This window comes from Schistocerca americana, chromosome 2 (genome assembly GCF_021461395.2).
Source record: "Schistocerca americana isolate TAMUIC-IGC-003095 chromosome 2, iqSchAmer2.1, whole genome shotgun sequence".
NCBI lineage: Eukaryota > Metazoa > Arthropoda > Insecta > Orthoptera > Acrididae > Schistocerca > Schistocerca americana.
The window spans coordinates 1,006,854,260-1,006,926,348 of NC_060120.1; positions in this window are offsets into that span (position 1 = coordinate 1,006,854,260).

Sequence of the window (72,089 nt, forward strand, 5' to 3'; positions counted from 1 at the left end):
GCCGTGGCCTTCCCTTGCAAAATAACAGACAAGAAGCACTACACAACACTGATGTTATAATAGTTATAAACGACAATTTGCAATTCTTAAATGTTTCCGGTTTGTGGCTTCACACGTGATGGTATCATGTTGAGCAGTCTACAATTCCACTTGCAGAGAAAAATTCGTTTACAGAATATAGTGGCTGTTACTTCAGCGCAGTGGCAATGTTCTAGCATCCAGTGGTAGGTGCTTCAACACCTTCATAGCTGCTGTAGGAAAACAGTCCAGTGTCTTACTTAGGGGACAGCTTGGAGTATCAGTATCTGCCTCATTTCGTGTTCGTGGTTGTGAATCTCTTTCCTCTTTGAGAAAGATCCTTGATTTTGTTTCATATAGACAATAGATTTGAGACGTACTGGCTAGATATTGACAGTATTCCCAAATGCTTGAAAATAGGTCTACTTGCTGGAAGATAGCACTCCTGCAGTGCTCTTTGCAGGAGCAATATATTTTTACTTCCAATGGAATGTCCACATAACAGCAATCCATATGTGACTTTGCTGTGGAAAAGTGTATAGTATTTTGTGATTAAATGCTGATCTGTTATCACACATTTGAGTTTCTTGGGGAGCTAATTACTCTTGAGAGCTTGGAACACATAAGTCCAGTGTTTTCGGACAACGTCAGCTTATTGTCAATCGTGATTCCCATGAGTTTGGCACTACTAATATTTACACACGGGTCCACAACCACCAAGGCTGCATATTATTTTCGGGGTTTTATCTTTATTTAGTTTCATTTTGCTATCATGAACCACTTTTTAGCTGTTTCAAGCACAGTATCAGCGGTCTTTAGTGCATCAGCTGAACTACTACCCGCAGTCACTAATGTTGTATCACCTGCAAAGAGCAGGGTATGACCATCAAACTCAAGGGATTGACAGATATTAGAAAGAGCAGAGGGCCAAGTATGCAGCCCTACAGTACACCGTGTTCGAGTGCTATTTCTGCTATTTCACGAGATATCGTTCCCTTGATAGAAACCCTCTGCCGCACGTCTCTTAGGTAAGATGATATGCTCAAATACGACACCCTTTGTACCATAATATTTTAATTTTTCCTACAGTATATTATGAGAGATGCAATCTCATGACTTGCTTGGATCACAAAGAATTCAAGCCATGCTTTTCTTCAAATGCCTCCATTATTTTTGTGATTACATGAAGTATTGTACTAAAGGTAGATTTTCCTCTTCAAAATCGATTTTGGTTATCCAAGAAGAGGTTGTTGTCTTCGAAACATCGTTGCAGTTGGTTCTTCATTATAGGTTCAATCACTTTTGCTAGTACAGGTATTACAGAAATTTGTCTACAGCTGTTAGGACCATCTTCTTTATACACTGGTACTGTTTTTGCCAGCTTTAGAAAGTGGAAAAGTATCAATCTCAAGGCGTCGGTTAATGACAACAGCCAAACTTTCAGCAATATCAGATACAATATCCTCCATAACAGCACATGACATGCAACATATATGTGAGCTAACACAGTGTTTAAAACCTTTCACAATTCTCGCCGTGTCCTCAAGAAGCACTTTCTTCCACCTGGTCAAGGTGCTACTATTGCTATTGCTTCTGTTGTTTGTAATATCGGTTTCTAAATCTGATACTTCAGCTACGTTCTATTTGTTAAAATCATTAGGGTTGCAAGCGTTTAATGGGACAGTGGGTCTTTTTCTGTGCTCGTTAACCAGTTTCCAGGCCACTTTGCATCGGATGGTAGCTTCAGAAATGAAACTAATAGTATACTTCTTGCCTATATCTACTTTCTTCCTTTAGATTCTTTTAACTTTCAGATAATAATAATGGAACAAATCGTTGGTCTTGGAATCTGCTGCTATTTTAAATCGGCCGTATAGCAGCAAAATATTTTCCAGTTTGGGAGTGTACCATGCTCTGTCTCTGCCTATGTTTCATCTATTTTGTAGTTTACCTAAGGGGTTCTTTATTGTCACTTATGGGAAATAGTTGTAAAAATTTATTTTGAGCCACTGGAAAACAGAGATTAAAAGCATCACGAGGTTCCAGTGCTACAAATTCAGACTGCCAATCAATCCTGGAAAGCACATTTTTGAAGCTGTTCATTCCTTCCTCCGTTATTTTACTGGAGGTATAGGCAGAATACCACACACTATCTTTACTATCAAGGTTTCTTGGAATACTTAGCTGGACAACTAATACGTCACGCTCTGCTATCACTGGATCCACTACCCCTACTTTGTAGTCCCAAGTGTTCAGGTTGGCGACAACAGTGCCGAGGCAAGCGTCTCCCTTTGTTGGCTCATGGTTAGCCGCATACAACCCATAGCTACTCATCAAATCCTTTTCTCCTTAGTGCTGCCTTCTCCTAAATGGATGTTGAAGTCATCACACAACATGATTTTTGAATTCATACACATTAGGTAGCACAAACAGCTGTCCATCTTGATGAGAAAATTATCGTATTCTCCGCCAGGTGCGTACTACATGGACATGGCAACAATAGTTACATCATACACTTATAATACAACAAGCTCTAAATCTAGGTCAACACAAAACTGTTTTAGGTCTACTTCCCGGACACTAAGACTGTTTGCTTAGACAGCTACCCGGCCATGCGTTATTGCTTTATGATACCATGCACGTATCATTTCAAGATATTCCACTCATACAGTAACCCCCTCCACGCTCAGATAACCAGTGTTCAATGATGTACAAAACATGTCGTTTGACGTGATCGACAAAGATGATTAAATTGTTCAGTTTTGTACTAAACACTGAATATTTACACTTGCTACAACAGGACATTTTATATTGGAATAATTTTTAATTGGAGAGCTGTACTTTCTCCTGAATAAATAATGCTTTATAACTATATTTTTAGGCCGCACAGAAGCATCCATTAATTTATCATTTAGTTCATAGGCAGCACCTAGTTTAAAACTGCATGTAAGTCCCTTTGAGTTTAATTTCTCAGCTACAAAGTTCTTGTTGTCTGGTAAACACTTTTCCGCGAAAGGAGTTACATTTTCCGCTGTTCTGCCATTTTTTACTCCGTACGCATGGAACTAGGCGTTCTCTCTACAAAACGATCCGGATCTTCACCAGTATCCTATAACACTTACTGTTCCTTTGTTATTATTGTTTGTTTGAGACTTCTGGCAAGTTTTCGACTTTTTGTTTTCGCGTACCTCTTGCCAGTTTTCTTTTAAGGGGTCAGTTGATTTATAAGGATTATCAGTAACATTTGAATTCTCGTATTCATCAACATCAGAGCCTTGAGAAGCTTGTATATTTACAATAGACAGAGCAAGGCAGCTTTGCATAGCCTCTTCATCACGGTTTCTCAAGCGATTCGGCCAGAATAATGCAGTGTGTTGGTGGTTGTGATTGTTTACTACCGCGCTATTAGTTGCTGTGTAGGGATTTAGATCACAATGTTCACTTGTTTCCGCACTATTTGACACTCTTTTGATGTTTGAATCACAATGTTCAGTTGTTTGTTGTGTGAGTACAGTTGCAACAGATTGTTGTTTGCATTGTTCTAATTTACTTTCTTTTCCGGGTTGTTTAGTGAAATGTGATGAGTACATTTACGAATCGTCAGAAACGGTCACTTTGTGGGCACTTCACTGTTCCATGTCGCCGAGAATCTTCTGTAGCGTAGTGACTACTCTCTTGAGACATTCAATTTCACTGATTAAGTATTGAGCTAAATAAAAGGTGGTTAACATTTATATTCACAAGTTTCAGTGTTCGCATGCTTTTTTCTTTTTTTCTTTTTGCAGTTGTTACAAAGCATCACTGTCTACACCCCCAGTTACTCGTTATGAAGCTGTTATCCTTCACGGAACGATCAATACCGGCACAACGAAACTGATATGTGCTGCAGCAGGTACAAATTTGTGCTGCACAGTATAGTTGTTGTTGTCTTCAGTCCTGAGACTGGTTTCATGCACCTCTCCATGCTACTCTATCCTGTGCAAGCTTCTTCATCTCCCAGTACTTACTGCAACTTACATCCTTCTGAATCTGCTTAGTGTATTCATCTCTTGGTCTCCCTCTACGATTTTTACCCTCCACGCTGACCTCCAATGCTAAACTTGTGATCCCTTTTCTTAATTGTTTTCTCGTATTTCTTACAGTTTGCACTATCTAAAAGCGTTGTTTCTGTAGCCTCATCGAAATTCTCAGTAGCTGCCGCCATGTTCCAAAGAATGAACTACGGTATGTTCGATGAATGGATGGCAAGGTTTATTTCTACTGTGGTTTTAACTCTGGGTACTGTATATGATTTAGACTGGTGTAAAAATCTTAAAGGCGAAAATAACATCCGCGTGATGTGTCACTGCCAAGTAACACAACTCGATGGAACTTGGACCATACATAGAAATAACTGCTGCAATATAGTACAGATAGTAACTGAATGAAATCGCAGTTAGACGAACGGTAATGACACTTCCATTCAAAGAGAGTATTTGTACTGAAGTCACCGCGATTAATGATGGCCGCTTGACATTACAAGAGGCAGTACTCTGTCGCTAATAGTGTCTGTGATCCCTACGGACGGGGGTGCATGCTTTGCAACGTCCAGCCATGCTAATTCCAAGCTTCGAAAGGGTTTCTTGTGGTAGGTCGTTTCGTTCAGCCACCAGAGCAGTTCACAACAGGTGTATGGTCGTTGGTGCATGTGGACGTGCTGCAATACTTGTCCCCAACACACTGCACATGTGCTCGATGGGATTTAAGCCGGGGAAACGGTCAGGCCATGGCACCCTCACAATATCCTCGCGCTTCTCCTTTGCGCTGTTCGATGCGGTAGCACATTGCCACCCACAAAAACGAAGTCACGTTCGAATTGTCCCCTGGAAGGACGCACATGGGGAAGGAGTACAGTGTCTCAATAACGTTGACTGCTTAGGGTACCAAGTCGAAAGGTTTGGAGGTCAGTAAGCACATGCAATATTATGCCTCCCGACACCAGAACACCTGGACTACCAAATGGATGATATTAGACAAAGTTTCTGGGTGCATTACGTGTGCCCGCCTCTCGTCATGCGTATGCCCAGCAATGCCGAACATGAGCGTTCTAGTGGTCCTGGTGCTATGGTGCAGAGAGGCATAATGTTGCATGGTCGTATTGACCTCCCAATCTTTGAACGCAATACACTTACATCTAGAATGAGATTTTCACTCTGCATCGGAGTGTGCACTGATATGAAACTTCCTGGAAGATTAACACTGTGTGCCGGACCGAGACTCGAACGGGACCTTTGCCTTTCGCGGGCAAGTGCTCTACCAACTGAGCTACCCAAGCACGACTCAAGCATATTCCTCACAGCTTTACTTCTGCCAGAACCTCGTCTCCTACCTTCCAAACTCTACAGAAGCTCTCCTGCGAAACTTGCAGAACTAGCACTCCAAAAAGAAAGGATATTGCGGAGACATGGCTTAGTCACAGCCTGGGGGATGTTTCCAGAATGAGATTTTCACTCTACAGCGGAGTGTGCGCTGGTATGAAACTTCTTGGCGGATTAAAACTGTGTGCCGGACCGAGATTCGAATTCGGGAACTTTGCCTTTCGCGGGCAAGTGCTCTACCAACTGAGTTACCCAACCACGACTCACGCCCCGTCCTCACAGCTTTACTTCTGCCAGTACCTCGTCTCCTACCTTCCAAACTTCGAGTCTCGGTCCCGCACACAGTTTTAATCTGCCACTTACATCTAGATATACATCATATTCCGAAATCAATCTAATGGTGTGTGGCGGAGGGCACTTTCGGTACCACTATCTTATCCCTCCAACTCTGTTCCACTCGCGAATAGGGCGAGGGAAGAATAATTGTCGGTAAGCCTCTGTATTGGTTCCAGTTTCTCGAATTTTCTCCTCGTGGTCTATACGGGAGATGTATGTGCGGGGAAGTAAAATGTTGTCCGACTCCTCCTGTAAAGTGCTGGACCGAAATTTCAATAGTAGACTTACCGGTCAAAATTATTGTAACTCTGTACTCCTTCCCGATGTATGTCTTTTCAGTGGTGCATTCTGACCCGAATCCATTTTGACGGAAGATAACGCGCGACCTCTTCGAACAGTGCAGGTGGCTCTTGGGACGATAAGATATGTGGCGAATGCACTTAACCGCCAGTCAAACAGGTGTGCGACGTTTTGGACAGAAGCAGTGCAGAACGGCAGCAGGCACCAACGACTATCCAGCAGTTATCAACAGCGCTGCTGGAGCAATGGAGCGCCCTGCCACAGCAACTCCTGACCAACCTCGTGGCCAGCAGAGCAGCGAGTTGCAAAGCACGCACTGCCGGCCGTCGTGATCACACACCCTATTAAAAACGATGTCCTGCCTTTTGTAATGTACAGGAGACGATCATGAATCGAGGTGACTTCTGTGTAATTATTGTCTTTGTATCAAAGTATCATTTCTGATCGTCTCATTGCGCAGTTCTCTCATTTGCATTCTGTACCGTGCTGTAGTAGTTCTTTCTGCACATGGTCTGAGTTTCATCGTGCTATACTACTTGACAGCGACAGAAAATGCGGAAGTTACTTTAGTCCTTAAGTTTTGCACACCAGTCTGATTATTTTCATTTCCTGTTGTTTGTTGTGGTCTTCACTTCAGTTACTGGTTTGATGCAGCTCTCCGTGCTACTCTATCCTGTGCAAGCTTCGTGATCTCTGAGTAACTTTTGCAACCTCCGTCCTTCTGAATCTGCTTACTGTATTCATCCCTTGGTTTCCCTCTACGATTTTTACCCTCCACGCTTCCCTCCAATACAAAATTGGTGATCACTTGATGCCTCAGAACCTGCCCTACAAAACGATCCCTTCTTCTTGTCAACTTCTGCCACAAATTCCTCTTCTCCCGAATTCTATTCAGTACCTCTTCATTAGTTACGTGATCTACCCATCTAATCTTCAGCATTTTTCTGTAGCCCCACATATCGAACGCTTCTATTCTCTTTTTGTCCAAACTACTTATCGTCCAGATTTCACGTCCATACTTGGCTACTCTCCATACAAATACTTTCAGAAAAGACTTCCTCACACTTAAATCTATACTCAATGTTAACAAATTTATATTGTCCAGAAACTATTTCCTCGCCATTGCCAGCCAACATTTTATATCCTCTCTACTTCGACCATCATCAGTTATTTTGCTCCCCGAATAGCAAAACTCATCTGCTACTATAAGTGTCTCATTTTCTAATCTTATTCCCTCAGCATCACCTGATTTAGTTACATTACATTCCATTACTCTTGTTCTGATTTCGTCGATGTTCATCTTATATCCTCCTTTCGCGGCACTGTCCATTCCGTTCAACTGCTCTTCCAGGTCCTTAGTCGTCTCTGACAGAATCACAATGTCTTCGGCAAACATCAAAATTTTTATTTCATCTCCATGTATTTTAATTCCTACTCCAAATTTTTCTTTTGTTTTCTTCACTACTTGCTCAATATACAGATTGAATAACATGGGGGATAGGCTGCAACACTGTCGCACTCCCTTCCCAACCACTCCTTCCCTTTCATTCCTCTCAACTCTTGTAACTGCCATCTGGTTTCCGTACACATTGTAAATAGCCTTTCGCTCCCTGTATTTGACCCCTGCCACCTTCAGAATTTGAAAGAGTATTCCAGTCAACATTGTCAAAAGCTTTCACTAAGTCTACAAATTCTACACACGTAAGTTGTAGGTTTGCCTTTTCTTAATCTATCTTCGAAGATAAGTCATGGGGTCAGTACTGCCTCACGTGTTCCAATATTCCTACGGAATCCAAACTGATCTTTTCCAAGGTCGGCTTCTTTCAGTTTTTCCATTCATGCCATTATTTTGCAGTCATGATTTATTAAACTGATAGTTCGATAATTTTCACACCTGTCAAAACCTGTTTTCTTTGGGATTGGAATTATTATATTCGTCCTGAAGTCTGTGGGTGTTTCGCCTGTCTCATACATCTTGCTCTCCAGATCGTAGAGTTTTGTCATGGTTGGCTCTCCTAAGACTCTCAGTATCTCTAATGGAATGTTGTCTACTCCCGGGGCTTTGTTTCGACTTAGATCTTTCATTGATCTGTCAAATTCTTCTCGCATTTCATCTTCATATATGTCCTTTTCCATTTCCATAGTATTACCCCTAATGATATATGCCTCTACATCCTTAGATTTGTTCTCTAGCCATCCCTGCTTAGCCATTTTGCACTTCCTGTCAATGAAGAGACATTTATATTCCTTTGCGCCTGCTTCATTTACAGCATTTATATATTTTTTCCTTTTCAATAATTACATTCAATATCTCCTCTGTTACCCAAAGTTTTCTACTAGCCCTCGTCTTTTTATCTACCTGATCCGCTGCTGCCTTCACTATTCCACCTCTCAAAGCTACCCATTCTGCTTCTACTCCATTTCTTTCCTCTGTTCTTGTTAATCCTTCCCTAACGTTCTCTCTGAAATTCTCTACAACCTCTGGTTCCTTCAGTATATCCATGTCTCATCTCCTTAAAATGGCACTTCTTGCAGTTCCTTCAGTTTTAATCTACGGTTCATAACCAACAAATTGTTGTCAGAGTCCTGATATACTAGACATAAACGATGTCTCTGTAACATTACGAGTCAAGACAGCTGTGACGGAACTTGAATAGCGTAAAGTTATCGTTAAAAACGCACGCCGCGCGATTTTTTACGATTTGGTCGGTCATAATAGTAGTAACATGCTTTTGAATACAATTAAAATATAACGGCGATACCTGTTTAGCGTTATTGGAAATAATATGTAATAAATTAATGAGTAAGGTAGCCGATCCTATAAGAAAAGGGAAAATTGGGCATATTAAGGTGTTATGCTTTATATCGACTAAACCGATGATACGGCGTCTTTTTTTTCCGTTTACTCTTAGAAAAAAAAGAAAACAAGTAACGAAGTGCTAATTGTGCGTTGTGAAAAATATAGGCGCGAATTTTAAATAGCTACAGTGTATAATCAGACTAACAAATGGACATTCAGTTACGCGAAATAGCGGACAGCGAAGTGTGGTCATTAAATTGAGTACACCTACAGGGCGGTCAATTCCGGGATAAGTCTATTCGCATATCACGAGGGACGCGGTATTGAGACCGTTTTTTTTTTTTAATTATATCACGGAGAGCGGGCTTCAATTTATAAAAAGGAGAAAAGCTGTATCATTATCATTGACTGTTGGTGTTAAGCAACCAAAACTGTTCATCAAAGGGTTTCGGTGAATGAGTGGTGAATGCGAAATGAAACTGTGAACGAAGTTATGTTAAATAAAGCAGAAGAGAATGGTTCAAATGGCTCTGAGCACTATGCGACTTAACTTCTGAGGTCATCAGTCGCCTAGAACTTAGAACTAATTAAACCTAACTAACCTAAGGACACCACACACATCCATGCCCGAGGCAGGATTCGAACCTGCGACCGTAGCGGTCACGCGGTTCCAGACTGAAGCGCCTTTAACCGCACGGCCACACCGGCCGGCAAAGCAGAAGAGACAAGACAGTTTGGTTGTATCTGTTATTATTCCATAAACCGTAACATTTATTCTCGTTGTACGAAGCCTTTATAGACGATCGTTATGACAATTTGCTTTGAAGGGATCTCGTTACGAGTTAAGTTTTGGGGACCTCGTCAACAGGGGATAGTTCGTAGATCTTAACTACTGCAGCTATTCTGGAATCAGGTGCTACCGTGACCGTTGTGTGTTGTCAATGGCATAAGGTCATCATATCTCATGCTCTAAGATCGACGCGCCTTTCCTCTTGGTATAACGGTGTCTCACGGTAACCACGACAACGCCGACTGCGAAGGAAGATACGGTAGATCACCTCCAAATATTTTCGTAATATGCCTCTCTCTATCGCTACCGCTTGAGCCTTGTCCCGCAGTGACGCTGGGCCAGCCATCGTTACTCGGATTTGGCATTTTAATGTTTTAAGGGCTGGCCAGATGCCCTTCCTGCCGCCACCCCATACCCCCCAAGACGGAATTAGTGTACCCCAACTGCCTGCGCCGAGTGTAATCCATGGAATGGTGCGAATGTGTTCAGATGCCTGCGAGCCGTGGAACTCAGGCGGAACATGTGAACCAGCCCGGTATTCACCTAGCGGGGTGTGAAAAAACCCCTAAAAACCATATCCAAGCAGGCAGACTCATCGGACCTCGTCGTTAATCCGCCGCGCGGATTCGAACCGGGGCCGGCGCGCCTACACTAGTCCAGGAAGCAGCGCGTTAGCGCTCTCGGCTATCCTGGCGGGTTATCCGTGTCTCTCTATGCCTCTAAAAATCCTACTACTTTTATTCATTGTACACTATCTTATCAGAAGTATTCGGACATCTATTAGTATTAATACGGCATATGTCGCTTCTTCTCCTTTATGATGGCTTGAACTTTCAGAGGGGTATCCGAATGTCTCCAGATGAATGGTGGCCCATTCTTCTTCATGACCCCAAACTAGCCAAGGTAGTGTTGTTGGACCCAGGGGACCAGAGCGAAGTCGACGTTGTAATTAATCCTAAATGTGTCCCATTGCCTTCAGGTTGGGACTCTGCACAGGGTAGTCCATCTTGGGGATGTTGTTGCACACAATCCATTGCCTCACAGATGCTGCTTTATAGAAGGGTGCATTGTCTTGCTGGCACAAACAATCATCTCTCCTGAACTGTTTCTCTACTGTATATAGTACATAATTCTGTAAAAATTCATAGCTTTCCACATTTCTAGTTTCTTAAGCACAATAATGGGACCACACTCTAACTTCGAAAAACACCCTTATATCGTAACACCACCTCCTGCGTACGTACTATACTGCTGGTACTACATATGGTGGCAGACAACATTCTCCAGCCATTCACTAAACCCAGACCCTTCCGCCTGACTGCCACAAGCTATAGCGTAACTCATCACTCCAAATGACTTGTTTCCAGTCATCTACTCTCTAGTGGTGTCAGTCTCTACACCACCTTAAGCATCGCTTACATAGTTACTGTTATGTTGGGCTGTCGATTAGTAAGTTTAATGTCGAGAGGTGAATAATGAAGCAATAACTGGTCCGTTGTGGGAACTGTTCACAACTCGGAGAAAACATTTTAATGAGTTATCTGGAAATATTTGAAGCATATGTGGCAGTTTTACTGTCATATATAGGTGGTACAAAGTGCGAAGTACGTGTGTATTGGGTGGACTACGTGAGGAAGATGTTCGTACCTGCGTCTCGCAATCTGTAACTTCCACCGTACTGCGTCACACGCTAATACTAATACTTAAAAATGTAATTACAAAAGTATTAAGCATAACATTCTTCAGATTTAATATAAATACTAATGATCTGTTAAAAATAAATGGCTTCGTGAGCGGAACACTTTTGATGCTGTTTTCTTTCTTTTTTTTTTTTTTTTTTTTTTTTTTTTTTTTTTAAACCCTACGAAATTTAAATTTTAACCCCTTAGGGTGAATTAGCGAGAGACTGGGAACCGCTGTGTTGGACTAATGTTTGAGTTGAGGACAATACTTGATACATTTATTTTTACCTTCACAGATGTTCCGCAGAGCCCTCGCCTTTTTCTGTCTCCCTTGTGGGCGGGAGACAGACAGTGAAGATCTTCGTGTCATTGCGGTCTGCGACGAGGGCGATGACCCTGTGATGATTAGCCCAGAGGTGAGAAACGCCAGGAGTGTAAAGAATGTAACATTCACGCTTAGGAGCAGCCAGATTCTTATGTAATAGTCATTAACCATCACATCACGCCACAGATTACCGTGACAAATTTTGGATTTTCGAAACTTATCACAGTTACTGTTGGCAATAAGCAAGCCATTAGGCTTGCTACCAGGCTACAGCGAATTTTTATTGTGTTACTGTCTTACCCCTGCTTCGGCCTGGAGGACTGTCAAATGTGATGGAGCTGCCTCTTCCAGCAGATGAGCTCTGGGGGACCCTCCTTTGTACGCTGTTGTCCCTCATATAACCATTTGTCATCTGTGCCATGAGTACTGATTCCTCTCCTAGCCTACAGTTTGCTATTCCTACATTCTATCCCATTTCAAGCAGATTTCAGTCTGATGTCAGTAACTACAGATGGAATAATCTATTAACACGAGAATAATGAGGCTCCTCTTTAGGCCGTTAAACGCCGACTGTTTATTGTCTGTGATACGTCCCTCAAAATGCTGATGCAAATTAGGTAGTAATTATATCCTTTGGAACAGTTTTATATAACTAACGAACTCAATCACTCCTGGTGACGAATTTATCTAATTTTGATTCTGATATATGCGTCCTCAAACTCGGTTGGAATTTGTTGCCACGTAAATGGACGAATCCTCAAGTCAAACAGCTGAATACCTCCTTCTCTAAACCGTTAGACAAGTTATCCGAAATTCCAATTTTTGTAATCATTTTGCTTTGTCGACATAGCTCAAATCAGACATGTGTAGAAAGCACTGAACGAGGTGGCTAAAAGAATGGTCCTGTTTTCGTGAGCATGGCGGTTTCCATCGCTTCGTGGACTAACGACTGTCTCGGCATCTGCGTGATTTATGCCTTCTGGACAGTATCAAATACTGAAGCATGACCTCCCAAGTCGTCTTGTCACTGACTTCTCTGCATGAGCCACACTGAAAAGCGTCAAAAGGTGGATTCGTATTTCTGTTTCCTTGCTAAGCAATGACATATAAATGGAAACATTGAACCTAACTGAGGAGTGACATCAACACTGAGCTCAAAGTTAATTTTAGCAGGCCAGTACTCTCAGCATTAGACCTTCGTAATGCCTAGGGTTTCATTTAGCTATTTCACGGATTCAATGTGCGGTTACTGTTGCCCACACCACCACATGAAGCTGTCAGCACGCCTTATTAACCTGATATGAAACTTACATAGGAGCACGCCTGAAACACTTTGCTCGTTATAGAGATTGTAATTTTAAATTAGGTAAACGCACAACGTAACATACTGACTGTATTTTATTTCTTGATATCCATGAAAATTCTCCAACGACGTTCAGCTAATGCTACGACTTTTATGGAACAGAATGTGATGATTACATGACTCTCTGGTTACATAATGATGAACACAGAATATCTTCAATTGCAAAGCGCGAATATGTTAGATTATGGTTATATTTTGTGCAAGAAATAAAACAAAAACAATAAATGAAAATTTTACGATGAAAACAAAACTCCCACAGGAGTACAACGTGGTGCGACTGCAGTTCCGTTTGGGCCCCGGTCAAGAGGGAGAAGTTCCTCCGAGGGCTCACGATACGCAGAAGACTCCGGTGTCATCTGATGCTGCGGACGTCAATCTTGAGGAGCGTCCTGGGCTACAGGACTCGCAGCAGGAGGGTCGCATCAGTGGAAAGGTAAGACAACATTATGATTACCAGGGAAGGCAACAGGGGTGAAACTGTATGAGCAGTTAGGGCAGTCAAATTCCATATCTAATGTTGAGCACATGTGGAGCCAGCCGTCCTTCTATCTGATATTGGGTAGGAGTACCTCTTGCTTGGGACGCGACCACGTTACATGAGAGTGCCCTTTAACATGACTTTAAAAGGATTTACAGCTACGCACTACCACGGCGTTCTTGTTGACATAAAATTTTAATGTAAAAACGTGATCGGACGATTAGAGAAGTTGGACTTTTTTAGGACTTATTACAAACATTAAAAAAGTAGTTCTACTCAAGTCAGAATTGCCTCTCTGGTACCTTTACCTTTCCAAAAGCCAAACTAGTCGTCATCTAATAGATTCTTAATTTCGTTTTCATTTCTCAGTATGTTATTGTTGTCAGTAGCTTGGATGCATGATCTGTTAGCTGATTGTGTGATAGTTCTCTCGTTTATCTGCCCTTGCTGTCTCCGGAATTGTATGGATCATCTTATTCCGAAACCCGCGTTCATGTGAGGAACTTATTTCATCAGGCTGATTCCTCTCTCTTGTAGGAAGGTGTTCATGAAGTGGGCGCTTTATGTTCCTGCGATATCATGTCGAACATCTCACTCAAATTATGAGTGAGTGGCTATATAATGGGTTGGGATTTCCTGTCCGCCGGCCGGAGTGGGCGAGAGGTTCTAGGCGCAACAGTCTGGAACCGCGTGACCGTTACGGTCGCAGGTTCGAATCCAGCCTCGGGCATGGATGTGTGTGATGTCCTTAGGTTAGTTAGGTTTAAGTAGTTGTAAGTTCTAGGGGACTGATGACCTCAGAAGTTAAGTACCAAAGTGCTCAGAGCCATTTGAACCATTTCCTGTTCCGATAGTGCACCGCTCAAAGATGAAACTCTGTGATGGTGAGAGGCTTGCGAATTTTGGCCCGAAACATGACTGACACCAATTTCTTCTGTTGAATGCAGTACTGAGAAATTGATTTCGATAAAAAAAGTCATGGGGGTGCAGTGTAAGGTACACTGCCTATGTTACGATAAATTGAAGCAGTTTACAAAAAATATTGTGATGACGGAACAGCGCAATCAGGACGATTTCCGACACCAATTAAGGAACTTCGTGCAGGCCGTCGTTCAAGCATGTCTGATTGTCAACTGTATTATTCGTGCTTATCTACCCCCTCACTAAATTCATAGTTAATGGTAAGGAGTAATTCATTGAATGAAAGACGAAGGAAATATTTCGACTTCGACAGCACTACTTTAAGTATTGTACAGAAATGTATGCACCGTCCAAGGAGATTTATTTTCAGTAGACTTAATGTAGAATGAAAAAAATGCCAGCAGTTCCGCATTCAGAGTTCTTAATTGGAGGCCTCCTTGTGGAACTATGCTTACACTATATACAGAATTTTCTCCCGGTGGTTTACAGCCTTGCTGTGTAATGTGTTATTGATTACAAAAGTCATCTTAAACACACGGTTTCCTACTTTTATTTACATTTAAGGTACATAAAATTTCATTTTAATCGAATTTTTAAGTAACTCTTTATATTACCAAGTAGTTTCCGCTAACAGTGCCTCTCAGAAATCCAACCAATTAGAATTAAAATAGATCGAAGTAAAAAAAAAATCCGTTGCTTTCAAAAGGTTATAGGAGATCAGGGGTCAAGCTTAATTACTTTCCTCTTTCCCTCATAGAATCATCGCCAATTCCAGATACACCACTCGTTTACAGTAGGCGTCTTGCTTCCCGCATGCGATATCTTGTAAACAGTAAAAACGGGGAACAAGTGGTGCTGAAGTTCCTATGGGACCAAACTGCTGATCTGTCCCTAGGCTTACACAATACGTAACCTAACTTTAACTCACGGTATGAACAACACACACACCGATGCCCGAGTGAGGACTCGAACCTCCGACGGGGAGAGCCGCTTGAACCGTAGCAAAGCTCCCCAGACCTCGCGGCTACCGCGTAACAAGTAATTTCCGTCTTCCTGGAGTACTGAAACGGGCTCGGCAGAGTCCCACATTTTCGGCCAATAGGCACTATACTATCATACAGAAAGCACCGTCTTAAATACGTGACTAAGAGGAAAGTTCAACAGAACTGAAAAAAACGTCAAGCTCGTAACAAGAAAGCGAAATTGATCGTTAATATCCTCAGTATACAGAAGTGATTAATCACACAAGGTCTGTAGCACATGTCTGTTAATGACTTCGTTCTACACTGCGAAACAGTCTCTCTGGGTGGTTGCACGGAAATAGAGGAAGATTTCTCCAATATTTCGTATGGGTAGGTAAATGGTAAACTTCTTAAAGCGCCGAAAAGTGCATGCACACAACCTACGGAAACTACGTGAATGTAGTCTAATGAACTAAGAGTAATGATGCAGGATCTTCACATTATATTCTAAATTCAATCTCTCCGCTCTTACAGGGAAATTCACTGCTTATCTGAAGTATAAATTCAACAGTACACTGATGTGTAACTAGTGTTGATCCAACAGTCCCTTTTTTCAGAACACAGTCTAAGTTGGACCTGCACAAAGTGTCATATTCATGAACAGTGGAGCTACAAACATTTTGAAGTGAGTACTTGTGTTCTGTGCAGGTGAGTGACGCGAGTGTTACCTCGACGGCCGTCGTGGCGCCCTCCGCCGCAGAGGACGGCGCCTCTTCCGGTGGGGAGGAGGTGGAGGAGGCGACGCCGCCCGCAGTTGGCCGCAGACGCGGCTGCCTTCGTTGCTGGGCGGAACGGCTGGGCGACAGAGTGGTGGTGCGGCCCCAGGGTCGCCGTGGATACCGCCTTAACAAGTACTGAAGTGGAAACAAAATTCTGCTGTAGCTACTCATATTAGGGAACAGGAATAGAGAAATCCGGTACACGTGACAAGAATATAGTTCCAGAACGGCAACGAGGAAGCTTTCCATGGGATAACGTGAAAAATTCATTTTCGGCAGGACATTAAAAAAGAAGATTTCGCAGTGTGGTGGAGAACGTAGTAGCACATGGTGCTGAGATGTGACTAAAAATTAGGGAGAAGAGTAAAACAGTGGAAATGACCACATGAGATGATGACTGTAGGCTACGAGACAAGGTCGTACGCAAAATTCGGAGGTATAGAGGCGAATGGTAATAATGTGCTCCATAAAAAAGAATTTGGAGAATGTCGCGCTGAGGCAAGGTCGTACGCAAAATTCGGAGGTATAGAGGCGAATGATAATAATGTGCTCCATAAAAAAGAATTTGGAGAATGTCGCGCTACAGCGGTACGGGCGAGTACAGAGAATATCAAACTATAGGTGGGCAAGGAATATTTTAAACTGCGAGCATTCCGGAAGAAGAAGGAGAGGAAGACCAGGGCAGAGACGGCAAAAATACGTACAGGAAGAAATGGAAGACTGGAACAGAAACTACATTAGGAGATGGAATTCGGCTGACTCTTAATGTGAAACGCCGAGGAGGAAGACAAGAACTTTTTCTTGCTCAACTTCGACTAATTTTTACTTGTGCAACTGGATAGATGATAACTGACGGAACAAAGGGTGGTTTTATAAATTACATGTCACCATTGTTTCTGGCAAGTTCATCGTGTCGATGTTTGTGTGACATGACGTTTTCGCAACTAGTAGAAGACACTGAATCCGAACAAAAATCGAAGAGGATCATGTTCGGTACGCAGTGAGCTCTCTTTGGGATAGTGCGTGGCTGCGTTTGCAGATCCCCAGCAAGCAGTTTGGTGACGCTAATTGGTGCAGTATGGCGTCCAGTGTTATAGAGAAGAATACACACTGTTTTTGCTGACACGCCAGTTTCGGAGGAATTATGTAAATCGTTATTATTAAAGTCAGTGTTTCCTGTATTAACAAATCCCCTGCTTGGTATTCAATAAATTTTTAATGAAGACATCACATAAAAGTTCATTCTTTGTTTTTGTAAAGTCGTTTACAGATTTTACCACTATTGCTCATTTATGAAAATGTGCTGCCATTGGATGTTTTATGAGTCGGCACCGGCAGAGAATTTATTTACAGAGACATCTTGTTACGAAGGTACTGGTGATAGTCTTTGACAAAGGGAAACATAGCAAATTGTGAATCACTATCAATTCACTATCGGAAAATCCTGTTCTTAACACTTCAAACATTCAGTGACATTGAAATTTGTCACGAACTACATAGAGGTGTAGAAAGAAGGTATCACAAGTAAAATGTAGAATGGTGCAAGGTGTATTTATTTCGTGTCGTCTCTAATGTGAAAAACCGCTAGGGATAAATAAAAATAATTCAATTTCTCGACGTTACCTCAGAAATTGATACTGTTTGATTATGGCATTGTCTGTACATCACTGTAGTTGGTATGTATGTTGGCTGATGATCAGGTTTGATGAGAGACAATGAGTACGTGCAGTATAAATTATGGGATAGGAAAACTATGCACAGAAAATAAATATTCTATGAATAGAGCTTGCCCCACGTACTGCCCAGTGCCTCTTGATAGTTTACTTCGATACAAACCTTAAACGTTAGATTTCCACTGATTATCCGCATCCCACCCCCACAACACATACACCTACACACACACACACACACACACACACACACACACACACACACACCATCACACACTCTCAATAGGAATTGTAGGAATTGCTACAACTACAATCATAGATTAAATGAAATGACTAATAATACTGAACCATTTGCCTCCTGCAAAAAATATTCATTTATACCGGATAATGATGTAATTATGATATCCACATCAAATTAGTCTAAGAAGAGTCGTTACGGTACCTTTATAGTGAAGGTGGACCAAATTTTCGAGGTATAAGTTACTGAGACAGAGGAGAATTCCAAGATGAATATTTTGAAAGAATGAGCCTACGGGAGGAAACTAACATTATATAATTGTTCAACACAACTGCGCGTGTTTTTTTTTTTTTTTTTTTTTTTTTTTTTTTTTTTTTTTTTTTTTAGAAAACATAGAGCTATGAGGGAAGTCAGAATGATTTAAACTAACTGAATCAGAAATTATTTAATAGTACCATTAAATCCCAATCACATAGTGTAAGGAACCAAGATCACCAGAAACCATTTCCGGTTACATATCAGAAGGCAAGAGCACTACGAACATTTTTAGGGTAAATTCTATTCACCAGTTCTACTCGTCGGCTTTGAGAAATGACATAATTCCTAAGGCAGGGATGCTACATAGAGGCAATCTTTGAAAGCAACTGATCATAGTCGTAAACAAACGAATATAGCATACGATAAAATTACAAAAACAGTTCATGTGATTAATTACTTAGCCACAAATACCGACAAGGATTGAAGGTAACGAAAAGAAATAAGAACAGATAAAGAGAAATAGACATCTCTAAAACAAATTATTTTTGTAATTTATGCGAGTAAGGAAAGCACAGAGCACCTTTAAATTCAGTACAGTATTGCGCATGGTGAAGTAGTAATATTACGAATCAGCGTTAACTTTTAATACAGATTGTTAAATCTAACGGGACTAGCACACAAGTAAAGAAAATTGACAAAAAGTAGGGTCTAACAAATATTTGGATCGGTAACTGGAACTGACCTAGTTATCGATTCCAACCATTCCACCGTTCGTTATTTAGATCGTCCTAACAACAAGTGTATGCACTAAAGTGTTACAGGATTTCTACGTATGGTACTCCTATCTTCATTACTACGAAAAAGAGAAAAACTTGGAAGATGTATCTAAAATATTGGATACATTCTAGTGTCCGATACCATCCGTCGCCCTTGACCAATGACGTCATACGTAAAGCAAAGATGCTGCAATGGACAATCTATGAACGGAACGGATTATACTCGTAAAGAAACGAATGTAGTATGCCATAAAATAATACGTTTAACGCGACTATTATTTACACAAGAATTTCATTTAATCGAGTTGATGATGACTGAAATAAATCAGAACACGATAGCAATTACGAGTACCTATATTATACTATATTTTCCACATGTACTGCAAAAACGATGTAAATAATGAACCGTCGAATATTTGGAATCGGTAACTAGAAGCGACCAATGTAGGAGGTCATTTCTAGTTACCGATTCCAATATTACACTTTGTTGCGCAAAAATCTTATATCAGAAACGTGCTTAAAAATGATCTTGTTAGTGAACTACAGACTACGACTAGACTTTCAAAAAATGAAAACCTTTACACACATTAATGTACACGCAAAGAAATAAAACGCAAAAATGATCAAACCTTGCAACCGATAATGATACTAAATGAAAGTTACACTATCTACAGTAGCTCCAAATAACACTCAGCAAAATCGATATACAAGGAGTGACAGTAAAAATAAGACAAGTGTAGCAGAAACATCGAAAAGGAAAACATAAAAGTGGCTAGGTGAAAAGAAACTTACCGCATATGAGCTTCCAAAGGAGTCAAAGATCGAGAATGACAGAAACGAAAGAAGGACATGACAAGAAATAATAATGTTAGAAGGTCAAACTGTAACGAAAGAGGCAAAATCCAGAATAACTAGTGAAAAAAATAATAAGAACCACAAACTGCCAGGCACGAATGAGGTACCAATCAAATCAGTTCTTCCCTACCACCCGCCTTCAATCGGACGCAAAATTTTAAAATAATAAAAAAATGAAACCACGAGTCAATCACATAAACCCTCCGCCAAAGACACAGCAATACCCCTTGGCCCACCATTGTAACCAGAAAATATTAAAATGACAGAGAAACCTATCTCCAGAGGAACCACTTGTGCACTCACACAATACAGTAACATAAAAAAACGCAACGTAAAACAAAAAAGTTTCAGACCCACCAACACCCAACTAACAAAACGAGGCTTGTACATTTTGCTGACTACTTTCATAAATGCAAGAAATAATCAACAACCTTTAGGAATACTCTTCCTTCAAGAGTATTCAACTAAATGGCATTACAACACTGAAATCTTCCTCTTTTCCTGCCCTGCAACAGATTTTACAGCTCCCCCCCCCCCCCCCAATACCCCACCATAGTATCAGTACAAGCCCCCGTCTTATAATCTTTAAACTGAATATTGTGATTCAGGACCAAATGATGATAACCCCTTTCACCCAACCCCTTGTGCAAAGCAAACCCATCTGACATGACTATAGAATCTCCTTCCAAATAATCTTCTATTAAAGATGTCAAGACTTCCTTTGTCCGATTTGGTACAACCCTAAATACATCAGCACAATCTCCTCGAGAAATACTACTCCACAAACCCAAAGTCCAACAACCTCGTGCCCCCTTTCGTACTTTCTCTTTTCAATATGTGACTCATCTACTTCAACTATAATCCCTGCCCCCCCCCCCCCCAATGACCCCCTGTACTTCATAAATTCCCCTCAGACTTCTCTACAAAACGAGACCCAGTCAACTACAGTGCCACACGAAACCCCTGCTTCATGCATGACAGATTTGCGAGAATAATAATAACAAAAATAGTAGGTTAGCATGACAATTACTTCTAAATTCAACTCCGATCTTTCGAACCACGTCCCTCTGCGTATGGATCTACATATGTTATTTTTTCTGCACCTCCACATGTAATCGTCGGAAGTTCGTGATAACGCAACCTTCGTCAAAACCATGTAATTTCCACAGACACAGCACTTGCCAAATTCAGCAATGACGCCCACTGATTGCAAAAATTTTGTAATTGATTTACTGTCACTCATTTTCTGAAGCAGAATTTCACAGTAAAAACAACTGACTCATCTATAAAGAACAGCGTGAAAAATCAAGACCTTATAAATCACGACTACTTGTAAATCACGACTACTTCCATTAACAAAAGATGCCGAAAACAAATTACGAGATGAAAACAAAACAATGTACATGGAATTTTTAATATACGCGCATAACGAGGAAATCCAGAAGAAATCATTTAACGTTCATCGACAGCAATCTGCAGCACAAACAAAATATCACCACACACTACGTCATTATTCAAAGCCGATGGGTGGTATCTGACACTAGAATTGACACAAAATATTTATTAGTTTTTCGTGGTAGTTCTGTGATCAAAAATAAATACAGAAATGCTACAGAAACATAGTCTTCAGATTTACTTCAAAAACGTCTAAAATTATGAATCATCGATAAGTTCGTAATCGGCAGTTAGAATTGACCTCCAATATAGGTCAGTTCTAGTGACCTATTCCAGGCATTCGATGATTGATTAATTAGATCTTTTTTCCAGCACATGTTTGCACTAAAATGTAGGCTAACATGATTTCTGCATTTGTAACTGCTCTCTGAACTACTGCACAAAAGTTACTGATACTTGAATCGATAACGAGAATGACCTATATAGAAGGTCGTTTCTAGTTATAGATTCCTAACTTTGTTATACACCACAGTAGTTTTAGAGAGGAATTGCAAATGTGGGAATGGTTATTACGTTCAGTGCATACAACTGCAAAAATAATTTACATGTGAATCGTGGAACGTTTGGAATCTGTAACTGGAATTTGCCTACATAGGTTAATACTAATTATCGATTCCAATAATCTTTATTTTTTTTAGATATTCGTTTGTCATGTACTGGCTTTTCTTTTATGGTACTGCTTAGAATTTCTTGTCATTCATTTAATTTTCCCGTTTTTCTTATACATTTTACACTCTCCCCTTCCCAAAACCCCCACTTTCCTGCCCTTCTGCCGTTAGATTCAATGATTTCACCATGTGCTTTACTGTAATGCAATTTGAAAGTTCTCTGTGCTTTTCTAGTCGCATAAATTACACGAATACTTTATATCAGACATGAATTTTTAATTCTTGTTCTTAATTATTTTCATCATCTTCAGTTCGTTTGGATATAATTCATGACTAAATAAATAGCTGCGTAAATGTGATTGTAATTTTATCGTATGCTACATCAGTTTGTTTTCGAGTACGATCCCTTGCTTTCATTGATTGGCTATACGTAGCGTCTTTGCTTTAGATACGACGACATTGATCAAAGCCGGCGAGTGGAATCGGGCACTAGAATTTATCCCATTTTGGAATAAGAGAAAAGAGACACAAAACTCACGTCTAAAAAAAACTTAGAAAGCACGATCTCAAGGTAGTCTCTCAGGGCTCCCGAAACTTACGCGGCGAAAAATAATGAAAATCGTGTGAGCTTCGACCGGTGATTTACCCCCTTAGTTTTGGAATAACGCTTTTAGATTGTCAATTTACGCTGCACCACCGTAGGAATAGTTTCTGGGACGGCCTCTAAATGTCTCACTGTCGTTCTGCTACAAGAATACAAACGAGCTGACCGACGTTTGCTCTAAGCTACTAGACGCTGAACAGAGGGCTGGATTAAACGCCCCTACAGACATACCACTGAGGTCTACTTTGATTCTAAGCGATATTTTCCGTGTATGTATAACACTATAAAAACATTCCAAAAATGTGTTAGCCTAAAAGCCTGTATCCTTCTGATGGCACTTTCGCACGATTTTATGCATTTTTCTGCAACTCACCCATATGTATGATTATATCACTATAGTTGTCCAAGATGAAAACTCGTAGGTTAGAACCTTACGTTGAGTCATTACATAAGTAACGATAGCTTAAGGAACAGGGAACAGCCAGCGCCGGACGGATTGGGCGAGCGGTTCTAGGCGCTACAGTCTGGAACCGCGCTACCGCTACGGTCGCAGGTTCGAATCCTCTCTAGGGCATGGATGTGTGTGATGTCCTTAGGTTAGTTAGGTTTAAGTAGTTCTAAGTTCTAGGGGACTGATGACCACAGCAGTTAAGTCCCATAGTGCTCAGAGCCATTTGAACCATTTGAACAGCCAGCATCTCGGCTTCAGACAGTTGCATTTCCTTTTTGTGAGTTCAGGGTAATGTTTCGCAAGTGAGATGCAAAGCGGAAGGAGTATACGCAACTGTAAATACCTTTGGAGAATGTCGTGGAGGACGATTAAACAGTAGAAAGTAAATACTTACTGGTCAAATGAAGTGCATGGTTTACAATTGAGGAATCGCTGAGAAAACGTACTCAGTGCCACATTCAATCAGTTGATGTAAGCCGACTCATCTAAGTAAAAGTAAAATGAGATTGAAATGCAGTTCAACGAACGGAGAAACTTTTTTTTTTTTTTTTGCTGCGTGTAGTACCTTTGCACCCAACTGTCGAACCCTGCCAACTGAATGCAAATTTCGCATTTAGTTTTAAATTGCTACGCTCGTCAAATTTGGCAATTATCGGGTACACTGACATAGGCCAAAGAGATAATGGTAAATACGTTCTACTATTGTACCACTGTCTTCTTGAATGACGAATAATTCACGTCAAAGGTATCCTACCTGGTACGAGAACACAATTTTCTGAGGTGATTTCTTTGATGGCACACGATCAATACCCGGCACTAATGTCTCGAGCTGCCGTAGCTGCCTTTACATGCGCAAAGTGTGGCGATCACATGGGCTAACGCTGGCCGGCCGGTGAGTACGGCATCAGAACATCAGGTGCGGGAGACTTCACTTCCTGTAGAAGAATATGCTTCCTACAGAATAGGCTGTTACGCGATTTGATTTCAGTGATTACAAAATCAAGTCGAAATTTAACGTTGGGTATCTGAGGGAGCTGGTGAATGGCGATGTGTTCGTACAAGGAAGTGAACGAATCGAGTAGGTTACAGTTCACCTGCAGGGTGTAAGAATTCTAATCCAGTGTGTTGCATCCTCCGCAGCGACAAAATTGTGAGCCAGCCATATGTACAGTACCGTGGCCCGTTCGAATGATTCTAGATTCGTTTCCGTAATGTCTGGTTTCGTATCATTTTAAGATTTTTAAGATGCACGAACGCCAAGAGAACGACGGTGAGTTGAAGCGTGATTGCAAATGTACATTAAACATGATATACCTTTGCTGCCAACTGAAGGAGAGTCGGTGTAGGTCAACTATTGCTGATGTGTTTGTGAAATGGAAATGAGAGAAAAAAACGGCAGTCAAACCAAAACAGGCAGACCTCCGCAATTTTTTCAACCGAAATTGCCGAGAAAAAAGTGTTGCGCTACTTATTGAATGCCCCTCGTATAAATGGTTACAGCTGCGATTCTCTGTGACTCTTAGAAACAGCTTTAGGAACATCCAGAGCTCAGATGGAAAACCAATACTATGCAGAGAAGGGAGAGCTGAAAGGTGGAAGAAGTACATAGAGGGTTTATACAAGAGATATGTACTTGAGGGCAATATTATAGTAGTGGAAGAGGGCGTAAATTAAGGTGATATGGGAAGTATGATACTGCGCGAAGAGTTTGACAGAGCACAGGAAGACCCAAGTTGAATAAGGCCCCCGCAGTAATTCCGTTAAAACTACTGATAACCCTGGTAGAACCAGCCATGACAAATCTCTTCCATCTCTTGAGCAAGATGTATGAAACAGGCGAAATATCCTCAGGTTTCAAAAAGAATACAAATATTCTGAACTATCAGTTTAATAAGTCATGGTTGCAGAATACTAACACGAAGAATTTGCAGAAGACCGAAGAAACTGGTAGAAGCCGATCTCAGGGAACATCAGTTCGAATTCCACAGAAATGTAGGAACTCGTGAGGCGATGCCGACCCCTCGAGTTATTTTAGAAGATTGATTAAGGAAATGCAGTGCCATGTTTAAAGCTTTTGCAGATTTCGAGAAAGCTTTTGCCACAGTCGACTTAATGTTTTCTCTGAAATTCTGTGAGTAGTGAGAGTAAAATACAGGGAGGGAAAGACTAGCTACAGCTTGTACAGGAACCATACGTCAGTTTTAAGAGTGGAGGAGCATGAAAAGAAAGCAGATAAAGAAGTGAGGCACGTGTGTAGTCTATCCCTGATCTTATTCAGTCTGTACATTGAGCAAGCAGTAAAGGAAACAAAAAAAATATATATATGGAGAAGAAATTTAGGACCAGGGAGAAAAAATAACTTTGTGATTTTCTGAAGACAATGTAATTCTGATAGAGACAGAAAAATATTTGGAAGAGCAATTGAACGGAATGGATAGTATCTCGAAAGGATCATATAAGATGAACATCACGAAAAGCAAAACAAAGATAGTGGTATGTAGTAGAATTAAATCCGGCGATGCATAGGTAATCAGATTAGGAAACGAGGCTGTAAAATCAGTAAATGAGCCTTGCTATTTGGATAGTAAGAAAACTGATGATAGTCAAAGTAGGAAGGATATAAAAGTAGAATAGCAATGGAAAAAAATGCATTTCTGAGGAATTGAAATTTATTAATATCGAATATAGGCCTAAGCGTTAAGAAATATTTTCTGAATGTATTCGTCTGGAGTGTAGTCTTGTGTGGAAGTGAAATGTGGACGATGAAGAATCTAATGAAGAAGAGAATAGAAGCTTTTGAAATATGGTGCTACAGAAGAAAACTGAAGATTTGGTAGATCAAGTAACCAATGAGGAGGTGCTGGATAGAACTGGAGAGAGAAAAAAATTGTGGCACAAAGAAGATACCAGATGAGAAGATACATTCGGAGACATCAAGCAATCACTACTTAAGTACTGAAGTGTCAAAAAAGTAGAGGAAGAACAAGAAATGAATACGGTAAGTAGGTACAAAAAGATGTAGGCAGCAGTAGTTATTCGGAATGAAGAGGCAGGCTTGCACGGGACAGGGTAGCATCTAACCAGTCCAGACTGAAGAACACAGCAACGACAACCCAAGACCAAGGCCGGGTGCATACCCACGGCCTTCGCTTTATGAGGAAGTGACACTGCGCAGAGACCGTGGAGGCCAGCACATTGGGTAGCAGCTTCTGCTTGTTGGTTTAGTCCCACATGGGAAACTGCCAGCAAGTTGGAAATTACGTCCTCGATCGTATTTGTTGGCAATGACGCGTAGCGCCTTACATCGTGCCTACTGAGATCGTAAAAGCAGTGACCAGACGTGAAGTATGAGTCATTCGCAATACAGGTGGCATCAGATACCCGAGAGTATGTACTTTCTACACGATCTGGTAGATGCCACTAATTGACGGACTATAAAGGCTACTTTGAAAAAAAAATTGTTTACTACTATTACTAGGCTAAATACTGTTTATCTCTACAGGTCCTTTATACTGAAATGTTTCCCACACCACTCTGTATTGTCTTTCTATGTGTGTGAGTAACTGTGTGTTCACTGTTGTGGGTAAATACATACAGCGTACACAGGGCGGTGTGTGAAACTGATAGCGATTACACGCTTCCGCTGTTGTACAAATCTGCTCCAACTGCTGCAGATACCGTGTTGAGCTGAAAGTGGTAACCAAAGTACGGATAAATGTTCTTCGGGGCTCTGTTGCATAGCAATCAGATTAATTTCAGTTCTGAGAAATGTCCAGGTACAATTGTGGATTTGAATGATCCATGAAGTGACTTCTTTTCCGAAGAAAACATCGAACTATTTCACTAGAACTGAACGGTCCCGTCGGAACTGTTCTCAAGCTGGTATTTATTATTAAATCACAATAGAAGTATACGCTGGTTGTAGAATAACCCGTACCTTCTTGAAATGAACTATATTTTATTGTTGTCTTAACTGATGTCCTTCCATATACTCATGTCTTTTACTACGTGAATCAAAATCTCGCAATGGCGTCGATTTTTACATCACAAGAGTGGCTCTCTTCTTGTAAAATTCCTCTTAACAAGAACAAAAGTTCTATATCCTAAGAATAATTATGTGAGCGGTGACCGCCACAGAGTAATAAACAATATCTTTGTCTCTCTCTCTCTCCCTCTCTCTCTCTCTCTCTCTCTCTCTCTCTCTCTCTCCCTCTCTCTCTCTCTCTCTCTCTCTGTCTGTCTGTCTGTCTGTATCGCACTGTCACATCAAGTTACGCTGTATGATACATCATAGGACACTGTTTGAGCTACAGTCCAACTACTATTATTTTTATTTCCAGTTCTGCTCGTTTAAGTTTGTAACTGTTTATCAATTACTATCATGCTTGTGCTTAGTTATGAGAGTGAATGACGGTGTGATTGTGAGAAAATGTTTCATGTAAAGTTTTTATATTATATATCGAAATAACTGGTCCCGTGAGGAATTTTCGAGATCGACATGTGTGTTAGTCATTCGTACCGGGAAATTTGTTATAAACTGTTTCGTCAGATTATGGTACTGGGGAAATGGACTTACGCTTTCGCTCAAGCAGTTTGTTAAGAGGGAGCTAATTTTTTATTTGTAGGTTCTCAGAATTTATTTATGTTAATTTACTATTCTGAGCAAGTGATGAATTTTGATTGGTTCTGTATATATGCGTGGGACTGAGCGGGTTTGATGCTGCTTTCCGAATGAATGTGATGTTTCTCTGCCAATCAGAAATTAGCATATTCGCGCTTAGTTTGGGAACTAGAAACTTCTTTTGTATAGAGAGATGAGTAGAGTCGGGGCTTGGATCTCATAGTGATCGGGCCTAGTGATATGTGCTCCGATGAAAATTATTAATATTGGGATATTCCGGTACCAAAATGTTTGATAAGCGTAATGTGAGGAAGAGAGTTCCGTTTAATGCACGTTGTGAAATTCAGAACTTTTGCTGACATTTAAAATAAGGCCTGCCGTGTTGCTTACTCGTGAACGTGAATTTTTTGTTACGTGAGGCTGATTATAGCAACATTTGAGCGAACTATTCTAAAAGAAATAATCTGTTTGTAAACATTCGATGAAGGATAATTAATAACTGCCATAAGCTGGGTGCAGTTATGAATTATGTGTGCCTGTGGACTTATCAGACTTTGTACGGCTTAGAGTAAGGCTTGGTAGTAACTGGATTATGCAGGCTTGCCGTAATGGAGTGAAATTTTACACACACAAATACTTTCATTTAACTATTCCTTCCACCGAGAAAACTATTTTTAGTGGGACTTGTAGTTACAAGGTATACAGCTGTTTTTTCTACAGGTTATTCTGGCTGAGAACTGCATTATAGTAACTTCAAGGAGGCGTGCAGGTAGGAAGAGATTCACCAGGAGGTGAGTGGAACTTCATACGCAGCAGCAATGCACCACGCCGCCGCAATAAGAATAAAAATCTGTTTCACCTGAAACAACATTTGTACGGTACAAGATACAGAAATAGATCTCATTGTCTAGGGTTCAGACTTGAGTTATGTCCTTTGGTGCAAAAGATCTCCAACCAAATAAAGAAAGAAACCATTAGTCTCTGCCAATTCAAAAGAATATTAAAAACATATCTCAGGAACTTTCTTTCCAGAGATAATCTTATTACGGAAGGATTTAAAATTCCTGTTATCTTCAAAGACAACAGTGTTCATTATAAATACACATCCAATCAAAACATCCTGATACCTACTAAAACTTAGCTCCTCTGGCACAGACTATGAAGGTCCAAAGGTACCGTCTGGCCGCCGTGTCATCCTCAGCCCGCAGGCGTCACTGGATGCAGATATGGAGGGGCATGTGGTCAGCACACCGCTCTCCCAGCCGTAGGTCAGTTTCCGAGACCGGAGCTGCTACTTCTCAATCAAGTAATTCCTCAGTTCGCCTCACAAGGGCTAAGGGCACCCCGCTTGCCAGCAGCGCTCGGCATACCGGATGGTCACCCATCGAAGTGCTAACCCAACCCGACAGCTCTTAACTTCGGTGATGTGACGGGAACCGGCGTTACCACTGCGGCAAGGCCGTTGGCCCTGATACCTATTATTGGACCTTAATATGGAATGAGTCCGCCCATCTCCTTTATGACGACTTGAACTGTGCTAAGGACACTTTCAGTTAGATATGTGAATGTCGGTACAGGAATGGCAGTCCACTCTTCCTCAAGAGCCGAAATCACAAGAGGTAATGATGTTGGACACTGGAGCCTGGGGGGAAGTCGACGTTCCAGCTCACCTCACAGAGACCTCATTGAGTTCAGGTCGGGACTCTGAGCAAGCCAGCCCATTTGAGGAATGCGATTGTCCACAACAACTGCCTCACAGACGCTGCTTTATGGCAGGGTGTATTGCTATGCTGGTACAAACAGACGTGGTCTCCGAATTGTCCATCTACTCTAGGCAGTACTCAATGCTGTAAAATCATACTTTCTCGCAAATGCATTTTCTTAAGTGCAATAAGGGGACTATATCCAAACTACAGGAAACATACCCATACCGTAACAGCAACTCCTCTTTACTATTGGCACTACACACGATGACAGGTAACATTCTCAAGGCATTCGCCACATAGTATAACGAGGGTCACCACTCCAGTTCACTCACTTCCAGTCATCCACTGTCCGGTGGCATCGGTATACACACAACCTCAAGCATAGCCTAGCGGTCACTACAGACATGGGTGGCGTGTGTTGAGCTGCTTCGTCGTTGTATCCCATTATTTTTAACCCCCTACGCACACTCAAGTACTAGCTGGAATGCTGGTAATACTTTGGAACTAACGAATGATTCCTTCCACTGATTTGACGCAGTTTTTTAGTCACCCTCCACAGTGGCTGGATGGATGATTTTGGGGGAGGGGACCAAACAGCGGGGTCATGGGTCCCATTGCATTAGGAAAGGAAGTCGGCAGTGCGCTTCCAAAGGAACCATCCCTGCATTTGCCTGAAGCGATTTAGAGAAATCACGGAAAACCCAAATCAGGATGGCCTGACGCGGTTTGAACCGTCGCCCTCCCGAATGCGAGTGCAGTGCGCTAACCACTACGCCAGCTCGTCCGGTCCTCCACAATGCATAACGGGTCCTGTCCAGCAGCTCGTGAGGTCTTCCTGTTTTGGATAACCTGCTGTTGTTTCCTTTCATTTCCATTTCACAAACACATCACCAATAGTTGACTTCCCCCGACTCTCCTTCAGTTGACAGCAAAGGGACATCATGTTTAATGTAGATTTGAAACCACGCTGCAACACATCGTTGTTCTCTTGGCGTTACCAGAAGTGCAAAGCGTCTGTTTGTGCATGTTAAAATTAGTTATCTTACTATGAAACGAAACCAGACATTAAGGAACCGAATCTAGAATCATTCGAAAAGACCACGGAACTGCACTTATGGCTGCCTTGCAATTTTGTCGTAACGGAGAATGTACCACACTGGATTATAATTCTTACTCTCTTCAGGTGAACTACAACGTATTGGATTTGTTCACTTCCTTTGTATGGTGCAATATTTGTGGTTTACTTATTCTAGAATTGAAGACAACTGTGTAAGTTGAAATGGCATGTTTAATGTCGGAATATTAGCACATAAATAGACGCTTTTACACAGTTTTCAATCTGACAACAAACACATCTCGTCAACATCAAAAAGTGAAATAATCCTAAACACAATAACATTAAATATTAACTCTCAGAAGGTTAAATTATCCTAAACACGTCAGTATTAAAGTTTATTAAGAAGTTTCTTTACAAAATTGTTCCTACATTTACGTTATGATGTTGGTCAGTACTACGAAAATTGTATGATTCCGGTTCAAAGCTCGTTACTATTTTTTGGATGACAATCAAGTCTACGGTGAATGGTCAGTTAGGTGACAAATTAAAAAAAAGATTACCCAAGGTCGCTGGAGTCAATATGGGACGCAAGCTGGTGAACCAACAGAAGTTACGCCTCTGCACACAGCCTTTAACTAAAGCTTTGATGAGCTGTCGTCTGCTAGGCCACTCTCTTCCACTGAAATTCCTATAAAACTAATTACACCTTTGCTGAATTTCCAGCAGAATCTTTCCCTAAGTTTCTCGTTATGCGAGAGAACATGTACTCATCCCTACTCTTAGAATGTGCCGATACACACGCTCATGGTTGAAGCAGTGTGCATATTATAATGCTCTCTCAGTTCTCGCAAGAACAATTAACTAATTGGTTGGTTCACAGTTGGAGCTAAATGATACTACAGCTCATTTCTAGCTGGTTATCAGCCGCTGTGAACGCAGTGTTGACACAAATCACTCCTCTGCGTCGTACAGAGCGTTATGCGCTCAGTTCTGCACTTGACGTCAGTTCAGATAACTGTCTCCCCACCTGGGTTCTTTCTTTATTCACGACACGGCTTTCTTCGACCAATAGGAACGTTCCTCTTATTTTGTGGAAACTCTCTCTACCAGTCGCAAGGTCCCTATCATTAAACTGCGTCGAAACTTTGGCTCTTTTTTCATTGCTAGCGCGTTTCCGCCGATCGGACGTTTTGTGCCCGTTACAGACGCCTAAATATGGACATTGACTCTCTCACATGTGTACCACTTGCTGGGCACGTGATCTAAAATGTGTCACTGGTCTTGTTTCGTATCCATTTTTAATTCCGAAACGCAGTTTTCTAAAAGTTTTCTTTCCTGTCCTCCCTAAGATGGGCCATTATACTCGCTCTCCCCATTTGTCGTTGACTTTCCGCCTGGAGCACCGCTTTATGTGATTTCCTTGGTACCCCCTGCTGTGTGGCCTTGCATCTACCCTCATCCCTCTGAATTCCAAAATAAGACGCCTCTCGCTGCTTGATTCACGTTCTACTCAAACATACATTACATGAACGGTATGTTAATTACCATCGATTGAGTTCTATCCCTTTTTGCATTACACACTGATAGGCAAAATTGCTCACTACCGCCGATTAAGTTAGGTGTCATATTTACCTTCCCGTTGCACTGTATCAAGCTCTCATGTAAGGTGCGAATCTGACCTTCATGTATTCTGCCATTCACCAGCTCTCTCAGCTACCCAATGTCAAATTTCGACTTTTGTAATCACTGAAATCAAATCGCATAACAGCCTATTCTATAGGAAACATATTCTTGTACAGGAAGTGATGTCTCTCGCACGTAGTGTTCTTATACCGTACCCACCAGCCAGAAAGCGTTCGCCCATTTCATCACGACACTTCGCGAATGTAAAGGCAGCTGCAGCAGCTCGAAACATCCGTGCCGGCTACGGGTCGTGTGTGCCATCGAACAAATAACACCAGAAAGTGGTTTTCTCGTTCCACGTATGGTAGGTTTGACGTGAATTATCCGCCATTGAAGGATACAATGTGCATTAATGAAGAACGTCTTTACCATCATCACTTTGGCCCACATCTGTATACCCGATGATTGCCAGATTTGATGCCTATGACAATTTGACCTTAATGCGAAATTTGCATTCAGTAGGCAGGGTTCGACAGTTGGATGTAAAGGTGCGAGACGCTGTAACTAAATAAAGAAAAAAAAATGTTTCGGCGTCCGTTGCATTGCATTCCAATCTCATTTTACTTAGATCAGTCGGCTCACATCTACTAATTCAATGTGGCATTGAGTATGTTTGCCCAACGATTACTCAATTGTAAACCGTGCACTGCATTTGACCAGTAAGAATTTACTTTCTACTGTTACATCGTACCCAACGACATTCTCCAAACGTATCTACAGTTATGTATACTACTTCCGCTTTGCATCTCACTTGCGAAGCATTACCTTGACCTCACAAAAAGCCAATCCAACCGTCAGAAGTCGAGATGCTGGCTGTTCCTTGAAGTTTAGGCTATCCTTACTTTCGTAATGACTCAACGTAAAGATCTAACATAAGAGTTTTCATGTTGGTCAACTATGTTGATATAATCATACATATGACTGAGTTGCAGAATAATACATAGAATGATACGAAAGTAAAATCCTAAAAATACAGGCGTTTACGCTAACACATTTTCGCAATGCTTGTGTAGTGTTAACATACAAGGAAAATATTATCATTTATAATCAAATTAGACCTCAGTGGTGGATTCTGTAGGGGTGTTGAAGCCTGCCCTCTGGACAGCGTCTAGTAGCTTAGAGCAAACGACGACCAGCTCGTTTATCCTCTTGTAACAGAACGGGCGCCAGACATTTACAGGCCGTCCCAGAAACAATTCCTGCGCTTTAGCAGCTGAAAATCGCAACATTGCAGAATGTGTTTGGAAAATCTGTGATCTACGACATACTTCCTTGAGGGGCACTGAATTACCCTGCTAAATTCACATGATACTACGTCGTTTCATTGAAATATTCCGAACACTTCGTACGTAATATATAACGGTGAATAAAAAAAATTTAATTTTTCGGCTGCAGTAAGGTAATTTTACGTGTAAATCACATCTTTTCATAACACCAGTTCGCTAGACGCGTGCCAGGGCTCTTCTCTTCTTTTATCAATGCAGCTGCAGCAGTATGTTAGAAATTGGTTGTGGTGGACGTAAGTCTTTTTCTTCCCTCTCCGCTACAAATGAAAACAACCACAACGAATCTCTAGAACGTCTCCTAGTGTGTGCAGCAGTTTTTGTAGAATAAACAAGCAGCATAATTATCAGTCCTCTGTTAGGTAGCATAGTTGTGACATAAAATCGTGAAGGAAGTATGCGTGCTTATCGGAAAATATGTGTAGTATGCAAAATAGCGAGTAGGTCGCTGGTGGAAAAGTCGTTGACTGGAAGCAAGTTGACTTTATTATTCCAATACCACGCACTTCGGAAATTTCCGTCAACAGGTATTGTGGATCATCAGGTTTCACATGGACATATGATAAACAAGTAATCTGATACCATCAAACATAATATAATTATTAGGTCGTTTGTTCCGAAGGTATTCGTCTGTAGCGTAGCCTTGTACGACAGTGAAAAGTCGATGTTAGGTAGCTCAGTCAAGAAGAGACTAGAAGCTTCCCAAGTGTTGTGCCACAGGAAATTTGGTACGTAGATTGAATAACTAATGCTGAAGTACTGAACTGAATTGAGGAAAAAGAAATTTGTAACGTTACTTGAGTCGGTATGTAGACTCCCTTATATTTCAGTACTATCAGATTCCTTTTCAAATAACACTAACCTAAAAGTGTATTTCTAAAAATAAAAGAGTGAATCAACGATTTTAATTTCTTTTCGCCGAATAATTATCTGGAGCCCTGCGAGATTACCTTTAGATCGTGCTTTCTAAGTTTTGTTACACGTATATTGTTCATCCCTTTTCTAGTATTCCATAATAGGAAAACTAGTGTCCGATTCCACCCGCCGGCTTTGAGCAATGACGTCATGTCTAAGGTAAAGACGCCACGTACAGACAATCAATGAATACAACGGATCGTACTCATAAAAAAAAGAATGTAGCATACGGTAAAATTAGTCCCATTCACGCAGTTATTTACTTAGTCATGAATTATATCGAATCGAACTGAAGATAATGAAAATTATTAAGAACAAGGATTAAAAACAAATGTTCATGTCCGGTAAGGAGTATGCTCGTAATTTATGCGACTAGAAAAGCAGAGAGAAACTTTAAATTGCATTACAGTAAAGCACAGGGTGAAGTCATACTGTTATAAAACCTCGTTAATTTCATATTAATTATTGAATCTAACGGTAGAAACAATAACGTATCTGAAAAACGGGAATATTAAATAAATGACAACATATACGAAGCTGTAGCACAAAATATGGAGAGACCGACACACTTAAATCCAAAAGAAAATCCAGTACATGACAAACGAATATCTACAAGAAATAAAGAATATTGGAATCGATAACTGGAATTAACCTCTGTGGGTAAATTCCAGTTACAAATTCAAACAACTCCATGATTCATACGTAAATAATTTTTGCAGTTGTATGCACTGAACGTAATAACCATTTCTACATTTGTAATTGCTCTCTAAAACTACTGCGGTGTGTTCCAAGAATTTGAATTGGCAAGTAGAAACGATCTTCTACATAAGTCACTACTAGTTACCGATTCCAGTATCAGTAAATTCTGTGCAGTAGTTCAGAGAGCAATTACCAATGCAGAAATCATGTTAGCCCAAATTTTAATGCACACATGTGCTGGAAAAAAGATCTAATTAATCAATCATCGAATGGCTGGAATTGGTAACTAGAATTGACCTACATAGGAGGTCAATTCTAGCTACCGACTACAAACGTTTGGACATTTGTGAAGTAAATCTGTGGACTATGATTCTGGAGGATATCTGGATTTCTTATTGATCTCAGAACTACTACGAAAAAGTAGTAAATATTATAGTTACAACTCCCAAATTTTTCTCTTTTTCATATTAATGAAGACAGTAATACCATATGTAGAAATCCTGTAACACTTCAATGCACACACTTGTTGTTAAAACGATGTAAGTAACAAACAATAGAATGGTTATAATCGACAACTAGATCAGTTCCTGTTACCGATCCCAATCTTTGTTAGACCCCACTTTTTGTCAATTTTCGTCGCTTCTGTACTCGTCCTGTTAGATCCCACAATTATAATTAAAACTTAACGCTGATTCATAATATTATGACATCACCATGCGCTATACTGTACTGGATTTAAAGGTTCTCTGTGCGTTTCTTACTGGCATGAATTACGATAATAATTTATTTGAGACATTAATATTTCTTTTCTTCTGTTCTTATTTCTTTTCGTTACCTTCAATTCTTGTCAGTATAATTTGGACTAAGTAATTAATCACGTGAATTGTGTTTGTAATTTTATCGTACGCTACATTCGTTTGTGTACGAATATGATCAGTTGCCCCTATGTAGTGTCTCTGCCTTAGGTATTACGTCATTGCTCAAAGCCGATGAGTGGAATCGGATACTAGAATTGACATCCAAAATCTTCGTAGTGCTTTTGCCTCCTGATACGTAACAGAAAATGGTTGGTACCTTATACTGTGTAACTGGGATTTAATGGTACTAATAAATAATTTGTAACTCAGTCAGTTTAAAGCATTCTGACTTCCCTCATAGCCCTATGTTTTTTAAAAGAACATGGAAAGACAGATCCATGTTGTACAACTTTGAAATGTTGTTTAGCTACCGTAGGCTCATTATTTCCAAAATATTTAGCTTGGGATTCTCTTCTGTCTCAGTAACTTGGACCTCGAAAATTTGGTCCACCTTCACTACAAAGGTACCGTAGTGACTCTTCTTACACTAATTTCGTACGAATATCATAACACCATTATCAGGTATAAATGAATACTTTTTTCGGGAAGTTAATGATTCAGTATTATTAGTCATTTCTTTTAATCCACGCAGATAGAATTAATATGATTGTAGTTGTAGCAATTCCTATGGAGAGAGTGTGATATTGTGTATGTGTGTTTATGTATGTGTAGGTGTATGTGGTGTGGGGGTGGAATAATCACTGGAAAACTAAAGTTTGAGGTTTGGGTCGGAGTAAGCTATCAAGAGGAACTGAGCAGTACTTGGATTCACATCTACTTCTAGAATATATATTTTCTGTGGTTAGCTTTGCTATCCCATAATTAATACTGCACGTACTCAGTGTCTCTCATCAAACCTGATCATCAGCGAGCATACATACCAACTGCAGTGACGTACACACGATGCCATACTCTAACAGTATCATATTTCTGCAGTAACATAGAATCATTAAATTATTTTCATTAATTCATTGCGATTCTTCACGTTAGTTTCGACACGAAATAAAGACACCTTGGATCATTCTGCACTGTGCTTGTGATGCCTTCTTTCTACATCTCTATGTGATTCGTGACACATTTCAGTGTCAATGAATTTTTAAGTATTAATTACACGTTTTTACAATGGTGAATTGATAATGATTCACCATTTGCTATGTTTCTCTTTGTCAAAGACTATCACCACTACCTTCGTAACATGGTCTCTCTCTAAATAAATTCTCAGCCGGTGACAACTCATAAAATATTCAATAGCAGCACATTTTCATAAATGAGCATTAGTGGTAACTTCTGTAAATGACTTTAAAAAAACAAAGAATAAACTTTTATGTGATGTCTTCATTAAAAATTTATTGAATACTAATCAGGGGGTTTATTAATACAAGAAAAACTGATTTTAGGAACAACGATTTACGTGATTCCTCCGAAACCGGCTTATAAGCAAAAACAATGTGTATTCTTCTCAACAACACCGGACGCCCTACTGCATCAATTAGCGTCATCAAACTGTTTCCTGGTCATGCGTAAGAGCTACCACGCACTATCCCAAAGAGAGATCACTGCGTACTCAACGTGGTCCTCTTCGATAGTTGTTGGGATTCAGTGTCTTCCATTACTGGTTGCGAATACGTCATGTCACACAAATATGAAAACGATTAAATGGTCAGAAACAATGGTGACATGTAATTTAGAAAACCACCCTTTGTTCCATCAATAATCTTTTATCCAGTTGCACAAGTAAAAAAATTTGTCGAAGTTGAGCAACAAAAAGGTTCTTGTCTTCCTCCTCGGCGTTTCACATTGAGAGTCAGCCGAATTCCATCTCCAAATGTAGTTTCTGTTCCAGTCTTCCATTTCTTCCTGTACCTATTTTTGCCGTCTCTGCCCTGGTCTTCCTCTCCTTCTTCTTCCGGAATGCTCGCAGTTTAAAATATTCCTTGCCCACCTATGGTTTGGTATTCTCTGTACTCGCCCGTACCGCTGTAGCGCGACATTCTCCAAATTCTTTTTTATGGAGCACATTATTACCATTCGCCTCTATACCTCCGAATTTTGCGTACGACCTTGCCTCGTAGCCTACAGTGATCATCTCACGTAGTCATTTCCACTGTTTTACTCTTCTCCCTAATTTTTAGTCACATCTCAGAACCATGTGTTACTACGTTCTCCACCACACTGTGAAATCTTCATTTTTAATGTCCTGCCGAAAATGAATTTTCCACGTTATCCCATGGAAAGCTTCCCCGTTGCCGCTCTGGAACTATACTCTTGTCACGTGTACCGGATTTCTCTATTCCTGTTCCCTAATATGAGTAGCTACAGCACAATTTTGTTTCCTCTTCCACACCAAAAATCTTCAGTACTTGTTAAGGCGGTATCCCCGGCGACCCTGGGGCCGCACCACCACTCTGTCGCCCAGCCGTTCCGCCCAGCAACGGCGGCAGCCGCGTCTGCGGCCAACTGCGGGCGGCGTCGCTTCCTCCACCTCCTCCCCACTGGAAGAGGCGCCGTCGTCTGCGGCGGAGGGCCCCACGACGGCCGTCGAGGTAACAGTCGCGTCACTCACCTGCACAGAAAACAAACACTCATTTCAAAATGTTTGTAGCTCCACTGTTCATGAATATGACACTTTGTGCAGGTCCAACTTAGACTGTGTTCTGAAAAAAGGAACTGTTGGATCAACACTAGTTACACATCAGTGTACTGTTGAATTTCTACTTCAGATAAGCAGTGAGTTTTCCTGTAAGAACGGAAAGATTGAATTTAGAACGTAATGTGAAGATCCTGCATCATCACTCTTAGTTCATTAGACTACATTCGCGTAGTTTCCGTAGGTTGTGTGCATTATCATGCACTTTTCGGCGCCTTAAGAAGTTTGTCATTTAGCTACCCATTCGAAATATTGGTGAAACCTTCCTGTATTTCCGTGCATCCACCCAGAGATACTGTTTCGTAGTGGAGAATGAAGTCGTTTCTGCTGACCCTATCTGATTAAACACTTATGCATATTGAGGATATTAACGATCAATTACGTTTTCTTGTTACGCACTTGACGTTGCTTTCAGTTCCATTAAACTTTCCTCTCAATCACGTATTTAAGATGGTGCTCTCTGTGTCGTAGTATAGGGCCTATTGGCCGAAATTCTGGAACTCGGTCGAGCGCATTTCAGTACTCCATGAAGACGGAAATTACTTGTTGGCTTGCTGCGTTGAGTTGCCGTACGGTCTATGCGCTTTGCCACGGTTCGCGCGGCTCCACCCGTCGGAGATCCGAGTCCTCCCTCGGGCATGGATGTGTGTGTTGTTCTTTGTGTAAGTTAGTTTAATTTAGATTACGTAGTGTAAACCTAGGGACCGATGATCTTAACAGTTCGGTCCCATAACACCGTACCACCACCACCACCACCACCACTTGTTCCCTGCTTCTACTGTTTACAAGATGTCGCATGCGGGAAGCAAGAGGCCTATTGCAAACGAGTGGTATATCTTGAATCGGTGATGATTCTATGAGGGAAAGAGGAAAGTAATTCAGCTTGACCCCTAATCTCCTATAACCTTTTGAAAGCAACGGATTTTTTTTAACTTTGATATCTTTTAATTCTAATTGGTTGCTTTTCTGTGAGGCACTGTTAGCGGAAACTACTTGGTAATATAAAGAGTTACTTCAAAATTCGCTTAAAAATGAAATTTTATGTACCTTAAATGCAAATAAAAGTAACAATCCGTGTGTTTAAGATGACTTTTGTAATCAATGACACATTACACAGCAAGGCTGTATACCACTGGGAGAAAATTCTGTATATAGTGTAAGCAGAGGCTTCCATTTAAGAATTGTGAATGTGGAACTGCTCAACTTCTTTTTTCATTCTACATTGAGCCTACTGAAAATAAATCCCCTTGGACGGTGCATACACTTCTGTACAATAGTTAAAGTAGTGCTGCCCAAGTTGAAATATTTCATTCGTCTTTCATTGAATGAATTGTCCGCACCCGGTAGCTGAGGGGTCAGCGCGACAGACTGTCAACCCTAAGGGCCCGGGTTCGATTCCCGGCTGAGTCGGAGATTTTCTCCGCGCAGGGAATGGGTGTTGTGTTGTCCTAATCATCATCATTTCATCCCCATCGACGCGCAAGTCGCCGAAGTGGCGTCAAATCGAAAGACTTGCACCAGGCGAGTGGTCTATGGGAGTCCCTCGTCACACGACGTTATTATTGAATGAATTACCCCTTACCATTAACTATGAATTTAGTGAGGGGGTAGATAAGCACGAATAATACAGTTGACACACAGACATGCTTGAACGACGGCCTGCACGAAGTTCCTTATTTGGTGTTGGAAATCGTCCCGATTGCGCTTTTCCGTCATGACAATATTTTCTGTAAACTGCTTCAATTTATCGTAACATAGGCAGTGTACCTTACACTGCACCCCCATGACTTTTTTTTATCGAAATCCACTTCTCAGTACTGCATTCAAGAGAAGAAATTGGTGTCAGTCAAGTTTTGCGCCAAAATTCGCAAGCATCTCACCATCACAGAGTTTCATCTTTGAGCGGTGCACTATCGGGACAGGAAGTGGTTCAAATGGCTCTGAGCACTATGGGACTTAACTTCTGAGGTCATCAGTCCCCTAGAACTTACAACTACTTAAACCTAACTAACCTAAGGAGGCAGGATTCGAACCTGCGACCGTAACGGTCGCGCGGTTCCGGACTGTTGCGCCTAGAACCTCTCGTCCACTCTGGCCGGCGGGCAGGAAATCCCGACCCATTATATAGCCACACACTCATAATTTGAGTGAGATGTTCGACACGATATCGCAGGAACGTAAACCGCCCACTTCATGAACACCTTCCTACAAGAGAGAGGAATCAGCCTGATGAAATAAGTTCCTCACATGAACGCGGGTTTCGGAATAAGATGATCCATACAATTCCGACGACAGCAAGGGCAGATAAACGAGAGAACTATCACACAGTCAGCTAACAGATCATGCATCCAAGTTACTGACAAGAATAACATACTGAAAAATGAAAACGAATACTGAGAATCTATTAGATGACGACTGGTCTGGCTTTTGGAAAGGTAAAGGTACCAGAGTGGCAATTCTGACTTGAGCAGAACTACTTTTTTAATGTTTGTAATAAGTCCTAAAAAGTCCAACTTCTCTAGTCGTCCGATCAAGTTTTTACATTAAAATTTTATGTCAACAAGAACGCCTTGGTAGTGCGTAGCTGTAAGCGTCCCAAGCAAGAGGTACTCCTACCCAATATCAGATAGAAGGACGGCTGGCTGCACATGTGCTCAACATTAGATATGGAATTTGACTGCCCTAGCTGCTCATGCAATTTCACCCCTGTTGCCTTCCCTGGTAATCATAATGTTGTCTTACCTTTCCACTGATGCGACCCTCCTGCTGCGAGTCCTGTAGCCCAGGACGCTCCTCAAGATTGACGTCCGCAGCATCAGATGACACCGGAGTCTTCTGCTTCTCGTGAGCCCTCGGAGGAACTTCTCCCTCTTGACCGGGGCCCAAACGGAACTGCAGTCGCACCACGTTGTACTCCTGTAGGAGTTTTGTTTTCAACGTAATGTTTTCATTTACTGCTTTTGTTTCATTTCTAACACAAAATATAACCACAATCTAACATATTCGCGCTTTGCAATTAAAGCTACTTTGTGTTCATCATTATGTAACTGGAGTCATAATTACAATCTGTGCCATAAACGTCCTACGTTGTAGAGTTTTCACGGGTATCAAGAAGTAAAATACAGGCAGTATGTTACCTTGTGCGTTGACCTAATTTAAAATTACAATTGCTATAACGAGCGCAGTGTATCAGGTTAATAAGGGTTTCGGAATAAGATGATCCATACAATTCCGACGACAGCAAGGGCAGATAAACGAGAGAACTATCACACAGTCAGCTAACAGATCATGCATCCAAGTTACTGACAAGAATAACATACTGAAAAATGAAAACGAATACTGAGAATCTATTAGATGACGACTGGTCTGGCTTTTGGAAAGGTAAAGGTACCAGCTTCATGTGTGTTGGGGGCGAGAGTATCCCCCCATTGAATCCGTGAAATAGCTAAAGGACACCCTAGCCAACACGAAGGTCTAATGCTGAGATTACGGGCTTGCTAATATCAAATTTTTTCTTAGTATTGATGTCACTCTCCAGTTAGTATCAATGTCTCCATTTACATGTCGTTGCTTAGCAAGGGAACAGAAATACAAGTCATCCTTCTGACGCTTCTCAGTCTGACTCATGCAGAGAGGTCAACGAAAAGACGACGTGGGGTGTCACGCGAAAGGATGTGACGCTTTCCAGAAAGCATAAATCACCAGATGCCGAGATAGTCATTAGTCTACGAATCGATGAAAACCGCCATTCTCTCGAAAGCGGGCCCCTTCTCTTTACCATCTCCTTCAATGTTTTCTACACACAAAGCAAAATGATTACAATAATTGTAATTTGGGATAATTTGTCTAACGCTTTCACAGTCCACGTTCGACATGGAGGTTGTTTAAACTACTGTTTCACTTGAGGATTCATCCATTTATCTGGCAACAAATTCCAAACGAGATTGATGACGTATGGAAAACAATAAAAATTAGACATAATCGTCATCAGGGAGTGCTTACGATCGTTAGTTATACGAAACTGTTAGAATGGATATAATTACCACTTAAATTGAATCCGAAATTTGAGGAATGTATCGCAGACGATAAACAGTCGGCGGAAAGTAAAAGATGGTTTGTTAGCTGGCGATTAAGGGCCTAAGAAGGAGCTTCACCATCCTCATGTCCACAGATTATTCCATCTGTAGTTAATGGCATCAGACTGAAATCTGCTTGAAATGGGAGAGAATGTAGGAGTAGCCAAGTGTAGGCTAGGAGAGGAGAGCCATCAGTTCTGATGCCAGAGATGACAAATGATTATATGAGGGAAAACAGCGTACGGCTGAGGCATGTGCAAAATCCAGACAGCAAAGGAGGATTCCCCAGATCTCATGTGCGGCAAGAGGCAGCTCCATCACATTTGACAGCCCTCCTAGCCAACGCAGGGCTAAGACAGCAATACAATAAAAATACGCTCTATCCTGGTAGAGAAGAGATCCCTAAAGCTTTCAACAACTGATGGCTTGCTTATAGCCACCGGTAACTGTGATAACTTTCGAAAATCCAAAATTTGTCACCGTAATCTGCGACTTGATGTGATGGTTAATGACCATTACACAAGAATCTGGCTGCCCCTAAGCGTGAATGTTACATTCTTCACACTCCTGGCGTTTCTCACCTCTGGGCTAAACGTCACAGGGTAATCGTCCTCGTCGCAGACCGCTATGACACGAAGATCTTCGCTGTCTGTCTTCCGCCCACAAGGGAGACCGAAGAAGGCGAGGGCTCTACGGAACATCTGTGAAGGTAAAAAAAATGTATCAAGTGTTGTCCTCCACTCAAACATTAGTCTAACACAGCGGTTCCCAGTCTCTCGGTAATTCACCCTGAGGGGTAAAATTCAATTTTCGGAAGGCTAAAAAAAAGAAAAAGAAAAATAGCATCACCTGTGTTCTACGCACGAAGGGAAATTATTTGTAAAAGATCATTACTATTATTAACATATCTTAAGAATTTAATACTCATTGCATCAAACTTTAATAATTACATTACTCTAAGTATTAGTAGTAACGAGTGACGCAGTACTGTGGAAGCTGCAGCTTGTGAAATGTAGGTACGAACATCTTCCCCACGTAGTCCACTCATTATACACATACTTTGCACTTTGTACCACCTATATATAACAGTACGTCTGCCACATGTGCATCACATATATCCAGATATCTCATTAAAATGTTTTCTCCGAGATGTGAACAGTTCCCATAACGGACCAGTTGTTGCTTCATTATTCACCTCTCGACAATATGCAAACTAATCGACAGCCCAGCACAACAGTCACTATGTAATAGCTGTTATGCTTTTGAAGTGCCTACACTGCATTATCATTATTTCTTTACTTTCTCAGACGTTAAGTCTGGTTAAAAATGGAAAGTGACGCGGACCTTGATCAAGCGACACTTCCTTTTAACTGTACGGTATATGTTGTATTGCATTTAGGAACTTTCGGGTAATTGAACATGTATCAATAATTACAGATTTCTGTAGTTGTATATATAAGTTTAGATGTAGCTGTATTGCATTGATGTACTGGTGGATATTGTGTGGTATGACTCCTGTAGTTGATAGTATAATTGGTATAATGTCAACTTTATCCTGATGCCACATGTCCTTGACTTCCTCAGCCAGTTGGATGTATTTTTCAATTTTTTCTCCTGTTTTCGTTTGTATATTTGTTGTATTGGGTATGGATAATTCGATTAGTTGTGTTAATTTCTTCTTTTTATTGGTGAGTATGATGTCAGGTTTGTTATGTGGTGTTGTTTTATCTGTTATAATGGTTCTGTTCCAGTATAATTTGTATTCGTCATTCTCCAGTACATTTTGTGGTGCATACTTGTATGTGGGAACGTGTTGTTTTATAAGTTTATGTTGTAAGGCAAGCTGTTGATGTATTATTTTTGCTACATTGTCATGTCTTCTGGGGTATTTTGTATTTGCTAGTATTGTACATCCGCTTGTGATGTGATCTACTGTTTCTATTTGTTGTTTGCAAAGTCTGCATTTATCTGTTGTGGTATTGGGATCTTTAATAATATGCTTGCTGTAATATCTGGTGTTTATTGTTTGATCCTGTATTGCAATCATGAATCCTCCCGTCTCACTGTGTATATTGCCTTTTCTTAGCCATGTGTTGGATGCATCTTGATCGATGTGTGGCTGTGTTAGATGATACGGGTGCTTGCCATGTAGTGCCTTCCCCTTCCAATGTACTTTCTTCGTATCTGTTGATGTTATGTGATCTAAAGGGTTGTAGAAGTGGTTATGAAATTGCAGTGGTGTAGCCGATGTATTTATATGACTGATTGTTTTGTGTATTTTGCTAGTTTCTGCTCGTTCTAGAACGAATTTTCTTAAATTGTCTACCTGTCCATAATGTAGGTTTTTTATGTCGATGAATCCCCTTCCTCCTTTCTTTCTGTTTAATGTGAATCTTTCTGTTGCTGAATGTATGTGATGTATCTTATATTTGTGGCATTGTGAACGTGTAAGTGTATTTAGTGCTTCTAGGTCTGTGTTACTCCATTTGACTACTCCAAATGAGTAGATCAATGTTGGTATAGCATAAGTATTTATAGCTTTTGTCTTGTTTCTTGCTGTCAATTCTGTTTTCAGTATTTTTGTTAGTCTTTATCTATATTTTTCTTTTAGTTCTTCTTTAATATTTGTATTATCTATTCCTATTTTTTGTCTGTATCCTAGATATTTAGAGGCATCTGTTTTTTCCAACGCTTCTATGGAGTCACTGTGGTTATTCAATATGTAATCATCTTGTTTAGTGTGTTTTCCCTTGACTATGCTATTTTTCTTACATTTGTCTGTTCCAAAAGCCATATTTATATCATTGCTGAATACTTCTGTTATCTTTAGTAATTGGTTGAGTTGTTGATTGGTTGCTGCCAGTAGTTTTAGATCATCCATGTACAGCAAATGTGTGATTTTGTATGGGTATGTTCCAGTAATATTATATCCATAGGACTTAATGAGTCTCCTTGGTATATTCCACGCTTAATCTGTATTGGCTGTGATGTGATATTATCTGAATTTGTTTGGATATTAAGTGTGGTTTTCCAGTTTTTCATTACTATGTTTAGAAACTGTATCAATTTAGGATCTACTTTGCACATTTCCAATATCTGTAGTAACCATGAGTGAGGTACACTATCAAAAGCTTTTTGGTAATCAATGTATGCATAGTGCAGCGACCTTTGTTTAGTTTTAGCTTGATATGTCACCTCTGCATCTATTATCAGTTGCTCTTTACATCCTCGTGCTCCTTGCAGCAGCCTTTTTGTTCTTCATTTATAATTTTGTTCTGTGTTGTATGTGTCATTAATTTCTATGTAATGACTGAAGTTAATATTTTGTAGATTGTTGGTAGGCATGTTATGGGGCGATATTTAGCTGGGTTTGCTGTGTCTGCTTGATCTTTAGGTTTCAGATAAGTTATTCCATGTGTAAGTGTATCAGGGAATATGTATGGGTCTGCAATGTAACTGTTAAATAATTTAGTTAGATGTGAATGTGTTGAGGTGAACTTCTTTAGCCAGAAATTTGGTATTTTATCTTTTCCAGGGGCTTTCCAATTGTGAGTAGAAGAACATCACTGCGTGGATATATAAAACCTGAGAAAAGAGGTGGTGGCCCACTTACTTGTTCCTCAACAGATTCCCGTCTGTACTGGCTTTCTGTCTTCTTGCTAGAGCTCGAGAAAGTTCACGCAGTCTTCGAAAGCAAGTATCACTTTAAGATGTTAGTTAAATAGCACGCAACACTTAATAAAGCACAAGCAACCACTCAGACGTATCGCGCGTCATTTTATTGTTGGGAGCGTCATCCGGGCCTTTTATAAAAAGTGACCATCACTTTGACTGTACCATAGCTTTGCATGGATCATGTGAAATACGCAACTGATTTACCGCTACAGTGACTCTTCAGCGTGTTAATAACAGAAGATTAATAAGAGAAGATCACTAAACTATCAGCGTGGGAATTTATCTCTTCAGGCACTGAACAAGCTAATACTGAATGTAAACTTTGTAGTAAAAACTACCACTTTCCATTTTTTTATAGTAGCTCAAACGTCTCACTTCACAAAGTTATTGAAATGGAGATAAAAATCTACAGCGCAACAACGGTAGAATCCAGACCTGTAGCCTTAACCAACTTTTTAAATATCTTCAGCATGTTGCTTTGTTTAGGAATGTAGTATCATGCTCAAAAGTATCTGAACAACCCGAACTGCGTTCAGCTGATTTCTATGCTATCCTCGTAACGTAAATTTCTTGCGCGTCTTCTAATCTCTCGTCGGTACAGTCGTTTGACTATGAAAAATGGTTATACCACATTAATACTTCGATAACGCAAATATCAGTAAAGAAATTATAAGAGGCGATGCAGTCTTCACAGCTTGTAAAATTGAATTTAATACAATATATCTTGTATAAAAATGATCCCACCCATATGTACAAGCTGTTGAAGGGCTGGAATGAGTTTGGTGCATAAAAGACTCTCATAGCGTTTATCAGCGATGTCACAGATAACAGAACCCCCATGTCTCGTCTCCTCGAAAGAAATTCGGTCCTACGATAAACGATGCCGTCAACTCGCACCACATAGTCACATTTGCTGAATGAAGTGGTACTGGTTCATAAGCATGCGGATTTTCTGATGCCCGTTTTCTACAGTTCTGCATATTGACATGTCCTTGAGATAGAAAGGGGCTTCGTCTGTCCAAAAAACGTTCCATGGCTATTAATTGTCTACTTAAATGCGAGCAAGATACCCCAGGGCGAACGTTTGTCTCGCTGGCACGTCCAGGAAGCAGCTCCTGAGTAAGGGTGATTTTGTGCGGATAGCAAAAATGGCTGTTTCGTAGGATTTTGTGCACCATATTCGCAGACATATCCCACGTTACGACGATTCCCCATGCACTGCATGTTTGTACACCACTACTCGAACCCAACTGCAATGTTGTGGCAGCATCTTCGACAGACATCGGACCACCTCCTTTCCTCCGTCAGCCATACGGTACTTCAACGAACCTGTCTTTTCGAATTTCGTAATCGTTTCCTCCAGAGCCTTAGCAGACAGCAGACTTTTTTACTATCAAAAACAGTCTTGATCACAATTTATTTATTGTGGTGACCGGTTTCGACCACTACTGTGGTCATCTTCAAACCAATGAGTAAGAACCTCCTTCTGCTGCAGTGATTCTCCAGCAAAAGGAGGTTCTTACTCATTGGTGTGAAGATAACCACAGTAGTGGAAGAAACCGGTCACTATAATAAATAAACTGTGATCAAGACTGTTTTTGATAGTAAATATTTGTAACACATTGATCACTGTCGCTCCCATAATCCATTCAAAAGCAAGACATCAGACTAATGCCTTTTTCATATCGTCGGGTGTTCGAAATATACGCAGGGCTAATGGAGCAGAGTGACCGTTCTGGTAAAACAACTTTTCCACTGGTGCACGATCCTTCAAGAAGGCAGTCATGCCGGGCGTCTCGGATGCAAACTGAGGAGCATCGGTGTACCGCGCGTCTGTTGGTGAGCGTATTCTGACGCTTACAGCGCCATCTATTGGTCAAATTAACTGTAATTTTTTTCTGTTCCATGACGGTTCCCCCTGCAATAATATGCCGTTCAAATTTGACGTAATTTCGAACAGTGGCTCTTCTCCTACAGTGTTTTGAAACTGGAACTCTAGTTGTTGACATTCCGCATACAAAATGGTAACCACAACGACAACTGAAGAAGGTGCCTCTCTACGGCAATCTGTCCCTCTCCCCTCCCCACCCCACCCCCACCCCCAAAAAAAAGAAAACACCACTTCGATAACGCAATCATCAAGATGCATGTTATCAGTGATGATGCAGTCTTCACAGCTTGCAAAATCGAATGTAATACAGTAAATGACATTCCTAAAAGCAAGTCCGCCACTAAATTAAATTGCGAATACTTTAGTAAAGAATTGAGATACAAAATCCCTATCCAGTAATTATTGTCCCTGTTAACTAACCACACACGGTCTTAAAAATGTTTTCATTCACAAGTAACAAAATGTGCGCGCGTTTCAACTTCAAATGATGCGGCGTGAACATTTGTGTTGGGCAGGGAATCGATTATCAACCAAGCACACTCAGAGTTGAATACTGAAAGAAAGTTTTCTCTAAAACAGATTTGAACCCTGGACCTGTAGTCATTGTTTTCTAGCCAGGAATAGATGTGAAATACCGGTTTATTTATTCAGGAGCGCGATGTGCGTATGTTTGATTTTATTGCTTTATGAAAAGTTCTGTTCTGCCTCAGAGTCGAACCCGCATATATCATCGTTGTTGAGTACACATGAAGAGAGGTTAACTTTCGAATTCTTGTCCGCCAGTACCTAGGAGTGTCATGCTCAAAACTGAAATGTTGCAATGAAAAGTTCTGTATCTGACTGGGAGTCGAAACCAGGGCCAATCCTTGTTCCTTACAATACATTGAGAGATGTTAGGAATCATAATAATTTTTCACCAATAATTTGGTATGCTCATGGTTCATCTTCAAATGACATAATGAAAATGTTTTTCCTATACCAGAATTCGAACCTATACACGCACGTTTCGCGGGGACCTTGAGGAGTTTGGAATCTTGGGGAAACAGTGTCTAACATTCTGCGTGGTGTCTGTTTGTTCTAAGTCGTGTCTCCCTACCACTTTCGCGCAACGACGCTCTGAGCGTGTTTTTTAGGGAATTGACTAGTTTGAACGTGAGACCTGTTGCTGGTAAGGAGACGCCAGACCACACATGACATGTAGAGTTCAGAAGAGTTCAGTGAGACTAGCGATGATATAATCAAATACTTAATGATTTCAGCGTCAGCTCCACTGCACTCGCTGTAAAAGAATCTTAATACTAACTACATTTAGTGGAAGGGGTCAAGGCTTCCCTATTTGTAGTTATCTGGTAAAATAAAGTCGAAAAAGCAGCTAAGTTTACCATTGGAAATCTTATTCTACTCACAAAACATTGTTTATAAATTGCACTATTGATAAAAGGAGATATTTTAATACAGGATGATAAAAACCAACTGTGTTCAACAAAAATATGAACGAATATTCCCTGAATGGGTTTCCAAGTTCTACAATGGATCAAAGGATGACCTATGCCATATCACATCTATAATCTAGGTTTAAGTTAAGTTTCATAAAAGAGAAAACTATCAAAATTGTTTACAGTGACCCTCAATTATCTTTAATTACTTATCTAACTTGTCGTAAATTACAGTGGCTGATGTGGCTTCTCAATAATTATATAACAGAAAAATCATCGCGTTTCAGATTTTTACTTCAAGTAGCAAATGTGAACACCATGAGATTTAATTGATGATCGACACTAGTATTACGTAAAAAGGGGATGTAACAGATGAGACTTCTGCAGTTCTGAGTGAAGCCTTATGCGCTCAAAAATGCAGCATCGCGTGCGTTCATTACCTTGCCGGTGTTTAGACAGCTCAGGGGGCGGCGGGCGGCGCAACTCCACACCTCACCGTCTCGGAAGCAACTCTCTCCTCACTTCTCCTTACTACAATTTACCGAAGTTGGTTTAAAAAAAGCTATCTGGCTGTGTTTTCAACTGACCAATCAGGGTCTCAATGTTAACCTTAAGCTCCACCTACAAAATTCTGTCTATCCAATGAGAAACGTTATACTCTTCGTGATGGGGCAATATTTTTAACATTTGCAACGTAACAGAGACGCGAAAAAGTCTCACGATAAACTTGCAGCTGGTGTGGCCCTTTTAGTGTTATTGTAAGATCTATACTGTTCTTCTGGAGGGCTCCATCTTTTAACATGGGCTGGGGGGTGGTTTTGGCGGTGAGCTGGCGACGTGGGTGTCCGTCCCTTATCGTAAGGCCTCCTAGCCTACACGATTCTGCTCTCGGTTTCTGTTCTCGTTTCTCCCATCGGAACTACGTCTGTTTCACGGTGGGAAGGTATGACATGCATTTAGGCGTTCTTGTGTTAGTCTGTGGTATTCTATTTGCTCACTCGTTGATCGTATTACTTTGGTTCATTTAATGTCAGGGTTTATTCGGAGCTATGTGACATACTGTCGGATTTGCTATCATGTCATGGTTTTCATGGATGGTGTTGGATTTGCCTGACACCTTACAAGCGAAATGATGAAACTGTATCTTTCCTAATGGAACAGTTCCAGCTAAGAGGAGATCAGCCTTTGAATACTAGTGCAGTACGAATATTTTCGACCTCTCGATTTCATATGCATTGAGAAATGCTAGTCCTGTGAGCTTACATGACGATTTCTTCATTAATAATTATAGATCTGATGTACGAAAGCTCTCTGGAGACAGAGTTTCTACTTTGACATCCACATCTGTCGTGGTCTAACCTACACTGACTTTCCTCCAGTTGGTAGCAGAGGGACATCATGTTTATTGTGGATTTGGAACCACGAGTACAACCCTACGTTGTTCAGTTGGCGTTACCAGAGGTGAAGTGCGTCTGTTTGTGACTATTAATAATGGTTACCTAAAGTATGTAATAAACTCAGTCCTTAAGGATATAACATGGGGTTTAATTTGAGTGAAGTTCAGGTTGGAGGTAGTGTAGACGTGGAGCCCAACATTTTTATCAACATTTTATTTACCAATTTAAATTAACCGTGGAAAACACTATAGTAAAACGAAAAATTTTTCGTGGGATGATAAACCTAAAAAGTGCATAAATAACGCGTAATACCTTCTTAAAATAATAATAATAATTAATACAAAAACAATTCAGTCTAGCCCCTACACAGGCAACCCAAATGCGATGTAACAATTCACAACATGCGGCCTTCGGCCTGCAATACTTATGGCAAAACTAACTTACTATAGCAGAAAATATTCACGTATCTGCAATAGAAAACTGTGTAAAATCGCTAGTAGCTACTGCTTGCCTCCCTAGTACTAACTCTTCAATCACATAGACATCAGCTACCAATATACAACTCAGGTACCCACGCACATATCGTAAGTGATTAACACATCAGCTACACATAAAGGGTGCGTCCGAAAAGATCAAAGAATGGTCTCAGGAAATAAATAAATCAGAACTACAAGTAAAATATCATTACTAGTCTTCAGAGTAATCACTATTAGCTACAAAACAGTTCTGACATCGGCTGTAAAGCTGATGGTAACTGTCAGCAATCGCTTCTCGTGGAATCTCTCAAAGCATCGTGGTCACGCGTTGTCTGATATCCACTCCGTAATAAGATATGACACGTGGTGCTGCTATGCGCTCCTGAGAGCAAGCGATAGACAGTCTTCTATTTGACGGATCATTTTGAGAACTTTAACACATTCAAAATACTAAGTCCATCAGACAAAATACGAGTATACTTATCCCAACATTCTTTCCGTGGACGGTAACAGTTTCATAATTCGCTTGAGGTTACGCTGTTTAGCACGATTTTTTTTTACTTTTTATCCATGTTGGAACTGCTTCCCTTTCACGTTTATTTTCGTTCTTGGGAATAAAAAATCTCACAGCGGCTATGTCCGTTGAGTAAGGCGTGTGAAGACCGTTGTCATTTGGTTTTTAGGAAAACACTGCCTGACAAACAACGCTGTATTTGCAGGGCGTTGTCGTTATCATAAAGCCAATCTTCTGTTAGAACTATATGCATCTTTTTTTTTTCCCCCTCACTGCTTCACATGATCGTCTTAGCTCCTGAGGGCAAATACACTGATAAGCCAAAAACACTACGACCACTGTCCACTGTGAGGTTGGATGACGCCTGGTCGTGTTGCGGTAAGGAAAATATGTAAATGGATCAACGGCTGTACCTACGACACAGGACACTAATGGAGAAATCTGCTGACATAAGCGGCTTTGACAAAGGTGATATTATTATATCCAGAGCCTGTGAACAAGTACTTCGAAAACGGCGTAGTTGATCGAATGTTCAAGTGCTACTGTACTGAGCATCTATGGAAAGTGTGGGCCATCGGTGGCATCTCTGTCGTAAGAGCACAATGCTGGAGCAGGCATAGTGTTTCGCAGCACGCCGTTCATCGTACATTGTTGAACATGGAGCTCCGCAGCAGACCACCTTCACATGCTCACTTGTTGACCCAGCGACATCGGCAATTACGATTTCAGTGGCCACAACATCATCCTGACTGGACCGTGGATCAATGGACACATGTAAAAACGTCGGATGAGTCACGTTCTTCCTACACCAGCTTGATAGTCGGTCTCCCCCCGAACGGCTGTTGGCTGTTCGAAACGAGTACCGCGCCAAGGACGCAGGCTGGTGGGAGCAGTATTGTGCTATGGGAGACATCCTGCTACATTCGCATGGGATCTATGGTAGTAACTGATGACACGCTGACAGCTGCGGACCACTGTGTCGCTTCATGCTTAATTTCTTCCCCGACGGTGATGTTATCTTAGAACGAGATAACTGTCCGTGCCTCAAAGCCAGAACTGTGTTGTAGCGTTTTGACGAACATGATAGTGAACTCACGTTGATATATTGGCAACCAAATTCAACTGATGTGTATCCAATGGAATCCATCTCGGGCGTTATCAGGCGGTAACGCCGCGCCCACAAATCAGCAGACTTGAGCGTTGAAAGTGGTGCCATATACCTGCACATCCTACGAACTAACAGTCTAATGGATAAGTAGAATCAGTTATGTATTCCGTTCCAGAGCTAGCGCAAAATGCTATTAGGCAGGCGGTTATGATGTTTTGGCTCGCCAGCGTATACCTAACAGTAAAAAGTCCATCTAGGTGTACAGAACGCTCAAAAACATCGTACATGCTAATGTTCAAATGATTGCTCAATACATACGGTAGCCATTAATGGAGGACGACATAAGATAATTTTTAAAACTGCTCTCGTAGCTTGTGCTTAACTTGGATCACTGGAACGAGTTGGTTAAACCGGTTAAATGGAGTTGAAAGGGCTCAATTTCTTAAAAAAAGATATTATACTTTTGATTGAACAACTAACATAACAGCGTTCAGTTGTAGTACAGTACAGCGCACGCCCAGAGCAGAACTTCAGTGCGTGGATATATATTAAATCTGAGAAAAGGTGCTGACCGCCCACTTACTTGTTTCTCAACAGAATCCCGTCTCATACTGGCTTTCTGTCTTCTTGCAAGAACTTGAGGAAGTTCAGGCACTCTTCGAAAACAAGTATCTCTGTAAGATGTTAGTTAAATAGCACGCAACACTTAATAAAGCACAAGCAACAACTCAGAACGAGTTGACGCGTCGTGAGTAAGTATCGCAATGGTTACAATGAAATGAACACCGTTAGCTGCATACAGGCGTTGACATCGTCAGCGGGGACAGATGAAAATGTGTGCCCCGACCGGGACTCAAACCCGGGATCTCCTGCTTACATGGCAGACGCTCTATCCATCTGAGCCACCGAGGACACAGAGGGTAGCGCGACTGCAGGGATTTATCTCTGGCACACCTCCTGCGAAACCCACATTCTCAACATATTGTCCCGCACTACATTCGTTGTGCCCCCGCCCATTAGGTACTCATTACTCGCGGCGCGTTGCCGATTCCCGTAAGAGTTCGGGCACTGTTTGTGCATTCGCACAGAAGAAGAAGATGGTCAAGTGGCCGGTGAGCCTTAACTATATATATACTAAGATGGTATCTGTTCTTTCGGACACGGTGCCAGGCAACCGCACGTGACGTATCGCGCGTTATTTTACTGTTGGGATCGTCGTCGGTGGCCTGTTATAAAAAGTGACAACCGTTTATTACACGAGAACATTCCTTATCCAGAGTAATACTTCGATAATGCAGATATTGCGAAACAAATTTTCTGAGATGGTGCTGTCTTCAGAGCTTCTAAAATCAAATTTAATACAATAAATCACACTTCAAAAAGCAAGTTTAAACTTTAAATTACATTACGAAATTTCTAAAATGATTCGAGTCCATACTCCAATCCAGCACCTACTGACTCTGTTAACTAACGACGGAACATCTTAAATATGGTTACATTCACAAGGAACAAAATGTTCTCATGTTTAAACCTGAAATGACGTGGCGTAAACCTTTGTGTTGGACACGGATCAAACCCATAACCTAATTGATTGTAAAATAAACACAATCAAAAGTTACATATTGAAACTTTTCACCAGCGCCGAGATGACTGTTTTCTAGCAACGATTAGACTTCTGATATCTGTTTATTGTTCATTAGTGAGGGGAGCGTACGTTTGAGCTTATTACGTTACGAGAAATCCTGTTCTCTCTCGGAGTCGAACCTGTCTATACAGTCACTGTTGAGTCCACACGAAAAGGCGTTAACTATCGAATTCATTTTCACCAGCAGCAAAGTGAGTCATGTTCAAAACTGAAATGATGCAATGAAAAGTTCTGCACTTGTCGAGGAGTCGAAATTAGCGTCGATCATTATTGTGAACAACTCACGGAGAGACATTAAAACTCGTAATTATTTTTCATCAGTAGTTTAGTATGTTCATGCTACATCTTGAAATCACACGATGAAAATGTTTGTGCCATGCCATTATTCCAACCTAGACACGCGCCTTTCGTCGTGCTCTTGAGGAGTTTGGAAATCTTGGGACAACAGTGAAATTATGAAACTGTATCTTCCCAAAGGGATCAATTCCAATTAAAGGCGGACCTCATTTTGAATCTCAGTCCAGTACCAATATTCTCAACATCTCAAGTTAATATGTAGATATACATAAAATCTCTGGTGAAAGAAAGCTCTCTGGTGACAAAGTCTCTACATGTCGTTACACCCGCCTCTGTCATGGCCCAAACTACACTGAATCTCCTCCTCGATAGCAAAGGCACATTACGTTTAATGTGGATTTGCAGCACTACATTGTTCGACTGGTGTAACCAGAGGTGAAGAGGGCCTGTTTCTGCCTATTGAAAATGGTTGCTTGAAGCGTGAAATGAACCCGGCCCTCAAGGATGTAGCATGGGATTTAGGTTGTATGGTGTTCGGGCTGAGGGTTGTGTAGACGGAAGACTCGGTATTTTTACTAAAACTTTATTTATCATGCAAAAGATCAATGTAACAAGACGAAAAACGTTATCATAAAACCAAAAATACTCTGTGGGGCTATAACCTTAAACAAGGCTTTAACATCTTCATAAAATAACGGAATTAATACGAACAACTCAGTCTAGCGCCACGCACGCAACTCAAATGCGACGTAACGCTTTAGAATTTGGGCTTTCGGCCTACAATAATTGTGAGAACAGTCAATTATTTCACATATCTATAACAGAATACTCAGTAAAACCGCTACCAATTGTTACTTGCCTGGAAAGTATACTATTAAATAGCCCCAATCACCTGAACCAGGGATGTCCGCACGCTGCGCGAAGCAAGTATTACTGAGACCGAAGAAGTGAGCACCTATCACACGATCAGTAAAAAGAAAATAAGTTTATGTAAAGCTATGGTAAATAGAAAATTTTCAAAGTAAAGCTCCTCCTATAAGATGCTATTCTGCCGTTGGTCCATCCCGTTCTTTGTTTGTGTGTGTGGGGCTCTGTGTGTTAAGTATATTAAGTGCAGCTTAAGCCTCGTCTTCTTCCAGTGTGGCCCTAGTAAGCTACAAAATCGGACACCTCTGATCTAGACATTAACTACCAATACCTTATTCAACTAACCATACTTACGTCTAAGTGATTCGTACACCAGCTACATACAAAAGGAGCGTCTGAAAAGTTTGATGAATGGTCTCAGGAAATAAAGGAATCAAAATTTACCTGTAAAATGCCTTTACTGGGGTTCAGAGTAATCACCGTTAGCTACAACAAACTTCCGTCATCGGGTGCAGTTGGAAACGGTCAGCAAACGGTTCTCGTGGAATCGCTCGAAGCACGGTGGTCACGCTTTGTTGGATATTCGCACCACTGCGGGATATGACACCTGGTAAGAACATTGCGATCCTAAGACCAAGTTGCAGTCAAGGGCATATTCTTCATTGTCTTCCCCGTCTCCCTAGAGTATAAAATTATAATGTATCAAGGCTTTGACGTCGAAAAAGGCGATCGGACCGTCTTCATCTTGAAGTTAAACAACCCATCTTGTGGAAGGTGTAAAGACGACGAACAACACGCCAATAATTGTCGCTTGGTCTCAGGATCGTATTGGTAGCACCAGGTCTCGCATCCGGTATGGTGCAAACATCTATGAGCACGTGACTATGGTGCTTCGAGCGATTCCACAAGAAATGTTTGCTGACAGTTTCCAACAGCTTTACAACCGACGTCACAACTGTGTTGCAACTACTGGTGTTTAATCTAAAGATCAATAAAGGTATTTTGTTTGTGACTCTTGTTTCCTTTGTTTTCTGACACAATTCGCTGAACAATTCGAACGCATCTTGTATAAAGAATTCATACATATAACAGAATCAAACACTTTAGAGAAAAAGCCCTCCAACATTTGGAAGCATCTCAGAGGCAAACTAATCGAAACCGCACAAACACTGATACCTCTGCCAAAAATAAAAAGAACACCCTTGGTGGAAAAAAGAATGTGAACAAGTAATCCAATCTCCACAGAAAGCATACAGTAATTGGAACAGCAGAAAGACTCAGAAGAATTAAAAAACATTCTTGGCAGAGAGGAAACATAAAGTCCAATTAATCAGAAAGACCAAAAGGAAATTCTAAAAGGACCAGCTACTTGAAATCGAGAAAGACTTTGAAAGAAACAACACGCGAAATTTTTACAAGAATTTCGAAACAATACTCACAGGATCTCAGCCGTAAAATCTTTGCTTCAAGAAAGAAAACGGGCAAATTGCACTTAAAAATCAAGAAAATTGAAAAGAACTTGCAAAGTATTTGAAGAACTGCTGAACTGACCAGAACCAACACAAAGATTTCCGCCTCGGGAACCAGAATCCACAAATCCAAACTCATTATCACCGGATGCAGAGGAAATCACCAAACAGATCAAACGTCTTAATAACAATAAAGCTGCAGCTGAAGATGGAATCGTATCGGAAATCCTCAAATCAAATACTATTAAAAAAAAGCACCGAAATAATACATTTGGCAAACAGAACGAATTCCGGAGGACTGGAAAAATGCATTATTTCATCCTCTACACAAGAAAGGAGATATATCGAATGTAAACAACAGTAGGGAAATCTCAATATCAGTAGCTTACAAAATTCTGTCCCAGTGCCTTCTCGATAGAGCACAACAACAACTAGAACCAAAAATTGGAGAATATCACGCAGAATTCAGACCAGATTGTTCATGTCCAGAGCAAATCCTGAAATTAAAACTAATCTTAAGACATCAGAGAATAAGTGGCAAAGATGTAGTTTGCACATTTGTTGACTTTAAGAAAGCCTACGAATCAGTTGATCGTCAAGCATTATTTCAAATATTAAAAGAACAGGGTTTAGATCTGAAAACACTTGCAGTCATACAACAGACATTGATACACACAAAATATATAGTCAAATTTATGGGGGAAATCTCTGAACCTTTTCTGATCAGAACAGGAGTAAGACAAGGAGATGGGCTCTCTCCACTACTGTTCAACTGCGTCCTTGAAAAGGTGACACAAGAATGGTGCAAACTGAAATCAATCGTCAAGACTGACCAACCAATTACTCTTGGCAGAGGAAAATTAACAGTAGATTGCTTAACATTTGCAGACGATCTAGCAATCTTAACTCGCGATGTTTCAACAGCCAAAAAACAGATCCAACTCCTGAAAGAAACTGAAGAAAAAGTCGACCTCCAAGTATCTTTTGAAAAGACAGAATATACGGCTTGCAACAAACAAGCACCAAAATTCATGGAGACAAAATGTGGCAAAATTAAACGAGTCCCGCTATTTAAATATCTCAGTGAAATGATTAAGGAAAATGGAATAGAAACGAAAGCCAACGAAGTCAGATGCCAAAAGATGGACACTGCTTATCGACTCACTCAAAATATCTACAGTAAAAAATGTGGCTCCAAGGAGACAAAACTACGAGATTACAATACCGTCATAAAACCAGAACGCCTATATGGATCAGAGACACTAATTTTAAACATGAAAACACATAGAAAACATTCGGAAAATGAAACGGAAGATTATAAGAAAAATTTGAGACCCAACACTTGTAGATGAACAGTGTCGGCTCAGAGGCAAACAGGAAATCAAACAATACTCTAATATTCACAGTGACATTAGGAAACGCAGATTAAGATTCTATGAACACATCAAAAGAATCCGGAATGACTTACAAAGCAAATAGTTGAATTCAATGAAAACAGGAGTAAATCTAAAACAGACACAATGAAATGGATTGTCTAAATCAAAACAGATCTGAAACTAGGAGGAATTACACGAGGATATCCAAAACAGTTTCCAGATCCAAAAATCACAAGTGGCAAGCTGACCAAGAGGAGAAACCAAAGAAGAAGACTGGAAAAATGTGGTCTCAAGAAAGAAAAGAAACCCAAAGAAGGAAAGAAGTATGAGCACAAAGAAACGCAAATGTTTGCCACTAAGTACTTTGCGTACACCTGAACGAACCGCAGGTTCAATATCAAGATCCAAAATGAATCAACATTAAAACCACAGAGTGCGGAACAGACCCACAGTTGTGACAAGATTTTAATTTTTACACAACCATGTGCACTGCGCATACTGCTATAATCCGTCTTGCTTTAATACAAGATATTCCCTTTAGCACGCCCTGTGTGCTATACACAATTTTCGCTAATTACAGCCCTATACGCAATGACCACAACATTATAGTCAGCTACTCAGACGTCTTGCAGACGCAATTCCAGAACAACGACCAGCAAGACAGCGTGAAGTGACGCTTCTCCTCGATAACACCCTGGCAATAGCTATTCCCTGGGGAGTAAAACTAAATTTTATCTGGAATAAAAAAGGATTCATAGTGTTTGGTTCTCGAAATTGAACTATTTTCAAAGGATCATAATTATTATCATCACTATTTCGTAAAACTGTAATCCTGATTACATAAACTACAAATAATTACATTTGTTATTTCAAATAATAGCATTAATCAGTGAGATAATGTTGTGGAGGTTACAGCTTGTGAAACGAATGTGTGAACAACATCTTCCTTGTTCCTCACATAGACACCTACTGCAAGTATACTTGGTGCCATCCATCTGTGAAAGTAAAGCTGATAAACATATGCTTAAATATCTCATGAAAATGTCTCCTCCGGACTGGACCAGAAACTGATTCATTATTCAATTCGCTAGAATAAACAATCTAACAGAGATGACAGTACATCTGTAATTACGTAATGGCTACTACATCGGAGCGCCAAAGAAACTGGTATAGGCATGCGTATTCAAACACAGAGATATGTAAGCAGGCACAATGAGGCCCTCTGGTCGGCAGGGCTAATATAAGGCAACAAACAAGTGTCTGGTGCAATTTTTAGGTCGGTTACTGAAGCTACATTGGCAGGTTATTAATATTAAAGTGAGTTTGAACGTGGAGTTAGAGTCGGCACATGAGCGATGGGACACAGCAGCTCAGAGGAGGAAATGAAATGGAGGCTTCCGCGTACGACCATTTCACGAGCGTACCATGAACATCAGGAATCCGGTTAAACATCAAATCTCCGACATGGCTGCGGCCGGAAGAAGATCCTGCAAGAATGGGACCAACGACGACTGAAGAGAATCGTTCGATGTGACAGAAATGCAACCCTTCCGCAGTTTTGCTGCAAATTTCAATGCTGGGCAGTCAACAAGTGTCAGCGTGCGAACCTGGGCCCGTCAAAACCGACATTGGGCTGTTGATGACTGGAAACATGTTCCCCGGTCGAGCGAGTTTCGTTTCAAATTGTATCGAGTGGATGGCCGTGTACGGGTATGGAGACAACCTCATGAATCAGTGGACCCTGCATGTCAGCAGAGGACTGTTCAAGCTGGTGGAGCTTCTGTAGTGTGTGGGGCTTGTGCAGTTGGAGTAATATGGGACCCCTGATACGTCTAGATACAACTCTGACAGGTGAAATGTACGTAAACATCCTGTCTGATCACCTGCTTCCATTCATAGCCATTGTGCATCCCGACGGACTTGGGGAATTCCAGCAGGACAATGCGACACACAACACGTCCAGAATTATTACGGAGTGACTCCAGGAACACTCTTCTGAGTTTAAACACTTCCGCTGGTCACCAAACTCCCAAGACTTGAAAATTATTGAGCATATTTGGAATGCCTTGCAACGTGCTAATCAGAAGAGATCTCCACCCCCTCGTATTCTTATGGATTTATGGAAACCCTGCAGGATTCCTGGTATCAGTTCTTTCCAGCACTACCTCAGACATTAGTCGAGTACATGCCACGTCGTGTTGCACAGTCTGTAGGCAGCAGTGACTGAGGTAACATCTTTTTGGAGCAGGAGACGCTTTGCTCGCAAATTCGCACAAAATACCTCAGATGGAGACTGCAAACGGCTTACGGCATAGTTGCGAGTTGTTGGGATACTGTACGTAGAATTGAACGACGCCAAGAAGAGAAATTAAGCCCATATAGCAAGAGACTTGCAGTCCGTACTGTGGGCAGTGTAGCCGCCGTAAGTGTTCGCCACACATAAGCCTAAGCCACAAGAAAAAGAATTTTTGTAGTAAATTTACTTTTGTACAGCGTGAACCATTAATTTAAGAGGAATCTTAATAATCATTCTTGAACTTTAAAGAAAGTGGTTCACCGTGTTATTTCATCCTAATCATACACCTATATAGGGTTTCTTCCTGGTGGCTGATGAATCCGAGTACCCTATTTTACAAACTTATGAAGTACCAAGTTAATATAAAGAGGCCCATTTACATTATTTCTGTGTTTCCTTAACTATAGCAAAGTGTTATAGTAAAAGTTTGCTTACCTAAAATGCAATCAGAGTGTACTCAAGTTATTAGAATCTGGTAAATGACTATACTATGCTGTCATAGTAGGAGGAGAGGTGATACTACGTGGCGCGTCCCAGGTGGCGGATAGGGAAGTCCTCACCGGTTTACCGGCGGACTTGAGTGAAATAAAATAGCTCTCGCGGACCAAACACACCCTCTGCGGTTAACAACCGTAGTTGTAAATCGGAGATTGCTCCAACTAAGGTTGACAACCTTCGAAAGTCAAAAATGGAAAGGTCTTTTAGGAAAAAAATTCCACCGTCCTGCTCAAAAAGGCAGGAAAAGGCTACATTGGATTCGGTGGATAGTCAATTAGAAGACAGCAACGAATCGGAGCGTTTGCAACCCTCAAAATGCACACCAAAACACAACAAGAAGATTAAACATGAGCAAATAAATTATATAGCAACACACAACATAAACTCAGTATTTCAAACCGGAAAACTCAAGGAGCTCACAGATGAACTAAATAAACAGAAAATTTTAATAACAGGGATCCAAGAAATGAGAAACACCACAGAGGACCCATTCGAATCACAAGGATACTGAATTTATAGTGGTAAACCAGGACCGAGGGCAATGAAACAATGTCCCCAGTTTGGAACAGGGTTTGTAGTAAACATAATAATAATAGACGAGATAGTGGCAGAAGTGAAGCTGTGAGTACCGGGTGTGATTCGTGCTTCGGTAGCTCAGATGGTAGAGCACTTGCCCGCGAAAGGCAAAGGTCCCGATTTCGAGTCTCGGTCGGGCACACAGTTTTAATCTGCCAGGAAGTTTCATAAAAATAATAGATTCAGTAACGGATTTCCAAGCAGTATCACCAAGAATTGTGACTATAAGCTTTAAAACAATGAATAAAACCTATACAACAACAAATGCTCATGCCCCAACAAATGAAAAAAATTGTCTAAAAAAACAAAGGAAGAGGTAGATAAATTTTGGAACCTTCTGGAACAAACTGAGAACAGAATAAATAAAAAGAATGTAAAAATCTTATTGGGAGATTTCAATGCTCAGTTGGGAAAAGAAAGGAAATATAAAGATATAATTGGAAAATGGAGTCCACATAAATTTACGAACAGAAACGGTCAAAGACTTGTAGAATTCTGCAGAGAACACAACCTTATATCTAAATCAACATACTTTAAGAGGAAGCCAAGTAAACTTAAAACATGGAAACATCCAGACTGGAGGAAGGGGGAGTGTCAGCTAGACCATGTCGGTATAGACAAAAAGTTTCATAAGGAGATCCACAACGTTAAAGTACTGAGAGGAGTAGACACAGGCTCAGACCATTATATAGTTAAAATTAAAATCAAATTCACTCCGTTAAAGAAGAGGACCGGAAAAACTAATAAAATAAAAAGGAGGTTTGACTCACATCAGCTAATTAAAAATAATAAATACCAACAAATAACACAAACCATCAAATTAACAAATGATCCAGAACAACTAGCGCCTAATCTTAAAAAAGAAGCAGAGAATCTAGCTCCCTTGAACCCACGAAGGAAACATGTACGTTGGACACCAGAATGTGACAAATTTCGTGAAGATAGACACCAAGCATGGTTAAAGTTTTAAACGCATAAAACTGAAGATAACTCCATCAACCTAAAAAATGAAAGAAAAAAGTTCACACAACATATTAGAAGAACCAAGAGACGATTGCATGAAGATATTATAAACTCTATAGAAGTTAATTATCATAAAACCAACTCCAGGTACTACTATAAAATCTTTGGAAAACAACTACAACAATATGAGGCCCCTACACTAATACTGAAAGATGAAGATGGAAGAATGACACACAGTAACAAGGAAAATGCAGAAATGATGGTAAAAGCATTTAACAAACTTCTGAATTGCGAGGAACCCAAAAAACCCTTACAAATCAACATAAATACCCCAGTAAAAACTAAACCTAACACGCTAGACCCTTCATCTTTCCAAGAAGTAGACAACATTCTTAAAGAACAAAAAAATTATATAGCCTGCATCTCGTGGTCGTGCGGTAGCGTTCTCGCTTCCCACGCCCGGGCTCCCGGGTTCGATTCCCGGCGGGGTCAGGAATTTTCTCTGCCTCGTGATGGCTGGGTGTTGTGTGCTGTCCTTAGGTTAGTTAGGTTTAAATAGTTCTAAGTTCTAGGGGACTGATGACCGTAGCAGTTAAGTCCCATAGTGCTCAGAGCAATTTGAACCATTTATAAAAAAAAAAAAAATTATAAGGCATGTGGAGAAGATCAGGTTTTTTGTTGAAATGTGGAAATATGCAAGTGACACAGTCAAGAGCTCCTTACATATGGCTCTAACAAAAATTTGGGTAACAGAACGATTCCCCGAACACTGGACCGCAGCTATCATCAACCTACTACACAAAAATGGAGATAAGAGCAACCTAGACTACTACAGAGGAATCTCTCTCCTAGACTGCACATACAAAATTCTATCCAAGATCCTATATGAAAGAATCAAGGAGCAATTAGAACAGGAGTTAGGGGAATATCAGGGAGGTTTCAGACCATGGAGAAGCTGTGCAGAGCAGATAATTAGTTTAAAATTGATTATGGCATACTACAAGAAACGGTAGAAACCTCTGGCAATAACATTTGTAGATTTTAAGAAGGCATATGACTGTCTCCACAGACCTTCAGTATTAAAAATTTTAAGAAATCTAGGACTCCATCCAAAACTAATTAAAATAATACAACTCACTCTAACCAACACCAAATCAAAAGTGAAGTTTAGAGGAGAAATTTCAGAACCATTCCTCATTAACACAGGCTTAAGACAAGGTGACTGCCTATCACCATTACTGTTCAACTGTGCACTGGAATACATAATGAAAGAATGGTACAAGGACAATCCAAAGATGATAAGAACTGAAAGTGCAAAATATGATATTAGCTTAAACTGCTTGGGATTCGCTGATGATCTTGCTCTCCTAGCCAACACCGTTCAAGAAGCCAGGAAACAAGTGAAATCACTACAAGAAATGGCAGAGAAAGTAGGCCTTAGAATATCACTTGAAAAAAACGGCGATTATGCTAAGTTATCCACCACCTGCAAACAAAATTACAGGAGAACAGGAAATCAAAACTGTTGATAAATTTAAGTTTTTAGGCGAAATAATAACATATAATCTAAACGAGAAGCCATCATTGCAGAGTAGAATAAAAAAAACTGAACTACGCAAATTACATTACCAAAACTACACGCAACAAAAAAAGCCTCTCTATAGATGCAAAATTAAAACACTATAAAACAGTTACACAACCAGAAATAACGTATGCAGCTGAACCTATCTTCAAAACAACTAATACACCAGAAATTGACAGAACACTAAAATAGAAAGAAGAATAATTAGGACATGTATAAATAAACAGTATAAAATAAATGGACATTGGAAGATAGCATCAAGTGAAACAGTATATAAGAAAATAGAACCAGTCATGAGCACGATCAGGAAGAAACGCATCACATTCTTTGGACATCTGATGAGAACTCCAGAAAACAGAATTAGTAAAAAAAAATAATACAAAAATTGTGGAATAGCAAGAGCGACATTAAATGGATCACAGAAATTAAGGAAGATATAAAAGAACACCAAATTATAGTAGATGACCTAAAAAACAAGACAGAGAAAACCAGAATACTGCAAGACCCGCAAACCAGACTACAAATGAAAATCAATAATAGGAGTACAGGAAGAGTGGTCTCAGACGAAGAAAGAAAGAAAATATCTGAAAGAACGAAGAAATATTGGGCAGACAGAAGAGCAAAACACCTTTCATATAAGAATAGACTCTAATAATTATATTACCTAAATATCATATTAAGTTATTGTTGAGCCAAATTGTATCCCTGTGTAACAACTTGTTTACCACTTTGTATTTTTGACTAGAGTGCTCCAATGAAGACCATAAAATAAATAATAATAATAATAATAATAATAAAATAATAAAACAGAGTTATTTCAAAGACTAATAGCTTTTTAAAGTAAATTCCTGTAAGAAAGAATTTTCTTGAAGTGAAATGATTAGTATAAAAAAGTGTTGCTTTAGTATCTAAGTATTTTATTATTTAAGTTTGTTTATTATAGAAAATGATTTTCTATATGTCTCCCCTGGCCAATTTTTTTAGCTTCCCTGGAGTTTTCTCCTGGGTTTTTCTCTTTTTTAAAACGTAATGTACAACGGGTAGTAGCCAAAAAGAAATTTCAGTGTCTGCACTAACATTGTTTACGTGGATTAATATTAATTTGAAGAACCACATTAAACGGTAGGAAGAAAGTAGGCATAAACTCATATTTCTGCTTTTCCTATACTTCACTGTTTCATTGCCTGGTTAGGATGGCGACCATTAGTACATGTTTACATGTTTTCAACCACTAAATGAACTTGGAACTGAGTTGTCCTAGCTTCAATATAATATTATTCATACTGCGTTTCGATGTAATTGCTGGGTAAAATCTTAGAAGAATTGAATAGTCTGATTTACTTATCCACTAGATACAATACACGGTGAAATCCCTTAAAAAGGGTAACTCTATTCATTAGCTTTTCCTATTAACAGAACTACTGGAAACTAAATTAAATTTCAGTACGAGGGTTATACGTGGCTTTTCCTGTAACACGGCTATTTGTTCTGTTGGGGTATAGTATAAGTGACAACACAGAGACAGGTTTTTCTGTTGTTAATGGAAGAGCATACTAAATTACAATAGTAGCTGCTAACAGTAAAACACTTAATACTAACATGTCGGATGCTGGCGTCTAACTTTGTCATCTTCGAATAAAAATCTATATGTTTAAAGAGGCGAGCTACTCGTGCAGCACTGCGCTAGTGAGTCATATGCCATAATCTTTTATTATAGCAAACACATAAAAAGAAATCCAAATTTCGCAAGGATTTGAAGACAGTACCTAAAATGGAAATCTGTCTTGCGTGTCACAAATTCTGATACGTCCTGCTCCGCTCGTAGCTCGCTGGTATGTGGCTTCGTTGGACATGAGAGAGATGTGAGTTCAGAAAATGTCTACGCTCTTTCCATTTTGAATGTGAAAAAATAAATAAATAAATATCTAAGTCAGAAAATGTCTGTGCTGCCCTCATTCAAAATATCACTGGAGAAAATCAACACCGGCCGGCTGCATTACTAAAATGCTAACGATAACAGGAGCAACCTCTCTCTTATAATAGTAGTACTTTGCATACGAATGTAGATATACACGTGGTTGTAAATGCTGCATGAATGTCATCTTTCTTTCTTTTTTCCCAGTGTTCCGTCATATCGCACTAAAGCAACACTTCGAAATAGCTTTACTGGGTGAAATTTGTTGCTAGTGTCTAGTCATGCTCCATATAATGTAAATTGACATTTTACTAAACATTAATCTGTCATCAAAGCTCTTACATTTCTTCTTATCATTCTTCTTTTCTTTTCGAATCTTCTTGTGCCTCCTATAATTTCCAAACAACTGCCAACGTGGACTACTCTTCGGTTGGTAACCCAGTAATCCGTGTAGCCTGCGTTAGGACAGTTTGAGGTAAACAACGACAGCGAGAAATTTCGTTTCCTTTTACCGCTAAAACTGAAATTTTTCTGCGGAAGATGGATATGCAAATATATTATGATACTTTTCTGTCTTTATTTTGCTAATAGTGGCTAGCCTTAAACGACGTGAACAAAGCTATAGTGGCCTAGTTCTGTCGCAGATTGTTGATTGGCGTCTTCTCTGATACATTGCACATCATAAGGTTGTGGTTAGGTTAGGACATGATTTTCAGTTCAGGGCTACGATACGTGTGGTCTGCCGCAGTTCACTCTTTGATCACTTAAACTCAGCTACCGACAAAGAAACTCGCATTTCCAATATAACTCACAGCGGCCGCTTCCCACATCGCTACGCATTCCACACTAACAGCATTTGTAAAGCGGTCTGCCATGTTTGTGTGTCACCTACACACATCAAAAAACGTTTTCCATCACCCCGGTTCCCAGAACGCCTGAAGACAGACGTTCACTGTGAACAGACACAGTCCCTTTGACCGTTCAGAGATGCCACTAAACCCGCCCAAAGATGTAAACAACCATGCATGAGCAGCGCCTATTAGACAGAGGGGGACCGACAGCCGATCAGTTCCAGTCATTGCACCAGGAAAGAGGTACACGGCTCTGTTGTCTGTAGTCCAGCCATGTCTATATGATCAATATGGCGGCTCGATCGTGTCCGCATTGTCACTTAGTGGCAGGAAGGGCCCTCAACAAGTGAAGTGTCCAGGCGTCTCGAAGTGCACTAAAGCGATGTTGTTCAGAGATGGAGGGGGTAGAGATAGACAGGAACTGTCGATGACAGGCCGCCCAAGGACTGATACTGCAGTCGATGGCCGCTACCCACGGATTATGACTCGGAGGAATCCTGACAGCAACGCTACCATGTTGAATAATCCTTTTCGTGCAGACAACGGGACGTCGTGTTACGACTCGAACTGTGTGCAATAGGCTGCATGATGCACAACTTCACTCCCAACGTCCATTGCGAGGTCCATCTTCGCAACCACGACAACATGCAGTGCGGTACAGATGGGCCCAAGAACATGCTGAATGGTCCGCTCAGAATTGGCATCACACTCCGTTCACCGATGAGTGTCGCATATGCCTTCAACCAGACAATCGTCGGAGACGTGTTTGGAGGCAACCCGGTCAAGCTGAACGCCTTAGACACACTGTCCAGCGAGTGCAGCAAGGTGGAGATTGTCTGCTGTTTTCCGGTGTCATTATGTGGGGCCAACGTACGCCGCTGGTGGTCATGGAAGGTGCCGTAACGGCTGTGCGACACGTGAATGCCATCCTCCGACCGACAGTGCAACCATATCGGCAGCATATTCGCGAGGCATTCGTCTACATGGACGACAATTCGCGCCTCCATCGTGCACGTCTCGTGAATGACTTCCTTCGTGATAACAATATCTCTCGACTAGAGTGACCAGCATGTTCTCCAGACACGTACCATATCGAACAAGCATGGGATAGATTGAAAAGGGCTGTTTATGGACGACGTGACCCACCAACCACTCTGAGGGATCTACGCCGAATCGCCGTTGAGGAGTGGGAAAATCTGGAGCAACAGTGCCTTGATGAACTTGTGGATAGTATGCCACGACGAATACAGGCATGCATCAATGCAATAGGATGTGGTACTGGGTATTAGAGGTACCGGCGTGTAAAGAAATCTCTGAAGATCACACTGTATGGTGGTGCAACGTGCAATGTTCGGTTTTCATGAGCAATAAAAAGGGCGGAAATGATGTTTATGTTCATATCTAAGTTCTAGGGGACTGATGACCTCCGATGTTAAGTCCCATAGTGCTCAGAGCCATTTGTACAGGTTCAAGAACTCTCTGAAACGAGGTGATGCAAAACTTTTTTTGAAATGTGTATATCCGAACGGTAGCTGCAGCGGACGTGGCATCACTGTAACGGCAAGTGACAGACGTCAACTGTCACGTAATTTTAATTGGACTGTACGGTAAACATAATCCTCGTGGAGTGTTTCGCTTGTTACTTTTCTGTTGTTCTTTATCTCTCGGACAGTACCTCCGCTCGAGAGGACAGAAAGAACATGAAGTTCGTTAGGCAGCACTGCGGCTGTATCGACGTTGTGAAAATCGCGGTATTTCACTGCGCAGATTGATATAAGAACGCCTACTTCAGACTTTCCTGCCTTATTTTATATATTTATTTTAAAAAACCGGAAAAATCTATGGGAGACCTTCCTTTTCTGACTGGTGATTACATCAGGTTTCAGTTTTTTCCAAGCCCTGTTTTTCTCTTACGCGTGGACTAGCCTAGCAACGAGTTTACACGTATCCTTAAAAATTGCACAAGAATTGTAACCATTATGCTTGCGCACCGAGCCGTTGTCGCCTGGTTGAAGTCCATTCTGACACGAAGATAATAGTAATCGAAACTGCAGAGTTTATCAGTGAGATACTATAATACTTAAGTTAGAATGTAATGTCTCCTTGAATCGAAAATGGAATATTAATAAGATAAAGACTCATTAATGATTTCTGGGGGGGGGGGGGGGGTATAGCAGGTTATGTTACAGAGAAATAGAAACGGAGATTTTATCTTTGATATATATTGATTACTTTCTTTAGAATGAGAATGTCCTCTTGAATTCTAAATTGAATGTAAGCCTGATAACGAATCGTCAAGCATTTCTTGGGGAAACACCAGGCTATGTTACAAAGCAATTAATAGTTCTTATAAAACAAGGCGGCCCAACGGTTAGAAAACGGAGTTCGTAAACAGGTGGAGGGAGATTCGAATCCCCGTTTGGTCATCCTCAGTATTGTCTTGCAAGTTGTTCCTAAACCACCAGAGGCGCTGACACAAAATCTCTTCAAAGAAGACATCGATCGGTGACTAGCTACTCTTAAACAAACAGTTGTTGGATTTATTGTTTGCGCACATTGACAAAAATATTGTCTTGCAGGGCCTCGAAATAAACAAACATTAGCTGTTACAACCAGAATCCGCATAAATATCACCTCTTAACTAGGTTTAAACCACGGTGGTCTAGTCTCACAACTTCGCAATGGGTTTCTGTGCAAGTAGTTAATGTGCCGTATGAGTAAAGAATCCGTCCACGTCAAGTAATCAATTTTTGGAGATGTTCCCCACTCGAGTATGTCAGATCATGCTCAAATTTTGTGCGCAGCTTTTCTAAAAGATGAAAGGAAGATGTACATAAAAGGTAACCCACAAATTTTAACACTTTGTAAGACTCTCTTAGGTGAAGGTCATCTTCTCTTGCAAGAGCCATCGGGTTTTAAAAGCAACAGTATGAAAATTCAGTGTTTTTAGCAGTTTCCTCTTTTTCTTGTAGTCTACAGTTTAAAAAGTTGAGAAACTACAGAAAGCCCTCATGCTTCATTTCAGATGGAAAGCGTATTGAATCTGTGCGTGCAATTACTATTAAAAGTTGTATGATCTCTGGACAGTATACTCAAAAAGTACCGAATTGCATGATAAACTTTATTCAATAGTAGTGACCTTCCGGGAAGAAAGCAATCGTGGGAATTTCATATACTGGAGAGACAAGAATGTTCTTCCAAAATGGTGGTTATAGCGAATATGGACCAGCCTCGTCTCCCAAATTACGAACCTAAAAATGCTAACACTTTCATGTCTGATAAACAAGTTGTTAGATAAAATGGCCTCAAAAGGAAAGTATCCTATGCAAACTGCGTGAAGAGATCGAGCTACTTTAACACGTAAAAAAAAAAAAAAAAAAAAAAAAAAAACGGAGTATGCACAGTGCAAACTGTTTATCCATCTTGTTGTACGATTCTGCAACTTTACCAATACTCTTCACTGCATGAACTGCACTTCACACTTCACACTTGATCAAAAGTCCTGAAATATCACCGCAACATTCTGTCTTCCTTTACTTATTAGGCCTTGCTCACAAAGTATTAAAAACTATAGGCTAGTGATCTGCATATCATACATCAATTTGACATCGAGGTAATGTCCCTGCGCCTGATAAAATAGTTAGTCGTGACAAGTGGTTCTAGGTCCAATTACATCGCTGATGAGATAGCTCAGTTTAAAGCAGTGATATATATACTACCTGCCAAAAAAAGTCAAGCACCAACAAGGGGAGGAGGAAACAAAATTAAACTTCACAGGTTGAGAGTGGGTGTGATATTACTGCAGTGAATATAGAATCGAGTCAAATTCACAAAGAACTTGGCAGTATGAGCCTACTTATCAGTATGATATTGTAACCCTTCTGGTCCATATCGATGCACTGATCATGTTGGGAAGAGTGTCATGAAGTCGTTGTATCCTATCCTCAGCCAAGCTGGCCTAAAACTGATGTAACTGATCCTTAATTTCTGTGATGTTAGCACAGGGATGGAGTTGACGTCCTAGCTGGCTCCCCACAGACGTTCTATTGGGAATAGAGCTGGAGATCTTCTTGGCCATGGAATTGCCTCATCATCACACAATCAGTTCATAGAGATATATTCCTTATGTGGGCAAGCATTGACCCGTTGAAAAATGGCACGTTGGTGCTTTCGTACTGATCCGTGCAGTTGACGTCTCCGAATTGGTCCCACACATATTCCATTGGGGACAGAATTGGTGATCTTGTTTGACAAGGAAAAAAATGAAATGATTGTGTGGCATTGTTGGCTGGGAGACCCCATCCGGGGTGTTTCAGCCGCCGAGTTATTCCAGGTAACGCCACATCCGTCGACTTGCTTGTTGGTGATGATGATGATAACATCCAGTCCACGGGCGGAGAAAATCTCGGACTCGGCCAGGAATCGAACCTTGGTCGGCTGCATTGTAGGTAAACACATCACCACTCAGGTAAGCAGACGGACGTTGGCCATGGAATTACCTCAACACTGCCCAATCAGTACATAGAGATATTCCTTATGTGTAGAAGCATTGTCCTGAAAAATGGCACCATGGAACTGTCGCACGAGAGTCAGCTCATGAGGATGCAGTATGGCTGTGATATACCAAGGTGCAATCATACCCAGCAGCTTCCCTCATCATGGCAGCAGGAGTAACACTGCTGCGCCT